Source organism: Nicotiana tabacum, chromosome 20 (genome assembly GCF_000715075.1).
Source record: "Nicotiana tabacum cultivar K326 chromosome 20, ASM71507v2, whole genome shotgun sequence".
In the NCBI taxonomy this organism is placed as follows: Eukaryota; Viridiplantae; Streptophyta; class Magnoliopsida; order Solanales; family Solanaceae; genus Nicotiana; species Nicotiana tabacum.
This window is the reverse complement of record NC_134099.1, coordinates 163847764-163919359: the sequence shown is the minus strand read 5'-3', so window position 1 is coordinate 163919359 and position 71596 is coordinate 163847764. Positions and strand designations below refer to the sequence as shown.

Below are 71596 nucleotides of genomic sequence, written 5' to 3'. Positions count from 1 at the left end.
TACATGTATAGATGGAGTTTTTGCTAAACTTTACAGGTGTCGGTGACCCTTTCAGTATAGAATAGGTCCGTCTCTGAATGCAAGAATGCTATATCTAAGATTCAAACTCGTGACATATTTACCATTGTCTTAAAAATTTATATTCTTGTCGTTTCAGCTTATATAGCAGAATTTGATTAGGCACGAAATAAAGAATGTCAATTGAAACTTTAGTGTCCAATGTGAGTAATATTTCTGTGTCTATAAGACTTTTAAAATTTATGAGTTTATACGTATATAAACATTTGTGTACCTGCAAAAACTTGTCTTTAGAGGCACATTTGGGATGTTCAAGTTGAATTGGTTCAAAATTTAGAAATGCATCATTTCTTTTTAAACTAAAGGAGCATATATATATAAGAAAATTTGTTACTATTATTTTTCTTGCATGATCAACGAAGAGTATTCAACTGAACCACTGACCTGTTCCAAATTGCTGGTTCCTTCCCTGAGCCGCGATAGTGATAGCCTGCGTCTGCATCTCCTCGGGTTTTCTCGCAATCAATTTGCAGTTCTGGAACACAGCTACCGCGTCTCCGAAGATGAAATCGATGGTTCCGGTGATGGTGCAGTCGCGGTAGAATTGCCTACCAACATGAGTCATAAGAGTGTATTGGTAGCCATCAATTTGACAGTTTTGAAACACTGCCATTTCAGCTGAAACACGGACTGCAACAGCTTGATGTTTTAATGGTCCTGCTGAGTTCTCGAATCCGATATCCTTCGCCACGAATCCTTGTCCCGAGATGGCTACATAATATCGATATTTAAAGAAGTGAACAGATGAACAAAATTCATAATAAAATATTATTCTTTTGCAGTTTTAACCTGATCATGAGCTAAATTTTGGGGTTTAATTAATTCCGATCGATAATCATTTCCTTAGCTAGCGTTTGCAAAAATAGATTACCAAATTTGTTTTAAAAAATTTGCTTTGGATTAAGTTTGGTTTGAAGATGAAAATCTGTTTGGACATAATTTTTCAACATATTTCACTTTTTTTTTTTTGAAAAAATATGAAATGTGACTTATACACATAAGTTTTAAAAACTATCAAAGAAGAAAAAATTCATACAAAACAAGAGAAACAAATCTCAAGAAAATTCATACAAAACAAGCGAAACAAATCTATAGAGAAGGGCAAAGCCGCATGAGTTTAATGAGGGAAAAGTGGGTAGATATGGATTAGTTGGGTCTTAATAACAAAAGGTGGTTTTTTTATAAAATACAAAAGTTTTGGACAATTTTTGAAATTTTTTAAAAAACCAAACGATAATATTTTGGGCCAAAAACACCTCTTGAGCTGATTTTAGGATTCGAAAATTTACCAAAAAATGATTAAAATCTATATACAAACATATATTTGCCAAAAGAAATTTAGAAAAAATTTTGGCAAAATCTATGGTCAGACGGGACTTAATAACTTAGAATAAGAGGTTGGTAGTATTTGCAATGTGGTATGTAATGACAGAAATCTGTACTTACCAACAGTGGCAGTACTAAAAACTGGGAGACCATCAAGGTAATTTTTGTTGCCAGTTATCTTAGTCTTGTTTGGGCCTTCACCAATAAATACAACATTGGTCATTGTATTTGCAACTTGAACATACTCATTGTAAATACCAGCCTTAATAAAAATGACATAGGGTTGTGCATTATTTGGGGGCACAGTTTTAAGAGCCTCATTGATTGATTTGTGTTGTCCACTTCCATCTTGTGCAACGACGACGTTTGGCTTGAGGGGTGCCACTTGAAGAAGCCTACGGTTACCTGTAGATGTAGATCCAGAATTTAAATATAACAGGTTAAAAAAAGATAGCTTAGTGTATAAAATATTCCGTGTTCAGGCAGGATTTAGGGAAGGGCCGCACCCCAAGGGGTTGTGATGTAGGCAGCCTATCCCGACGCAAACATTAGTGGTTGATTCCATGGTTCGAACTCGTGACTTATAGGTCATACAGAGACAACCTAAGCATTGCTTTAAGGCTCCCATTCTTAGTGCCCGTTTGGACATAAAATTTGATGGAAGATTTTTCCAAAAAAAAAAAAAATCAGCATTTGTTCATAAAATTTCCAATTTTCACTTGAAGATGCATTTTGAAAATTTTTAAAAATTTGAAAAACTGCAAAAAACTGTTTTTTAAAATTTTCACTCAAATCACTCACAAAACTTCAAAAACAACCCAAACTGAAATTCATGTCCAAACACAACACTAAATTTCAAATACTATTTTTACTTGAAAATTTTTTTAATCATTTTTTCGAATTTTACAATTCTTATGTCCTAACGCCTACATAAACTTGACGAGTTCAACTTTTAAAGGAACGTATGGGTTACCTGCTTCAACGGTTAACAATCGCCGGTTGTTAATGCCTAAGATTTGCAAATCTTCCACCTGTTTCTCGAAGCTACTAACAATATCAAGGGCATTAGTGGAAAGTTCATGAGCATTTTTCAAAAGGTTCTTCATTTTCTCACCGGTATCACCGGTCGTATTCGCGAACGCGTCAATACAAGTTGTCTCAAAAGTAACAGCAGAGCTAAGCCATGACCTAAGATCATAAATATAATCCTTGACCAAGCTTTTAACGTCGGAACTATCAAATTTATTAAAAGACCTCTTGATTTCTTCGATTGAACGATCAAGTACCTCATCACAAACTTTTAATGCATCTTTAGTCCTTGGATCATTTGCAGCTTCTTTAAATGGAGCAGAATTCTTGATTGAACTAGCAATTTCATTAATAGTACTATCAAATGCTGTTTTAATTAATTCTTTTGGATCACTTGTATTTTTGGCTGAAAAAAGACTTTTTTCACAAGTTTCTTTATATTGTGTTGGTTGACACATGGCTTGTACATTTTTGGTAGAGGTTGAAACTTGAGAATTTGATGAATCATCATTTCCTTTTTTGGTAAGTGTAACAGCAGCACCAACAATACATGCTACTAAAAGAATTGAAGAAATTCCAGCAATTGCTATTTTCTTTTTTCCAGCATCCGCCATATTTATTTATTTTTTGGGGGATTTTCTTGACGAATGGATAATTGTTTCTTCAATTATAATTTTGGTTATTTTTATTGCAGAGCATTTGGGGATTTTTGACAATTTTTTTTGCTTCCCCTGGGCTCTGCCAGTATACAGAAATTAAACTCGTTTGAAAAAATGGAGTAAGTATTTATGCATGTGGAGATGGAAGAAATAAGGGAATTATTAGTTGGTTCTGTTAAGAAATTTGTGGAGAATATTTTGTTAGTTTATTTGGTTGTGATACAATTCAGGTTTACCATTGATTTATGAGTGAAGTTCTTATGTTCAGTTTTTCAACTAATTGCTTTTTCTTGCTCCATTCATTTTCCTTTTTCTTTTATACACCACAAAACATATTAATAATTACTAGTAATAATGTATTTATTTATATTGTCCCCCTTTTTTCTTGTGGATTACTTTGTTATTTACTTCTGTTTGTTTCTAACTAGTGATTACTGTTAGGGATATAGTAGATATGCCCTAGATCCAATATCATAGTTGATGATTTGAACATATTTTTGTGAACGTTATTTGATATAAAAATATATGGCATTTGATATTCTTTTATCATAGTTATTATTAATTGTTTGATTAATTTGACAAGTCCTTGATTAAATTTTGAGATTTGTCATCGTAATAGAGATCATGATAATGAGAGCAAAATCTCTTATAGTTTAATCTAAATTTGTTCTTGATCGTAAGATTATTAATTTGGACATTAGTAATCCGGTTAGATCAATATTTATGTGATCGTCTTTATTGGATAAAGATTAGTTGATCTTATTAACTAAATCACATAGATAGATGATCGGATAAAGATTAGTTGATCTCATTAACTAAATCACATAGATAGATGATGCATATAGAGATATGATCATTGAACCGACTCATTGGATAATTCCTAATGGTTAGAATTACCATAACTGTCAATAGGATATTCTCTTGAAGAATGTGATGTAAAAATTTCCTTTGACCTGAGATCGTCATAGTAATTGACAAGTTATTTATTGTGCTTTGATACAGACACCTATGGCCCTAAGGCGATAGTTAAAAGGATATTGGGTATGATTAAATGCTTATAGAATTAATGATTGATCAAGATGGAATCTGTCAACTCTTGGTAATGAGTTTAAGCTCCATGTTGTCATGAATTATAAACGACCAAACTAAGACCTTGGCTAGGGCAATTGAATGAAAGAATAAAAGAGTTTCTTAGGTCATTCAATAGTCGATTATATTTGACATGAACACATAGTTGGTTGCCTATTAGGATTTGACAGTTGAACCATATCCTAGTGTGATCCAGAACTATAAGGACATAAGGAATTACTACATTATTCTTCTACTGGTTCTTGAGAGTAAATTGTATACTCCATTCTATCTGGTCGTTAAGGAGTGTTGCTAGACGTCACCCTTGATTAGTATATTGATGTGATCAATTTACTACATGTTTAGTATTGAACCTATGGAGTCGCATACTAATGAGTTTCTGATCTTTGTTAAAGGATTGATTAACTTATTATTTGATAATTGAATTAATGAATTTAATTAGTCAAATAAATTTAGTTATTAGTCCAAATAAAATATTATTATATTCTTTGCTAACACAAAGGATGTAATTAATATTGTGAACGAATTTAAATTATCTATTTGGAATAGAAAACTAAATTATATCTCTTGGTTGAAATATATGTGTGATATATATAATTAATATTTATTTGCACAAAGTGTGCATATAATATATTAATAAAAAGTTATTTGGAAATCCAATTTAGAATTGGAATGGATAACAAAGTCTAAAAGTGGACATGAGATTAGCTCAAACCCATTAAGAATGAGATTGATATTTTTTAATATAAAATATTAGTTAATTTTCACAATCCAATCCAATTTGGAATTGAATTGGAACGTCCAATCTGACGGAGGCGTGAAAGTCCAATTGGACTTGGCATAAAATACCTTCAGTCACGTTACCCTTGGGAACGTGATTCGATTTCTTCCGTAAAGTTTATTTTTGAATTAAATTTTCACCCTAAGTAAATCATTACCTCAACCACATAGGAAAAAGATTTATAAGTAATGATATATAAAGGGTGATGGAAGAAAATTTGCTATTTTTTTTTTGAAGAAAACACTTTGTGAAAGTGAGAGAACAACACAAGTCAAGAGAGAAAATACAATTACAAGAAAAGCGTTTCTTGTTCTTCTAACATTGAGTTGAGATTTTTGAGAAAAATTTCAACCCAATATTTTTCGTTCAATTTGTTTGCAGGTTTCATTAATCAAAGAGTTAATAACAAAGATCGGTCTTGGTGTGGATACGCATAGAGCCTTCGCACTATCGAAGAAATTTTGAAACGAGACTCTCTTCACCAGGTACGTCTTAAATTCGATCTTTGACATGTAAATAAATTTTAAACATGAAAAGATCTGCCTAAGATTGTTATTGTCTTCCGCTGCGTTACGAACACCTATACGTAATCCATCAATTACAATTTTTTTCCCTTTTTCTCATTTCAATCTTATTATAAAAAGACATTTCTTAATCATATTTTGGATTAAAGAATATATCAACCAAATAAACAAAGTTTTAACAACAAACTATATCTAGTGAAAATCACATAATACATCAAAGAGCATATCTTCTTATGTGGAAAATTACTGCTGGAAAAAGTAATGTCTATATATATACTTATAATTTAATAACACTGAAAATAAGTAAGAAAATAATTTATTTTTCTGAAAAATATTTTCTAGGAAAAACCTGTCGGATCAAATACTAGTGTACTTATCATTGGAGATCATTCATTCAAGCTAAAGACTTTACCACTTTCCGTTGACCTTGTATTCTTATACATGAGCAGACGGAGACGAAGCTAGAATTTCAATGTTATATATATATATATATCGATTGCAGTCAGTTAATTATATTAATTTTCAGGTAACCAACACATGTTGAAGTTACTTATTGTTGGTTCATTCAAATAACTTGATATTATAAAATTGTATTTGTGCATAAAATTTAGCAAACGTGAAAAAGATGTAGTGTAGTAGTAATTAAGTTTCAGTGAGTCAGATCATTTTTTTTAAATCACCACGGATCGTAATGAAACAGATAAGGTTTCTTCATTCTTAATATAATATCTCTGAATTCGAGTCCTGAGTATATGAAAAATCTTAATAGAGAGCGATTCCTCATTTAATAGGCATTTCATGACATGAATTCGAATTAGTTATAGCATTACGGGTATCAAACACCGAGTGAAAATTATTTGTTTCTTTATTTTCCGAATCCTTGCCTACTTGCCTCCACCCAACCAGTCAAGTCTTCTCTCAAATCTTCACGTTTTTTTTGTGTGATTGTACCTTTCTCGTCTTTCTTTTCTTTCAAGTTGTGGCTCGCGTTCCACGTTTATAGATGATCTTTTCAATTATTAGCTAAAAAAATGCTTATGTAAATAAAATTTAGTAATATCCAAAGTAACGCCATATTATTAATTCAATTTACATAATGGATTTACTTAGAGCAACCAAAAAAGCGTGCACTAGTAGAGGTGGTAGTAAGAAAACTTCCAAAAGATCAAGATGTGGTGTTGGTTCTTCTAGTAGCTTTACACATATTTCTGAAAGTTTATCTGAAAATTTAAATGTAGATTATGAGCGAATATAAGAAAATTATGGTATAGATGATGATTTAGATATATTTTAGATGATATTAATCACCCGATAATCTTGAAATACCACCAGCTACACCTGGTAAAACTAATCAAACTCAAAATATTAGGGGTGGAACAAGTAAGCCTTCCCTCCCTATTAAGAAGAATCGAAGATTAAGAAGTAAGTGTTGGAATTTTTTTGAGAGAATAGAAGAACAAAAAAATTATGTAAAATGTAGAATTTGTAATGAAGTATATAAACATGAGCTCGGTAAGGAAGGAGGAACGGGTCAACTTCGTAGGCATATGGTAGAGCTCCACCCTCTTGATTGGGAAATAGATGAGGAAGATGGGCAACAAAAACTTAACTCAGGTACTGGGGGGTTAATGGGCAAATACGATATTAAGAAAGATCGGGAAGAATTAGCTAAAATGATTGTTTTAGGTTGTTTACCTTTTAGTTTTACTTCTTCACTATATCTTGTTACTTATATTCAAAGAATTTATAACTCTTTGTTTAAAGGTATTCCTAGAAGTATTTGTAAAGTTGATATCTTTAGGCTTTTTGGACATTATCAGACATATATACGTTATTTGTTCGCCAATATTTCTTGTAGAGTTTCTCTTACTTCTGATATTGGTCGTGTTGTAAATGGAAATGATTATTTGGTTGTTACATGCCATTGGATAGATGATAATTTTTGTATGCAAAAAACGTATTATTGCTTTTAAATATGATGAAGATCAAAGTCATACTGGTGCATTTATAAGTAATACTATCCATGAAGTTACTATATTTTATAATCTTGCAGAAATTTTTTGTGTATGTCATTTGATAATGCTTCTAACAATAATGTTGCTATTACAATATTAAAATTTCATCTACACCCACCACTTTCTGAAATATTTCATGTTAGATGTGCATGCCATATTTATAACTTGATTGTGATGAGTGACCTTGAATTATTTAGAGATGAAATCACTTTAGTTAGAAGAGTTGTTGGTGTAATTCAAGGAAATAATAGAAGTGCTAGATTAAATGCATTTAAGGAAAAATGTGTGCACTATAGACTAAAACCAAGACTCATGCCTGAAGAAATTAGTTACTAGGTGGAATTATACTTATTTATTCTTAAGATGTTGTTATAAATATTGAATGCCTATAACTGAAGTTGCTAATTCTCATTGTACCGATCCTAGCCGTTTGTTAACATCTAGAACTTGGGATGCCATTGAAGATGTTGTACAATTTTTACAAAAATTTATGTGGCTGCACTTGAGTTTTCTGGAGCTTATTATCCTACTATTGTAAATGGTTTAGTTCATATTGCTGAAATTTCTCTTTTATTACATAATTTGAAGAAGAAAGAAGGATATACTTGTGTTGTTGAATCTATACTAGATAAGTTTAAAAAATATTTCTACCCAATTCCCTATATTACCTAATTGGTGCTATTTTAAACCCTACTATCAAAATAATAAAGTGTCGCCAATTAATCAGTGCTTTATGTACTTATATGGATATTGGACCAATCGAAACTCCTGATATTGACTCTAATTGGAAGTTCCTATAATAAATTGATAACTTTTGGAAAAGGAAGAAGGCGCTATTTCAATATTCTTTGATTTCAAAGGAACATTTTCAACCATCTAAAAAATGGAATAAAAAAAAAGAATAGGGAAAAGCCGGCTATCGGACACAAACATTTACAAACTTTATATAATTATTATGCTAACATTATTGATGCTTCTTCGGTTGTAGATGCAAATAATCCTTCAAGTAATACTTCAACATCTGGAACAACTTTGAATGATGATGATGGTGTTCAAGATTATTTGATTTTCTACACTAGGATAGCATCAACAAACCAGTAGCAGGAATATTGATGAACTCCAATTCTACTTGCAAAAGTCACCAAAGCCCCTCACTAAGGATTTTCTACCGCTGGGTTGGTAGAAGAGCAACTCAAATCAATTTCATGTTCTTTCAGCCATGGCTCGAGACGTGCTAAATGTACCGAATTCAACAGTCGCATCAGAGAGCGCATTTAGCCAAACAAGGCAACAACTAGAAGATACATGTCATTCATTGGGCAGCAACGCTTTGAAAATTCTAGTATGTTTCAGAGATTAGATAAGATCAGAACGGCGAAATCAAGGGCGTGCCGAGGTAGATGAAGAGGGGGGGACCAAGAAATTGGAGATATAATGGTTTATGGTTCCAATTCAACCAATGTCAGAAACCAAGAACCTCATGTTGACATGGAAGAACTTATAAAAATGATGTAAAGCATGTGATGTACTATTTCTTATTTTTTATAATTGTTATAAACTTTTAATTTGCAAGTTCAAAAATAAAAAAATAAAAAAGAACTTGCAAATTAATTTGAAGTATTATATATTATTCAATAAAAATATTAAATGAAAGCCTTCGGAGTTTGATTCTTACATATTGCCTATTGGTCTTATTAAATAATTTTTTGTAGCCACTTACTTTCAAATTTCAATTTTAAAATTCAACAACAACAACAACAACAACCTAGTATAATCCCACTTAGTGGGGTCTGGGGAGGGTAGTGTGTACGCAGACCTTACCCCTACCCTAGGGTAGAGAGACTGTTTCCAAATAGACCCCCGACATCCTTCCCTCCAAGAACTTCCCACCTTGCTCTTGGGGAGACTCGAACTCACAACCTCTCGGTTGGAAGTGGGGGTTGCTTACCATCAGAGCAACTCCTCTTGTCATCCTTCCCTCCAAGAACTCCTCTTGAATTTTAAAATTCAAATTTCAAATTAAAAACTTTAAAGTTTAAACTTCAAAGTTTAATTTTAAGCCTTAATTCTAGCCTTAAAAGTTTGCAAAAGCTTAAGTATCAATAACATTGAATAAGAAAAATAAAATTTAATTTTTAAAAAAAGTATTAGCCCATTAAGCCCGAACTCGGACGGGCCCAAAAAAACCCAAAAATAACCAACCCGCTACCAGCCCATTATCCCAGCCCGCTAACTAACCCGGACCGTTAACGGACGGGCTAGTTTTTTTTTGTTCAGCCCATCCCAGCCCGCCCGTTAAACACCTATAAAGTAAATACATCATCTGTTTGAAAAATACATGAACAGAGTTTTATAATTCTAAGGCTACCATGAACAAGAGACAACTACCATAGGGGCGCAGGTACGCCTTCAAATCCGGCAACCATCGAACGCAGCAACATCAGCATCCGGGATCTGCACGCAATGTGCAGGAAGTACAGTATAAGTACAACCGACCACATGTACTCAATAAGTAACAAACCTAAATTTAGGTTGAAAGTAGTGACGAGTTGAAACATAGGTCGGATCCAACACCAATAACCAATAGCAGTTCATACCAATGTAAAGTAAATAAATAAAGAAATATCTCAGATATAAAGTGCTCAACCTTTTCATAGTTTTCCGAAAACAGTTCCACTTTTCAAGTATACCAATGAAAGCCTAAATCCTTTACCGAAATCGTCAATAATATGAGTAAATTTGAAAATTGTAACTTTTTCCCAAAAATCCTTTCAACAATAATATGATGTTTCATTTTTCCTTCCAGATAGCATGTGTGAAATACCTCTCCATAACCACATATCAATGTGTGTGATAAGTCATGAATGACGTAATACCGTACGACATGAGAAAAAATGCATCTCTATGCCTATATGTCATGTGCATATCAAATATGATGCAACTCATTAATAAAACCATAGGCATACTCTCAGAGTATCAATTCACTCAATCCTCTCAGTCACTTAGTCCTCACAGTCACTCAGTCCTCACAATCACTCGGCACTCGCACTCAGTAGGTACCTGCGCTCACTGGGGGTGTGCAAACTCTAGAGGGGCTCCTTCAGCCCAAGCGCTATAACAAGCCAAACATGGCATAAATCAATCAGTCCCTCGGCCTCACTCATTCATAAATCAATAAAACATGCTGCAACGTGCAGCCCGATCCCATAAATACCCTCACAATCAGGCCCTCAGCCTCATTCAGTCATAAATCAATAAAATATGCTGCGGCGTGCAGCCCGGTCCCATAAATATCCTCACAATCAGACCCTCGACATCACTCAGTCATCAATCTCTCCAGTCTCTTGGGCTCTCAATGTAATGAAACTGGCCCGACAATAATAATATGATGTATCAATAAATAAAAACTGAGACTGAGATATAATATGAATGCATGAATATGATTGAGTATGAAATATCAATGAAATCAATGAGATGACAGCAAGAAACGACCACTATGGGCCCCAACAATATCAACATAAAACCTAAACAGGATATCTAGCATGATGTACAACTTTATTACTTTATCACATGATGAAAACACATATATCAACAAAGTAGGGCCACTATATAGTGCCCTAAAGACAACGAAGTCATAATTCACAGGGTGCACGTCCACGCGCTTGTCACCTAGCATGTGCGTTACCTCAACATCAATCATATAGCACGTAATTCGGGGTTTTATACCTTCAGCACTATGTTTAGAAGAGTTACGTATATTAAACAAGCCAATTCTAACACTGATCAAGCCAATTGATGCTCCAAGAATGCCATCACCCGCGTTTCGACCTCCGAACGGCTCAAAACTAGCGAAAAGCAACTCAAATACATCAGATAATGCCCAAGGAAGCAATTACAAATGATAAAGATCAAATCCTAAGTCAAATCCCAAATCTGGCCAAAAAAATCACACCCAGGCCCATGTCCCGAAACTCGGCAAAACTCAAAAAATTTGGTAACCCATTCAATTACGAGTCCAACCATACTAGTTTCACTCAAATCCGATGTCACGACCCTAAACCCGAACCCAGTCGTGATGGCGCCTCTCGTGAAGATAAGGCCAACCAATTAAACCCAATTCACTTTTTAAACAGTTAAATAACATAAAAGCAATCTAAAACATGATATAGCAATACTAAGTAGCGGATAATGTCAATAAAGTGCAGAAGTACAACACAACACAGCCTTCACCGGGTGTCACTAGTCATGAGCGTCTATAAAACCTAATACAAGTCTGAAAGGTCTACAACTAGTACAAAAGTCTGATATGAGATAGAAATTATAAAGAGGGAGAAACATGGGTCTGCGGACGTCAAGCAGCTACCTCGTGAACTCCGAATGTCCACCGGGAGCTCTCAACTCGCACTGGCAGGATCAGAAATGCCTGAATTTGCACACAGGGGTGTAAGAAGTAAAGTGAGTACTCCAACTCAGTGAGTAACAAATGTAAATAATGACTAAAAAGTAAGAAAACACGTAAGGCACAAGGCATTCTATAATGAAGTAGTACAACAATGGAAAGTCAAGTAAAATCCTCTTTCAGCAAATAAACAAGTAATCGACAGGTAATTAAGGTAAAGTAACAAATAGAAGTTCGCCCCCCGGGCACAGTATCACCACATCCGCTCCTCGGGCAATATCTCATAACAATAACAGCCCCTCGGGCTCAATCTCACATCACAATGGGTACCCACGCTCACTGGGGGCGTGCAGACTCCAGGAGGGGCCCCTTACGGCCCAAGCGTAATAACAAGCCATCTCGTGGCATCAAACTAGGCCCTCGGCCTCATATCAATCAAGCCACCTCGTGGCGTACATATCTCAGTCCCTCGGCCTCATATCAGTATCAATGTTTCCTCACAACGTAGGTCCTCGACCTTACTCAGTCAAAAATCATCACAAGCCTCTCGGGCAATAGTAAAACAGTGTTTCTTAGCCCAAACATCATTTAAAATATCATTTAAGTATTAGAACTGAGTAAACATGGCTGAGTAGTAAAACATTGGAAAATAACATGACTGGGTTCAAGTATAAAGTCAAAACAGTGAGGAAATATCAATAAAAATTCCCGAAGGGTTCAAATAGTTGGCACTAGGCCCAAATATGGCATGCAACCCAAGTAATGATGATAGCAAATAGTTTTCAATCAAATATGCGGAAAAATCATCAATCGGGACGGACCAAGTCACAATTCCCAATAGTGCACGACCTCACGCTTGTCATCAAGCGTGTGCCTCACCTCAATATAGCACTACGATGTGCAAATTCAGGATTTCAAACACTCAGGACATCATTTACAATCATTACTCACCTTGAACCGGCTAAATCTCTAGCTCGTGAACCTTTGCCTTTCGAATCGGCCTCCACGCGCGTTGAATCTATCCAAAATCAGAACGAGTACGTCAACATATGCTAAGGGAACAAAGCCCAAGCGAAAACAATCAACAAAGCTCTCAAGCCAAAGTCAAAAATGGTGAAATAACTCAATTTCGCAAAATGGAATAACTTATATGTTCTGCCAGACATTTTCGCATTTGCGACTCTCCAACCGCTTATGCGGTACCGCATCTGCGGTCATACCTCCGCTTCTGTGGAAATCACTTAACCAGCCAAACCCGCTTCTGCGATCATCCTTCCGCATCTACGACATCGTATATGCGGTCCAACTCGCCGCTTCTGCGGTCCCTGACTCCCTCAGTCTTTCCGCATCTGCGACCTCCCTCATCGCATATGTGGCGCCGCACCTGCGGTCCCCAATCCGCAGGTGTGAAAATACCAGAAGCAGCAATATCAACTGCTGCAACAAAATTCCAACCTCTCCGTCAATCATCCAAAATCACCCCGAGGCCCCCGGGACCTCAACCAACATCACAAACATATCCCAATACCTTATTCAAACTTGTTCCAATAATCAAAACACCTCAAACAACATTAAATCACCCAAAACACATCAGATTTAAGCCAAACTATCTAAAATCATCCAAATTACGCTTTCGATCAAAAACCAAACCAAACCATGCCCGAATGACCTGAAATTTTGCACACTCAACAGAACTACTGCAACTCTCGGAATTCCATTCCGATCCCTATATCAAAATCTCGCCTATCGACTGAAAATCGCCAAAATATCAACTCCGCCAATTCAAGCATAATTCTACTCCGAACCTCCAAAACTCATTCCGATCACACTCCTAAGCCATAAATCAACTCCCGAATCTAACCAAACCATCGAAACTCGCATCCGAGCCTTCTAACACATAAGTCAATATCCGGTTAACTTTTCCAACTCAAACTCCCTTAAAAGAGACTAAGTGTCTCAAACCTTACCAAAATCATTCCGGATTCGATCCGACCAACCCGATACCATACAACACGGATAACGAAGTATAAAGAAGTAGAAATGGGAGAAACAGAGTGGTAACTCATGAGACGACTGGTTGGGTCGTCACATCCGACTCCGAATCGGTATTTAAAACTCAAAAATTCCTATTATAAAACTTAGGCCAAAACCCTCAATTTTCTTTTTAAATTCACCAACCAATTACTAAAAATGAAGATGGATTCATGAGATATAATCAAAACTGAGTAGAGAACGCTTACCGCAATCCTTGCAATGAAATTTGCTCCAAAAATCGCCTCAATCCGAGTCCCACATCTCAAAATATGAAGAAAGAACAAAACCCTCGATTTTTACAACACTGCCCAGTTATTCCGCATTTGTGGTCAAAATGTCGCATATGTGACCTCCGCTTCTGTGGATCATGCCCTGCATCTGCGGAACCCATGGAGATTGGCCCTTTTGCATATGCGAACATCCCTCGGTTTTGTGCAGGCGCAAGTGCGCTACAAAATCCACTTCTACGATCTTTCTCACCCAGCCTCTTCTCGCTTCTGCGACCATCGCATCTGTGCAAACCAGCCACATGTGCGGTCACACCAGAACCATCAGTAATAAACCTTATCCAAAATTTCCAAAATGCTCCGAAATCAATCCGAAACACGTCTGAGTCCCTCGGGACCACGTCCAAACATACCAACAAGTCCAATAACATAACACAGACCTACTCGAGGCCTTCAATCACGCATAACAACATCGAAATGACGAATCACACCTTAATTCGAATTCATTGAACTTTGAAACTTCAACTTTCACAACCGATGCCGAAACCAATCAAATCACGTCCGATTGACCTCAAATTTTGCACACAAGTCACATCTGACATTACGAACCTGCTCCAACTTTCAGAATCGGAATCCGACCCCGATATCAAAAAGTCCACCCTCAGTCAAACTTTTCAAATTTAAAGCTTCAAGCTGAGAATCATTCTTCCAAATTAATTCCGAATAGCCTGAAAACCGAAACCGACAATTCACATAAGTCATAATACATCATACGGAGCTATTCATGCCATCTAACAACCGAGCGAAGTGCAAATGCTCCAAATGACTGGTTGGGTCGTTACACCAATGGTTTGTTCCTAGAGTAAGATCAACTAACTCCCAAGTATGGTTATTTAATATGGATTTTATCTCACTATTGAATGCTTCTTTCCGAGGAATACATAACTTCTTTTAAAGTTTGAAGTTCATTTTCCAACAAGGATGTCAAAAAATCCGATCCAAAGGAAGTAGTTGTCTTTTGACGTTTACTATATATTGGATTTTCCTCATTAAAGGTACTTTCCTTTGTTTATTTCCGAAGTCGCTTAAATTTTTTACTAGACGACTCATATTCTTTTTTATACGGATAAATATTCTCAAAAAATTCAGCATTATCTGATTTGATTACCGTATTAATATGATTGCCGAGAGTTTCTGATTTATGAACCAGAAAATGATATGCCTTACTATGTATTGCATATCATATGAAAACACAACAAATAGTTTCTGGTCCGATCTTTATCCTTTTAGGTTTAAGACTTGCACTTTAGCTAAGCACCCCCATACTTTAAAATATTTAAGTTGGGTTTCCTTAAATTTCATTTTTCATATGAAATAGATTGTGTCTTGCTATGGAGAACTCGACAAAGTATTCGGTTATCTGTAAGAATAGCTTTCCCCCAACAAGTTCTGGATTAGAACTTATCAAAAAGGTATTCATCATCTCTTTTAACGTTCTATTCTTTGTTTCTGCAATTCTATTAGATTGTGGTGACTAAGGGACTGTCGTTTGATGAATAATACCATATTCTAGACATATTTCTTCAAAAGGAGATTCACATTCACCGCCCATATTACTTTATAGAGCCAACCACATGAACTGTTGTTTGTGTCATGACAAAGCCAGAATTAATAAACGGTGAAGTTTTTAATCGTCAAACCGACTATTATTTGACACAATCAGATCTAATAAACGGTGAAGTTTTTAATCTTTCAATCGAGTAATATTTGACACAACCAAAATTAATAAAACAACAAAGTTTTAACTCTTCAAACCGAGTAAAAAGTCGGAGTAGGAAATCACTTAGATTTTAATATCTAAAGGGAGTAAAAACTTACTCTAACTTTAATCTCCGAAAATAAACAGAACGTCACGACGATTTTAATCTCAAAGATTGAGTGAAAAATCATGAAAATTTAATCTCGAAGCCGGAGTAGAAAATCACGAAGATTTTAGTCTCCAAAACGGGAGTAGAAAATCACGAGGATTTTAATTTTCTCCAAAACAGGGGTAGAAAATCACAAGTATTTTGATTTTTCTTTCAAATGGCTTCACAACTAAACCATTATAACCCGTAAGCATTTCAACATTTGATATAATTTCTTATCAAACAAACATATATAATATCTTATATATATTATATTCATGATCTTAAAAATACATTCAAGTATTAGTGTAAGCCTAATTATGTCTTACAATCCTGAAAATAATTTTTCATATATTTTCACGCATACTACCAAATAATGTACCAATTAATAAAATATTAATTTTTGAGATCGTCACATAATAAGCATCTTACCCTACTCTGTGTAAAACACATAGGGTAGGAAATTAAAAATAAGCAGAGCAAGAAAACAAAACCCGATTTTGTGCTAACTTATATGTATACGTTGCGGGCTGCAATCGTCACTGCATTGACATAAGGGCTGCTAAATTTATATAGAATCTAATGATCCATCAAAATAAACCTTGATGATCAGGCGCACCGTATTGTCAAATTCGGAGAAAATAAATTTCTCGCATTTGAACATTGGCTATATCTTTAGTGCCAAATCCAGATTGTGACACCGCTTTTAGTGCCTTACACTCAAGTTGTTTGTGTGTTCTTAACGAATTTAATCCCCTCACTGTTACCCAAAGTTATGGATTACTTCCTTCCAGGATAGAACGGAAAAACTATTCTGTAAGCTGCATTTCAATTTATAGAACTTTAGCGAACACAACAAGCGGAGTAAATTACACTTTACACATTATTTTTGAAAAAATAATGCAATAATGTAGAAAAGATGGGACAATTTTTTAGATTTTTCATATATAAAAAATGAGGCCAAGTCTCTAAATTTATAAACAATAAAAGGGTGAGAGTAAAAGGTACAATCCAAAATGCGCATCTTCCATTTCCCATTCACATTCTTTAAAAAAAAACTCAATAGATACTGAGTTCAATCAAACCGTACTCTAGCTTCTAGCTCCGCCCCGAGGTTGCTGTAATAAAGAAGGGCCAAGAACTGGGATTATAGAGTACATCCAGCAAACTTGTGGACAGTATTGTCTTAACAGTCTATTAAAGATGTTTGCAGAAATTTTAAAAAAGGATTTTGTTGAATATTTTCTGAAAATTAAAAACGTGCTACTATTTGTAAAAATTTATTTATATATATATCGATTGCTGTCCGTTAATTACACTACTTTTCAGGTAACCGATACATTAGTTTATTCAAATAACTTGATGTTATAAAATTGTATTTGTGCATAAAATTTAGCAAACGTGAAAAATATGTGGTATAATACTCCCTCCGTTCACTCTTAGTTGTCAAGTATTCTAAAAATAAAATTTTATTTTTATTTGTCACTTTTCGCATATCAAGAGAAAAATAATTTATTTTTTATGTTTTGCCCTTAACATTAATTACTCATTCCAAATCATTTTCTAAATCCATGATAAATTATGCACTTTATTTTTTATTTCTTAAGGGGCATGTAGAGTTCAAAATGGACAACTAAAAGTGAACGAATGGAGTAGTAATTAAGTTTCAGAATGTCAGAACATTTTTTCTTAAATCACCGCGGATTGTGATGAAACAGATAAGATTTCTCCACTCTTAATTGGATATTTCTAAATTTAGGTCCCGAGTATTAAAAAAAATCTTGATAGGGAAAGGGCTTCCACGTTTAATAGGCATTCGTGGTGTGAATTGGAATTAATCGTGACATTACGAATACCAAACACGAGGTGAAAACTATTTGTTTCTCTATTTTCCTAGTCCTTGCCTACCTGCCTCTACCCAACTAGTCTAATAAGTCTTCTCTCAATTTTCACGTTTATGTATGATGATTGTACCTTTTTCATCTTTGTTTTTGTTTCAAGTTGTGGCTTTCTTTCCACGTTTATAGATGATCTATTTAATTAATAGTTAAAAGTTTGCTTATGTAAATAAAATTAAGTAGTAAATAAAATTTGTTTAATGATAAAAAATAGTGATACGCTCTAAATTAGTGAATGAGAAGCTTCCATCCTAGGAGTGATAGCTTCTAGTAGGGGCAAAGCTATACTCTCGCAAGGATGGTCAATCGTTTGTCAGAAAATTACATTGCGTATATAAGTAAAATATTAGGTTTTAAAGGTATATAACATATAATTGAATACCCTTTATCGGAAATTTTATTTACTTCTTTCAAGTTTGAAAACCCTTAGAAAATTAATATCCTGACTTCGCTACTGATTTCGCGCCTCTTTTGGGGTGTGAAGTTCCCGTCCCCTTTCTAAAATGCTTGAGTGATTGCTTAACAAATTTACAAAGTGAACTGCAGTTTAACTGTTCTTCTACTTTTTGTTCGGATTGGGTGAAACCACTAAAGAATCGTCTATAATACTTGATCAAAACCGACTAACTTTAAAAGCGAAACACAAACCTATTATACTATTTTATGAGCTATATACTTGCTAAACAAGATAAACAATTTTTTACTATGTGAGATTTTTTCTCATTATAATTATCTTAATTCATGTGTTGTTAGTATTTGTATGTTTATTTCATAGTGTAGTCTAGATAAATAATAGATAAGTTTTTTAATTCTTTAATTGTTTGGTTCACCTCTGGAATATTCCATGAAATTATAATTCTGGATATCTTATGAGATTATTTATCTCACGTCTTACATGTGATAGCTAATACCACCATGTTAATATAAAATTTATACCATTATTGGTTAATACCCATAACCAAATAAGAAATAAGTATAATTCAAAATTTTATCCATAATCAATATTCTTATCCCCGTAACTAAATGACCCCTAAGGTAACGTTTGGTTGGAAGTAGTAGAAACACGGAAAAGAATAATATTCAGATTAAATTACTTATGAAAAAGGAATCCAACAACTAATAAATTTTGAAGCCATTTCGAATGAATTATTCGAGGAAAACATAAAGCTAAAATATAAATTTCCCCCCCTTTTCGTTGGAAAATTATTTTTCAACAAAAATATTTTTTATATTGACCAAAATAAATATAGTTTCGAGCCGTAAAATCAGTATGTTACCTACATCACATTCTTTGTGGTGCGACCCTTACATGGATTGTGCGTGATTACGAATGTTTGCGTCAGCCTGTCCTCTTAGGGGTCGTTGGGTCGTTTGATTGGGAAATAAATTATTCCATGATTAATTATTCCGGGATTAGTTATTCCACCCTCGCATAGGGATTAAAAAAAATACTACAATCCCGAAATAATTAATTTCGGAATTAGTTATACCACAATTTTATCTTAACCAAACATGATATAAATTCATCTCAAATTTAATCCCAAAATTAATTATCTCTCATCATCGTACCAAGCGAGCCGTTAAATCGACCAAAATGACTTATTGTTGGTAGGGGTGTTTGTCGGTCGGCACAGTACGCTACAATATTTAGATATTTCGGTTTGATATATTCGGTATTCGGTTTCTTAAAATGTTATACCAATACCGTACCTAATTAAATTCGGTATGGATCGGTTTTTCTCCTTGCAATTTCGGTTTATTTGGTTCGGTAACTTTGCTTTATTCGGTTTGAATATTAACTAGTGCATAAAGTCATAGACTGTAATATTTTTAATTAAAGTACTCAAAAATACAAAACTAAAAACCTTTGTTGACAAAAGTTTTGTCAAAAACCATCAAATATCAACTCAGAGAGAGAAAACAGTACATAAAGGAATAAATTTGATTATTAGAAATATTTTGTTACTTGCTTAGAGTTAATTGATAAACTTAGAGAATAAAGGAAAATAAAATTTTAAATTTCTTATATTTATGTTATAATTAATAATATGTGTATTATGTAATATAATATATATTTTGGTACGATATTAAGATTTCGATATTTTATTTTAAAATATTAAATACCATACCTAATATAACTAAATATGTACCGAATACTAAATACCAAAATTTTCGATTTTGATATAGTAATTGAGGATTAACCAAATTATGCACCGCCCTAGTTGGTGGTGTAGGTGTGCGTCTCTTTCCCAATCAACAGAATCAAATTCCTCCACCCAAACAAACAGAGAGTCATCTTTCTCACACCCTTCACGTGTTACACATGACCATTTACACCTACACTCCTCCTGTAGTAGGCGTAGGACCTCCATTTCTGCCACTTGTTCGTGTTCCCACGCGCTTACGACCTACTTATTATGCCTTCGCTACCTCCGCCGCTGCTTCTTCTCCTCATTCACTCAATTTCTCTTTTCTTCGCCGGAGATATTTTTTCCCGCCAAAATCTACCATGCCTGCCGCCGCCGCTGCTGCCGCCGATGATGAAATGAAGTTTCCTATCGAACTAATTGATGAGTTCGATTTTGATCGAATCGTCTCCTCCGATGGACTTATCTCCATTTGCGGCTTCGGTTCTCTCCTCTCAGGTTGATATATTCATATTTCCTCTAATCCTAAACAGTAAAATTTTTGGCAATTTTGATTTAGAAATTAAACATGTGATCTTTGACTAATATTTATAGAAAGTTATAATTTTATGATTTTCGATACTTTTTATGTACTTCCTGTATATTATTAATTTTCTCCGAATGTGGCTTTGGTTCTCTCCTTCAGGGTAATCATAGATTTAACTTTGATTTTGGAGAATATTTTAGTACTTGTGATTATGGCGATATTTAAACTAACGGAACTTTGATCAATATTTTAACATGTATTTTTTTCAACACTTTCACATAACAGACTTGCTATATTGATCAATATTTTAACATACTTTTTTGTGTACTTCTTGAATGGCTAAATTTAAACATGTACTTTGCTTATTTATAAATGTCTTCAGCATTTAATGTTTGTCAGCTACTTTTAATCAGCTAACCCAAAGCGAGAGAAAAAAAGAAGTGATTTATCTCCACATAGTGGTGTATAGTGTCTCTATGGCATTTTGACCTTGTTGTGTTGTTGGTAGGACAGAGAGGAGTGCTCGGAGTACATTTCCAGATCTGATCAATTTCAGAGTGGCGAAATTGAGTGGATTTCGGAGGGTATTTGCTCATGTGGCGCCTATTTTCTTCGAGCGTGGCATTGCTAATCCTAATACCAAGGTGCCATACATTCACTAAGAATATATCTTTTATAATGTTTGGTTTTGCTCAGAAAGTGCAAAGAATAAAAGAACAAAGCAAAAAGATGGCTATTCTATAGTTATCTCTTGATATATCAATTGGATATTAGAAAGGAGAAAGAAAATTAAAATTAAAACAGAATTGCTCCACAACAATTTTGTGTAAAAGTTACATTTTTTGCTTGGTTCTTCATAAATATTTATCAGTAGAACTTTTCCGGCTTTGAAAGGGTGAAACGAATTGGAAATCAGAAAATGGCTTTTAAGTCGTTTTTTCTGGAATTGGGAAGGAGGACAATGCTTCTGGAAATTTGGAAGGAGAGAAAACTGGAAATGAAAGAATGATATAAGCCTAGCAGACGAAGTGGAATAGTGGATTAGTCGAGGTGCGAGTAAGTTGGTTGGGACTCCAAGCTTATCAAATGACAATGAAAGAAATCCCAGCCTAATTCTCTGTTTAAATTGAGAAAGTATCAGTCCCTGGTTGTCTTTTTGTCGAAAATCTTAGCAAATTTTATCTGCATGAATGAGTTAGATTAGCTTCATCTTCGATTTTGTACATTTGTGGTATCAGGAAAACCATCATTGTGTATAAGCTATTGCTACTTCTCTAATTACTCTCACAGACTGAAGAAATTTGTTTAGGACTGACTTCTATTGTGTGGAATGTTTCTATATTTCCAGGAAATATCAAGCTTGAGTGTGGAGCCCTGTGAAGGGGAAACTCTTATGGTTACTATCTTTGAAATTCAGAGATCCGAGGTAATGTCTTAGTAATAATCCATCTTAATTTGACATGATTACTTCTGATCTCTAACTTCTTCTCTGTAAAGGCCAGATTCCAGCATTTATTGAAAGGGAGCACGAATTCCGGTTTTTAGCTGTGAGACCTTCGATAATCCTTCCTTCTCTTTCCTTTCTCTAACTATATAAATCGAAGTGTAACTTCAATTCAAGTAATTAATATCAGTATCCCTTTTTGTTTAGGTTATCCCAGAAACATTAAATGGATTGTTTTACATCAACCCATCAGTAAGTACTAAGCACCCTGAGACTGCTTATCCTTTTCTACCTCTATTGGACCAATAATTTGTATTCCTGATCCAATTCTTTGTATTATCTCTTAATGCAGATAATTTGTGCCCGTTATAGTGATGAGGAGTATCTGAAAACTAGATGCAAAGGTAGTTTTCCTATCATTAGGAATGGTAGTGAGTCACTGATACAAAGATGTCCAGAATTGAGAAGGATGAAATTTTTTGATTCTTCAACATGAGTATGCGCAACATGGGATATTTGCACACTGTTTGCGAGTCTTAACTGCTGTAATTTTGCATACCTCCTTATCTAGGTTACAACCTCATGGGTGAATTTTTACAATATAACATGTCATAAGTATGACATGATGAGATAAGAGTGTAGTCACTTAAAATTTTGTGGTTAGATAGGTAGATGCATCTTATTGTAATGCTTGTTAGTTTGAGAATTTATCTGTATTTTATTTTCTTATTAAAATATATTTATTTTGTTCTGAAACAAAAGGATAAGCTGACCCTAACTTGTTTGGAACTAAGGTTGTGAAACTAAAGGAAAAGCCAACTTTGTCATATGGTAGAGTGTGTACCAAAGAGCTATCTTGCTGACACTAATGATAAGAAAATGGGAAATGCTTCCTCCAGATTGGAGAATTAGCTGCCAGTTCTGGAATTGATGATTCAATCTTATGTTTATCTTTGTAGGGCAATTTTGTTTCTCTCTCCTAAGTTGCTAGTGTCCTATCTAAGGCTTCTTTTTAGATGTTGCAGTTTGATGTGTTATCTCTTATTTTATCATTAGGTGATAAAGGAATCTTCTTCCAGCAGTATGGACGGTATAATATTGACAAGATTTGGAGGGACGATATATTACCTTGCCGTGTCTATCTCCGCCATTGGTTAGTTCTATCCAGTTCTTGTTAGTGCAAACCACGTTCTTATTCGAAACTTGCTTCCTTAAAACTTTAACTCTGAGATTATTTGGATTTCATTCCATGATTGGACAGAATTGTTCTTTTTTCTTGATGGCACTACCTAACATTAACTTTGCTTTTTGCTTAGATTGAAACTTATACCTTATACTTGTAAACCTTTAACTGATTGTTTGTCAAGATTTATTTCAAACCTAACACAAGAAGTAAAATGACCATCCTAGTTTAATAAATGATTTAAGATTCCCATTTTGCAGTGTTCTGGCAGCTCAAAATCTTGGTGATATAGCTTACAACAATTTTCTTGATCATACCTTCCTTGGTGATCGTAGAACAACAATACGTGAGTACTTGGCAACTACTGGTTCTGGAATCATGGAAGAGGAGCCTCCAGAGTTGTTAAAATACCGATATGGCGGTTAGTTATTCCATTCGAAGTCCATTGAATGAGTGAAGTTTGGGTTCATCATTACAACAAAAACACTAGGTTTCAGATCTCTCCATTAAGTCGCTGGAATTATTAAGTAGCTTTGCTGAACTACTCCATAATTAGGTATCAGCAAAGGTAAGAACATGTTCGTGGCTGGCATCACAAATAGACTGCATATCGTATGTTGAAATTTGACTTTTGATCTGTCTACATTGTACTGTATAAGCAGTAATGCAATTAGACTTGTAGATGTAAATCTGCTTCTTTCTTTTCTTCCCTTGTAGTCATTTCCCTCTAGAATATGGAGCATTGACAGATAGTTGAACTGAAACTCACCGTATATTGTGACTATTATGCTTTAGTGGAGTCCATTTCGTTGAAACTAATGTTGTTTACTTCCAATTTTTCTTGTTAATTTTGTAATTTACGACTCAATATCTAGTAGACACCCAAAGGATGAATTTTGCTAACTTTATCCCGTAGACATTAGTAGTGCATATACAATGGAAATGACATAAGGTAGAATTAACACTTTGCTCAATATAATGGGATGTATATTTAATATGCATGTTTGTGTAAAATAGATATGGACCTCATTTATATGATGTGTATGTAAAATAAAAATAACACTAATAGTGCACATAAAATAGAACTGAACATTAGGTAGAAGCAACATTGCTCAATATAATTGTTTAACCAAAAATCTGAGTCTTTGGTCAAAGCTAGAAAGAAATTCGGGTTACTGATAATCAGGAGACGAAAATAAAATATTTTTGAGAATGATGGTAAAACAGTAAATAGTTTTGTATTTCAGTAAGATCTCAATAGTATTTCGTGTCCTTACAGATGTTGAGTTTTTCCCCTTTTATAGTTGATTCTAGGAGAAGATATAATGCATTTGTCTTAATGAGGCAATTATGAGCAATAAATGATATTTAAAAGAAACGTTACACAATCATTTCTATTTAATTCAGATTCTCTAACGTATTTGACATTTAATGTTGTATTTAGACTCTTTTACGTCATCAGATTCGTGTCTTCAACTTCTTCTGATCTTTGATCTTTAAACGACTCGAATAGGTACGAGACTCGTACCTATTTTAGTAACGGTCCACACCTATGTTGCTTTCTTTTCCCCCTATCTGTTGTCGCCCATGCCTCTTGGCTATTTATTGCGTTTTGACCTTTTGACCAGTCCACGTGTCATGACACGTCATCTTCAATATTTAGACTCAGTTTTTCCCAATACCGATAGTCCCCCCACTTTCCATTTATTTATCCATTAAATATTTGGGAAGTTGACCTTCACAAAAAAGGGAATTTTTTGCTGTAATCAATGCTATGACAGTATTGACGCCCCAGTTGTCTTTTCTATTTAATGCTCTGCACATGTGTCACCTTCCGATTGGTTTTGTAATTCTGCAGCCTTTTTCCAAGGTTTATTCATCCCTTATATTCACGAAGCGATAGTTGCCTTTATTATAGGCTTTCCATCATTACACTTCTTTGCTTGACGGTTGCTATTATATACATATATATCCTTTTTCCCTTTGTCCTTTTCTTCATAAACCCTTAACAAATCCTTTACTCTTTATTTCTATTCCTTTCTCCTTGAGTTTATCCTTTTCTCTGCAATGACATCTTCGAATCCTAACCCTAAAAGAATCCCAATTCTTGATAGCTTCCTCAATGCCCCTGTAAGACATAGAAGAGGAAGAGGTGGCAGGCTTCGTAGCCTAGGATCCGTTCGTGGTGGTGCATCTGGTTCTGTCATGCCTTCTTCTAGCTCCGGTACTATTTTCAGAGGTTCTATTACTAAGAAATCTTCCTCTAACGGTAAAGAACTTCCTGGGCTTTTTCAAGAGCCTTTAGTTGAGGAAATAGTACCCAACGACCTATCTTTTGAGAATGATAGGAAATCTCTTCGTGAGCAAGTTGTCAATTTAGAGAAAGCTGACACTTTCCCTTCTTTAATCACTGAACCTTTGGTTTCTATTATTCGAAAAGATTGCAACTGGAGAAGTGATTTTCGTATAGTAATCCCTAATCCAAATCAAAGAATATCTTCTTTTAGGATTGGATTTTCTTTTGTTTATACTTACCCCTTCACTTTGGGATTTATTCCTGCTATTGACCCAGTCATACTTGATTTCTGTCGTTTTTTCAAAATTTGTTTGGGACAAATTGGTCCCCTTGTATGGAGAACAATGGCTTGTTTGAGGTATTTATCTGTTAAAGCCGGTGTTGATTTTTCCTTTCCCCACCTTATTCATCTTTACTACCCCAAGTTATTTCGCAATGGAGTTTTTACTCTAACTGCAAGAAGTAAAAGGGTCTTAGTAAGCCCTGAAGATGACAAGGACCGCGGGTGGTACACTCGTTATGTTACGGTACGCACAGTTGATTGGTGGGTGAAACAAATATCCCCTTCCCTGAGAAGTAGAACTTTGCACGTAAGTTTTTTTTACTTACCGTTCTTATCTCTTAAGAATTTCAACTTCTTTTCTAATTTCATCCTTCTTTGCTTTTCTATAGCAACCATGGGAGATGTGGAACCCGTTCCTAATTTCCGTGGTTGGGTAGATTTAATCATGAAAGTCGTGCCTATGGAGGCGAGAACGTGGAAATCCATTTCCAATTTACATGGTTGGAGAGTGAAAACTCACGGTATGCGTCTCTTTATCATTTTTCGTATGACAAGTCCTTCTTTTTTTAAAAAAAAATCCTTCTTTTTGTCAGGATTTGCTATTCGAGGAATGACAACCGAAGTGGCTACTGCCCTTCGAGCCTCTTCTGGTACTTCTCTTTCTGTGGAGAGAACCCAAGCTAGGCTGTCAAAGAGTAAAGTTGTAGAAGAAGATTCTTAGGATGATGAAGACGAAGACACCTCTTTGATAGCTAGACCAAGAGCCAGGAGACGCATAGTTTCCGAGAATGAAGCTGAAGTTATCCCTGTCTGTGCCTCTCTTACTGAACCTGTTCACATTCCCTCTGAAGATGAAACCACTCCGAGGGACACCAACGAATCTATTCATCGTCTCTTCGTTGGTGGTTTTGAAAGTGGAGAACTAGGTCCAGTTTTAGATGAAGTTCCTCTTTCTTCCTCTGTTCCCATTCCGTCTTCTCCTGCTTCTTTACCTACTTCTGCTCCCTTACCTGCTTCGAGTCCTATGACTCCTGTTATTTTCACTTCTTCTATCACTCTTCCTTCTATAGCTCCCCCTTCCTCTGTTCAATATGCAGAGGAGGGTTCTAGTAGCAGAAGCTTGGCTATGAGGAACGTTACCCTTGAAGTTCCTGCTAACAACAGCCTTTTAAGGAAGTCTGGTGGAGCAGATGACTGGCTTAGGCCTTTGATTGGAGATATTGAGAAGAAGAAGAAGATGGACAGCCACAGCTGCTTAACTTTGATGAATGACATTGTTCATTCTACTTTGAAGGTATTCTTCCTTCACTTACTAACAAGTTTCTTTTTAAAAAATAAAAACCTTATTTCTATGAATTGTCACTGCAAACTAACCTCATTGGTACAGAATTGATGGGAAGAATTTCCCTTCTAGAAAAGAAAGCGCGTGAGTCTGAAAAGTCTATCCACAAGGCTGAGGAAATAGCCAGGGGAGCACAGCTAGAAACAGCCAATTGGAAAGAGCAGTTTGAGAATGCTCAGGGAACTATAGAAGAATTGATAGAGAGTAGAAATCTCCTGGAGCAACAAAAGCGAGGTATGACTTCTGAGCTAGCAGTTGCCAAGGCTTCTTCAAGCCAATTTGAGAAAGATAAGGAGCGCCTTGAGCGTTCATTTTCAGAACAACTATCAAATTGTAGTGAAGAAATCAGAGAACTTAAGGTACTCTTGGCCAAGAAAGAAGAGTATGCAGGGGAGTTAGTGCAAAGCTTGACTCAAGCTCAAGCTGATTTAAAAATCTCTTCTGATAAGGTACGTACCTTAGAGAGTTCTTATGCCTCCCTTGAAGCATCCTTTGAATCCTCTTTAGCTGAAAATCAAGTGTTAAAGAATGATCTTGCTACGTGGGAAAGGGAGTATGAACTTCTTGAGGAGAATTTTAACATAGAGGTGAGTTGGGCTTTTCTAAACTCTCGTCGTGATACTTTAATAGAGGCCAGTCAAGAAAACTTTGATTTAAACTCAGAGTTGGCCAAAGTTTTAGAGACCATTGAGAGAACCCAACAACCACTTGACTTTCCCTCTCCATCAATTAAAGCTCCCGTGGCTGAAGAACCTTTAAATGAAGAAGCCGTTGCTATGGCAGTTGAAGTTGAAAATGTTGCAATTGCAGCTTCAGAGGGTGAAACTTCTATGACTCAGTCTGTGGAAGTTGAAGCTTCTGTGACTCTTGCTTCCCTCGTTGATACTAACATTTCAAGCTCAGCTGAAACCGTTCCTGTTGCTGCTTCTTCAGAAGTTGCCACCGTGCCTGTGGCTGAAAGTGAAATTAATATTGCAACTTCTGATGTGCTAACCCCTTCAATTGGATGATGGTTTTATCCCTTAGTTTTTAAGGGATTTTTTGGTGAAAGTCCCCAGTTATCATAATGGGGCACTTGTATAAACTTTTATTGACTAAGTTTCTACTTAGTCTTTTTAATTACATTTAAGAAGTTTTGTTAGTACTTCAATGTGTTCTATTCTCGCCTTTTCCTTACTTATTTAGGACTTATAGAATAGTTTAGCATTTTTATCCTTTAAAAATGCTTTGTGATTCTTCTCATGACTTATTAACATGAGGTTTATAAAAGAGGGCCCTTTTATTTTATCGACACCTAATGAAGAAGACGTCTCAACTTCATAATGGTGTTATAATACGATGAAAGAAATAAGAATACACATGTTTTGTATGAAACAACTTTGACAAGTTTTTATTCATGAAATTTAACAAGTTTTTTGACTATTACATGTATTAAAATACATCTATAACTTTCTCGTAACTGTTTTTCTTGTAACATATTTTTTTCATAACATAAAATAAACAAGGTTTTTCTTCATAACCTGTTTCAGTACATAGTCATGACCTTATCTTTATATATTAGGAAGGGTTTGAGAGGTGACTTCGTTTATGAGCTTGAGAGATGACTTTGCTGTTCTCATGGGAAAAACATTATGATGCATGTCTTGTGTTTGTTGAACACGATGATGAAGAATGTCTTGTTCTCATGAATGCTGAAGACTTCGTAACTTTTTCTCAACACTTGTCTCTTTGTGGCCGACTTTTGTTCGATATCCGTATCTGTTTTTCTACACATATCTGTGTATAATATGTAGTCCCCCAAGTGTTTGAGCGGTGAAGTAGGAAGCCTCAAGCACTTGTTTATTTCTTTCAATTTGGTCCTTTTCCTAAAACAAAAAAATATACGGGACTCGGAGGTGCGATTATAGATGAAGACTGCCTAACTCGTGTGTATTTCCATTAGATTAATTGTAACCCTGGGCTGGGAATTTTAGAATACTCCATTTTGCCTTGCAGGTCGTGACTCATCATTTGGCACGAGTTAGGGTTTTTGCCTAGCATCTAAAATCGTTAGTAAAACATTAATAACTCAAAAGAATTTTTTTTTTAACATGACGATACCTGACCGTAGGTACTTTCTCAGAAGTAATACCTCTTTAAATGGACGGCATTCCAATGTGAGGGTAAAACTTTGTCGTCCATTGTCTCCAACTCGTATGCTCCTTTTCCCGCAATGTCACGAACTTTGTATGGTCCTTCCCACGTTGGACTTAGCTTTCCTGAATTAGCAGCCTTTGCAGATTGGAACACCTTTTTAAGCACGAAGTCCCCAATTTTGAAAAATCTGAGGCGTGCTCTCCTATTGTAATATCGTTCAATTACTTGCTTTTGTGTTGCCCTTCTTATCAATGCGGCTTCTCTTTTTCCTTCAAGCAAATCAAGGTTGACCCGCATCTCTTCATTATTAGATTCCTTCGTTGCCCGAACGTACCGTGTGCTTGGTTCACCTATTTCAACTGGAATTAAGGCTTCCGCACCATAAACCATTGAAAATGGTGTTTCTCCAGTGCTTGTTTTTGTCGTTGTACGATAATCCCATAATACTCCAGGTAATACCTCAGGCCAATTACCTTTTGAATCCTGTAACCTCTTCTTCAAGTTGTTGATAATGACTTTGTTAGTGGATTCCGCTTGTCCATTACCCACTGGATGGTATGGCGTAGACGTTATCCTTTTAATCGGACAACTTTGAAGAAATTCTGTGATTTGAGCTCCTATGAATTGTGGTCCATTGTCACACACGGTCTCCTTTGGTGCTCCAAATCGGCATATTATATTTCGCCATATGAAGTCTTTAACTTCCTTCTCTCGTACCTGTTTAAATGCTCCTGCTTCTACCCATTTAGTGAAATAATCTGTGAGTACAAGTAGAAACTTTACCTGACCTTTTGCTTGTGGAAATGGACCTACGATATCCATTCCCCATTTCATAAAGGGCCACGAGGCTATAACAGGGTGTAGTAACTCAGCTGGTCTGTGCATATTATTGCCGTATCTTTGACATTTATCACATTTGGACACGAAACTGTTTGCCTCTTCTTCCATCTTAGGCCAATAATATCCTACTCGAATCAACGTTCTTACTAGCGACCTTCCCCCTGCGTGATTTCCACAATGCCCTTCGTGCACTTCTCTCATCACATATTCTGTTTGAGAGGGTCCGAGACACCGTGCTAGTGGTCCACCGAACATCTTTCGATAAAGATTTCCTTGATAAAAACAATATCAAACGGCTTTTTTGTGAAGCGCGTGAGCCTTCCCTTTGTCAACAGGCACGGTTCCGTGTTGTAAAAAAGCAATAATTTCGTTTCTCCAATCCCATGTTAGATGATTAAAATTTACCTCATTCTTATCAGGTTCGAGAACGGAATGAAATAAATGTATGACTGAAGCATTTGCGCCGTTTGCTACGTCAGCTGCAGATGCGAGATTAGCTAAAGCATCTGCCTCCACATTCTCATCTCGTGGGATCTGCATTACCTTCCAAGTTTGGAATTGCTTAATTAGTTCCCGTACCTTTTCGAGATATTCTTGCATTCGAGTTTCCCTGGCTGTATAAGTCCCCAGCATTTGATTAACCACGAGTTAAGAATCACTCTTGATTATAATTTGTGTTATGCCGAGTTCTCTTGCCAATTCCAAACCTGCAATTACAGCTTCATACTCTGCTTCATTGTTAGTTATAGAATGACATTTTATAGCTTGCTTAATAATTTCACCCGTATGTGGTATGAGAACTATACCTAGACCTGCTCCTTTTATATTGGATGAACCATCAGCGAATAAAACCCAAGTCCCCGGGTTTGCACCATTAAAAACTTGTAATTCTTTTTCTGCTTCTAAATGCATCCCCTGACTAAATTCAGCCACGAAATCAGCTATTACTTGAGATTTTATAGAGGTCCTGGGTTGATAAATGATTTCGTATTCACTTAGTTCTATAGCCCATTTTGCTAATCTTCCTGATAGTTCGTGTTTATGCAAAATATTTCGAAGCGGAAAAGCAGTAACTACAATAATGGGATGACATTGAAAATAAGGTCTTAATTTTCTAGATGCCATGATCAAAGCTAATGCTAACTTTTCTAGTTGTGGGTATCGTGTCTCAGCATCTAATAAGGACTTACTTACATAATAAATAGGAGATTGTTTACCTTGGTCCTCACGGACTAAAGCAGCACTTACCACAACTTCAGATACAACCAGATAGATGAGAAGCTTTTCTCCCACCTTTGGTTTTGCCAATAACGATGGTTTTGACAAATAAGCTTTCAAATTTCTAAGGGCTTGTTGACAATCTTCATTCCATTCAAAATGATCTTGCTTTTTGAGTGCAGAGAAAAACTTAAAACACTTTTATGAGGATTTGGAAATAAATCTCCCCAAAGCTGCAATTCTTCTCGTTAATCTTTGAACTTCCTTTTTATTAGTAAGGATATCAGGGATTTCTTCTATTGCTTTGATCTGAGAAGGATTTACCTCAATACCACGGTTAGAAACAAGAAAACCCAAAAACTTACCTGATGCAACTCCAAATGCACATTTTTATGGGTTGAGTTTCATATTAAATTTTCGCAAAATTTCAAATGTAACAGATAGATGAGAAATATGATCATGAGACTGTTGGGTTTTGACGAGCATATCGTCTATATATACCTCCATTGTCTTCCCTAAATGTTCTTGGAACATTTTGGTGACCAACCTTTGATAGGTTGCCCCAGCATTTTTGAGACCAAAGGGCATTACTTTATAACAATAAGTCCCCATGTTTGTGATGAAAGAAGTTTTTTCTTCATCACTAGGGTCCATTTTAATTTGGTTGTACCCTGAATATGCATCTAAAAAACTTAAAAGTTCATGTCCTGCAGTTGCATCAATTAATTGATCTATATGTGGTAAAGGAAAAGAATCTTTTGGACAAGCTTTATTAAGATCTGTATAATCTACACAGACTCGCCACTTACCATTTTTCTTAGGTACAACAACTGTGTTAGCTAACCAATTAGGGTACTTTACCTCGCGGATTGACCCAATCTTTAATAGCTTTTGGACCTCATCTTGAATCACCTGGTTTTTGAAAGCCCCTTGCTTCCTTTTCTTTTGCTTTATTGGTGTAAAGGATGAGTCTTCGTTTAATTTCTGAGTTAACACATCCGGTGGTATCCCTGTCATGTCAGCATGGGACCAAGCAAAACAGTCCACGTTAGATTTTAGAAATTCAATTAACATACCTCGCATGTTTGAGTTTAAATTAGCTCCCACATAAACTTTCTGTTCAGACGAATGCTCAAATAATATCACAGCCTCGAGTTCTTCGATGGTTGTTTTGATATTTTCATTCTCCTCAGGTTCTTGAATGGTATTAGGTCTCGAGTCTAAATCTGTTTTCTCTTACTCAGTTGAGGTTTGATTGCTGGCACCTTCAACTGTTTCCTGTAATTGCTATTTTTCTTTGTTTACGGTGCTCGTATCTGTTCCAGCGTTGATACTCCTGGTTGTTTGCTGATCCCTTCGAATTTGACAAATCCCCCACGGTGATGGAAATTTAATAACTTGATGTAGAGTTGATGGAACAACATCCATACCATGGATCCAAGGCCTCCCCATGATCATATTGTAGGCCATTTCCATATCAACTACCTGAAATTTAGTTTCTTTAACAACACCTGCATCAAAAGTTGTTAGAATTACCTCTCCTTTTGTTACCACACTTGAATTGTCGAAGCCTGACAAGGTGTGCACCTTGGGTATCATTTTTTCTTCAACTTGCATTTCACGTAATACCCTTAGTAGTATAATATTTACAGAACTCCCTGGATCAATCAAAACTCGTTTTACATTAGTATCATGTACAAGTAAAGATATTACCAGAGCGTCACTATGTGGAGTTATCACTCCTTCGGTATCTGCATCATCGAATGAAATACTTTCATTTTCTAAAACTTGACGCCCATTTCCCGTGTGTAATTGTTACCTTAGAAACCTTGTTGGAGGCTGTGTAGGTTATGCCGTGAATATCTTCTCCCCCACTTATCACATTTACTGTTCTCTTGGGTGAAGGAAGGCTTTGGTGGCTCTTGCCTATTTTTCATATAGGCTTGTTTACCTTTTTCACTAAATAACTCAGTGAGGTACCTTTGCTTCAATAGATGATCCACTTCACTCTGCAAGAATCTACATTCTGAAGTTTTGTGCCCGTGATCATTGTGGAATTCGCACCAATGATATGGATTGCGTCTATTTGGATTTGACCGCATCTCTTTTGGCCACCGTACCTTATCTCCCATGCTTCTCAAAACAGCCACGAGGTCGGAGGTAGTGACATTAAAGTTATATCTGCCAAACCGTGCCTTTAAACTTCTATCATCATCTCGTGAGTCTTGCCTGTTCCGATCATTTATGAATTTCGAAGAAGAACCAGAGTCCCTGTTCCTCGATTTTTGATCATATTGCTGGTTATCTTGTTTTGACCGTGGGTCTTTTTCTGCAGGTCCCATATATGAATCGTACCTGTTTTTACCTGATCTTTTTTCGGTTTCTGATCTTCTGGAACCACCCCTTTCTTCATGATGAAACTTAGGTACGATATCTTCTTCAATTCGCAGCTTCGTACTATACCTGTTGTAAACATCATTCCACGCGGTTGCAGGGAATTCTCGAAGGCTTTCTTTGAGTCTTCTCGTGGCTTCAGAACTTTTGTCATTTAAATTACTTGCAAAAGCTATTGCAGCCCAGTTGTCAGGCACACGGGGTAGAGTCATTCTTTCACGTTGGAATCTATCAACAAAATCTCTAAGCAACTCTGAATCTCCTTGTTTGATTTTGAAAATATCTTCCATTCTTTTCTCAACCTTTTGTGCTCCCGAATGTGCTTTAATAAAAGAATCTGCAAGCTCAGCAAAAGAATTTATAAAATTTTCAGATAAAAGAGAATACCAGGTTAATGCACCCTTGGTGAGTGTTTCTCTAAATTTCTTGACCAGTACTTATTCAATTTCTTGTTTGGTCAAGTCGTTGCCTTTCACGCCTGTTGTAAATGCAGTCACGTGGTCACGTGGGTCTGTAGTACCATCATATTTCGGGATGTCAGGCATTTTGAACTTTTTCGGAATTGGAAGGGGAGCAACACTTGACTTCCAAGGTTGTTGTGAGTATTTGTCCATGTCAACCCCCTTTATTACAGGCGGAACTCTAGGGATTTACTCAATACGCTCATTTTGTTCCTTAATCTGTTTCTGCAAGGTTAGTACTAAATTTTGCAAATAGGAATTATCTGAATTACCTGGTCCCCCTCCCTGTGGTTCACTGGTGGTTCCTCCATTTCCAGAATTAACAAGACCAGAACGGGGATTCTCCAATGTATTATTATTAGGAGTTGGTGTGGGTGGTGCAGCATGCAATCGACTAACTAGAGGCTGAAGAGCTTTGCCGACCTGTGCATCAATTAGCTTTTGTAAAACTTCATTTGTACCTCCTTCAAAGTGTTCAGATTGTTCTTGTTGATCAGCACGGGATTCAGTAACAGGAGTGCCTTCACGAGATTGACGTGGTGAATCTGGAGGGGAGGGAACCACGTCACCTTGATTTTGATGGATTTGATTTTCATGGTGTCCCAATGTGTTATTACTGTTATTGTCGGTGTTGTTGTTTGACATGGTGATAACAATGGACAAGATGTAGCTTAAAAGAAAAGATTATTAGATTCCCGTTAACGGAACCAATTTGTTTAACCAAAAATCTGAGTCTTTGGTCAAAGCTAGAAAGAAATTCGGGTTACTAATAATCAGGAGACGAAAATAAAATATTTTTGAGAATGATGGTAAAGCAGTAAATAGTTTTGTATTTCAGTAAGATCTCAATAGTATTTCGTGTCCTTACAGATGTTGAATCTTTTCCCTTTATAGTTGATTCTAGGAGAAGATATAATGTCTTTGTCTTAATGAGGCAATTATGAGCAATTAATGATATTTAAAAGAAACGTTACACAATCATTTCTATTTAATTCAGATTCTCTAACGTATTTCACATTTAATGCTGCATTTAGACTCTTTTACGTCATCAGATTCGTATCTTCAACTTCTTCTGATCTTTGATCTTTAAACGACTCGAATAGGTACGAGACTCGTACCTATTTTAGTAACGGTCCACACCTATGTTGCTTTCTTTTCCCCTATCTGTTGTCGCCCGTGCCTCTTGGCTATTTATTGCGTTTTGACCTTTTGACCAGTCCACGTGTCATGACACGTCATCTTCAATATTCAGACTCAATTTTTTCCCAATACAATAATGGTATTGGACTGATCATTTGAACGGAATTGATGGGGCAAGTGCACATATAGCATTCTCAAAGATGTTATTTAGAGATTAACTAGTATTTATTTTCTCCTGAAATTTTAAACTAAGAATCTTAACTTCAGGACTATTTAAGACAATTTTGTCCTGAAAAATTGAAATTCAGTACGTACTGGCTAATTCCTAAATAGCAGCCCTTTAGAGTGGCTACCTAGTGTCATTTGAATGGAATTTATAGAACGTGAACCTCATTAATATGCTTGTTTAAAATAAACATTAAATTATAAGTCAAGCATATAAAATAAAATCGAAGAAAAACCTCAATACAATTTGATAGTACTCTTGTGCCTTGTGGTGTAGAAATGCATTTTCACACCAAACACAAGTTTTATTAACCAACAAAAGTAGTAAATTAAACAAAGGAGAAACAAAGTGAATACTAGACAGCTAGTATTCAAACCGGAGCATACATCAACAACAACAATTACGACGCCTCAGACCTCAGTTCCAAACAAGTCAGGGTCGGCTAATTAAACCTATTCATTCGGGTTTGCCAAGAGATAGGCCTCAACAGCCTTGACAATCTCATCAGACATCTCTTTGCCTGCCTTAATTTCCTCTTCTTTAATCTCAACACCAGGTTTTGTATTGAATTTGCTAGTGTTTTTGCCTTTACATCCTCCATCAGGCATGGATTCAAGTTTCAGCTCATATGAAATTGACTCAACCTTGTCCATCAAAGTATCACCTTCTATCAATGTGGAAGCATAGGTCATTTTTTCCTTGTCAATTGCATCAACCCTATGCTTCACAAACTTGATTTCCGTACCTGCATGCATGGGACATCAATTTAATTTAGAGTGCATTTGGTACGAAGGAAGTTATTTATCCAAGAAAATATGAAATATATTTTCCTGAAAATATTTTTTTGAAAATAATATATGGCAAATGGTCAAATATATCCATGTATTATGAAAAAAAGTTTAAATATACTCTTTGTTATTCGTTATACTTTAGGTCCAAATATACCCCTACCGTAATACTATTGGTTTAAATGTTAGTGGCGCTGAGGTGCCAAGCCATGTGGCATCCACCTTATCAAATGTTAGTGTCCCGTAGGATTGGATGTCCACTTTGGACAAACTTAACGAAAAAGGGGTATATTTAATCCAATAGTATAACGACAAGGATATTTTTGGACCTAAAGTATAACGAGGGGCACATTTAAACATTTTCTGATAGTATAGGAGTATATTTGACCCTTTTCCGAAAAATATCTACTCCCTCCATTTCAATTTATGTGAACCCATTTGACTGGGCAGGAGTTTAAGAAAAGAGATAAGACTTTTGAACTTGCGTTGTAAAATGAGGCACATATATTTTGTGTGGCTATAAATCATTGCATAAAGGTAAATTGTTTCCAAATAAGGAAAGAGGGCATTCTTTTTGGCACGAACCAAAAAGGAAATAGGTTCACATAAATTGAAACGGAGACGGAAGTAGTATTAAAGACCAATAATTATATTAGCAAATAGAAAAGTGTTTTGATGAAATTTTTAATAGTAAAGAGTGGATTTGTTTTTGCACAGCTCGAGACTAATAATAATGTCTAAGTGTTAGTTGAAGGAACATTTTATGATATCAAAATAACTTCCTCACGAAAATATTTTCCTAAAAAATAACTTACGCCATACCAAGCACATCCCTGCCAAGATCGATGAAAATACTCTAAAATGGGTTTTATAATAATAATAATAATAATAATAATAATAATAATAATAATAATAATAATAAAAAGAGAAAAAGAAGAAATATATTGCCTTCAGCAAAGTTGAATTGCTTGATGGTTCCAGGGCCTCCATCTCCATGGATTATCTCAATACTTTTGAAAACTTGAGGTGCAATTTTAGGAAGAAGATTCTCTCCATCAAGAATGAAAGACTTAAACATTCTTGGGGCTGAAATTGGGGTAGTGAACTCATAAGTAGTTGTGAGAATTCCCATTTTTTTTTTCCTCTAAAAAAACTTGGAGTGTATTGTAGTATAAATTGTGTTGTTTCATGATGGTATTTATAGCTTGAGAAATGAAGTTAATTTTAACGCTTAAGCTTTCTTGTTTATTAAAGTGTACTATACAACCTACCACGAGGCACCAAGGTTGTATTGGAGCGGTAAGTACTCTCCTCTATCTTTAATCAGAGATTTCAGTTTCGAGCCTTGGGTATGGAGTCGCCTATGGTAGCAGAGGCGAATCTAGGATTTCTAGATCATAGGTGCACCATTGAAAAAGCCAGAAAAAAGAAGTGCTAAGCTAGAATCTATCCATGTTCCTTTGGATGAATAACTTAGAATTCAACCAGGTGCACTATTCAACTTTTTTGGAGCATGGGGCTCAACAGATAATATTAGATCAATTTTATGAAATATATACATAAAATACCTATTTGGCGGAAAAACCATGGGTACATGTGCACCATACGGCCTAAATCCGCCCTTGTTTGGTAGGGAGAGCTTTACACTCCAAAATTGAATTTTCCACCACGAATCCAAATTAATCAAACTCCAAAGAGGATACCGGACACAAAGTGGGAAACCAAAAAAAATATGAATAATTAATCCAAATAGCCGCTCACTTAACCACTCAAAACTAAAAATATCCGGTTGAGGTATAATATATACATGATTTATATAATATATGTGCATAATCATATATAATCAATGTATGATCTATGTATATGGCTAGAAAAAGTAAACAGTAAATATGATCAGCTATTTTACGTAAAGATCCCAAAAAATATAGTAGCATACAATCTTTTAATGAAGGGCGGCGTTTACATGCATGCATTCCCTACTAACCAAATTTTTCAGCTAGCCAGGACCAAACTTTTTATTACTATGAATACGATCTTGAATGTGCCACAGAAAATAACAGTACAAGTTTTTTTTCAACTAAACATGCCGACATTTTCCTTTTCCACCTGTCATCTTTTTTATTGAGTTGAAATCTCTTAAATACAAGTGAAGTTACGGATTAAAGCGTGGTCTAACGGTTAATAAAGTAAGATGAAAATTATGAAACATTTAAAAAGATAGGTGATTTTTTCATATGCTTAAATATGATGGGGAGAATTATTCGGTACATATAATATTTATAGGAGGTAGCTATCTTGTGGATAATCTACGACAAAATTATTTATTACTTGTGTCGATGAAAAATAGTAGGTATCTAACAAATAGTAAAGATAACAAGCAAGTTAATCTTGACATCAACAACAACAACAACAACAATAATAATTCAACGTAATCTCATAAGTGGGGTTTGGAGAGGGTACGGTGTACGCAGCTTTACTTTACCTTGAAAAGATATAAAGATTGTTTCCGATAGACTCTCGACATCTGATAAGGAAAAAACAAATTGCTTTTCCTAATTTCTATTGAAATGATGATTTTACCACGGGGTCTATTTTGTCAAGCTATATTATCTATCTATACGGTTTATGAAGTTTTGACTCTTTAAAGTAAACTTTGGTCCTGATCATTTCCCTTTTCAGTAGGTTGATGTTGCATTAAATGAGACTGCTGTGTACTCTCTTCTAGAAGTGATTAGTAGCTCAAGAGGAGATTTTAGTTGACCAACTTAGGCGATTCCAGACTTTGAAATTTATGAATTTCTATAATGATCGGGCTCAAGTTAGTAATTGGGTTGACAATTAAATATTTATAGATATTTAATAAATTTTTTAATATATATATACAAGGACTGTGCAATCCAGGAACTCGCACATTGCCCTCTAGATCCACCACTGCTCATAGGGAATTTACTCGGTCTGTGTGAGCTCCCTCATATTATTACATGCTAACAAAGGAGGAGTTGTGGTAAATTGGCAAGCGTAAAACTAGTTAATTTTAAAAATAGCCAGATTTACAACTGATAATTAAAGAATAGCCACAGTTTTAAAGTAATCAAAATTTAGTCATTTTTTCATGTAACGATATAATCTGAACAAAAACACTATTAAAAATTCGGAAAAATTCCAACATAATATACTGGAGTTCGAATTTTTTACATATAAGATTCAAGTATAATATGCTAGAATTTCATAATATGCTGGAGTTCCAAATAATATGCGAGAAGTTTAAATGGAGGAGCTCTATAATCCAGCATATTATGCTGAAACTTTCCGTGTTGCAGCAAAACAATGACTATTTTACAATGACTTTGCAAATACTGATAATCTTTCGATTACCAATCCGAAAACTAACTACACCGTGCTATTTTCACTACAAAACTCATAGGGACAAACTCACTTGTTACTGGCAGCTAGCAAGTGAGCTGACCGTCTAACTATCTATGTCATGCCTTGACAGGTGATATGTGAAAGGCTGCATCTAAATATAACTTTCAAATTAAATCCTGAATTTGTTGATACACTTAGCTATTGAGTCGCATCTAAATATAACTTTCAAATTAAGATCCGAATTTATGGATACAACTTGGTTATTGAGCCCCAAAGCTTATGTTTTGATGTGATCGTAGCACAAAAAGAAAGTCTGAATTTTCTAGAGGAGTTTGGTTTCAAATCCCGGTTCGAAGAGGAGTACGCCATGCTAATATGCCTTGGATGATCCACATCTCAGGGTCAGGCACCGATGAGCACATTGAACTATCCATGTGGCTGAGAGCCCTCACATCCCAGGCACAACGACGCAATTATCAGGAGCGCGCTCTACCACTGAGCTAATAACCTGTCGTGCGAGCCTCCCACTTGGGGCCGCTATGCCAAAAGCGAGAGAAACCTCATCCCTCTCTTTCCTTTTTTCGCCCCATGTCGCCACACGGGGGAACATGGGAACATGAAAAAGAGGGTCCTATCAACTTGTTCCGACCTAAGATTATAAGCTCATGAGCTTGGTCTTACTTCGCTATCGAGAAAGGAGAGAAGACTATATTTTGGTTATTAATCTGAAGTGCATTTTCCACTGGAGAAGAAACCAAGGCCAAGCAACAGGGTCACAGTAATGTTTAAGCAGACCTTGCTATACTATTAGGTGAGTTTTACTCTTAAATTAGAAATATATTGCATACTGTCGAACGTGGAAAAGTAATACAGTCTTTATTATATACATACATAACTACATACACGAGGACTACTTTCAGAGTTCATCTTGACCTAACTACTACAGAATGGCAGCATCTCTTTCTTTCACCGAGCTACATTACAAGTTATTATATAATAGCTACGACATGCAAATCCTCTATTAAATTAGAAGTCGTCTTCAAGAAAAGTCGATAGCAAAAGCCCTTGCACAAACTTACTTTTTCTAGCCTTCTCTTCTTGATCTTCCTCAGATAGTGGAGATGGCTGAAGATTTCTGTTCAGAATAACACTAAGATCAATGATCTCAGACATAGTCAATAGAAAACACCAAAACGAGCATCATACTCATCGCTAGATATTGTCAAGTGTATTTACAACGTTCAATAACGAACACGAAACTCATGACTAATGCCTGTTCTAAACATAGGCCAGTACTCTACAGGAGTATCTACGACTATTGAGAAATGATAAATAGAGCATACAGGATGGGAAGGCATACTAAACATACAAAGGTATATATTTTTATCATAAATTAGGAGTAACCAAAAAAAAATAAAAAAAATTAGGTGTAACGAATTTGCTTAAAATGACTTTCCATTAAGAAAATAATGGTAGTAGTAAAACTATGTTTCAACCACGACAAGGAAAATGAGAAGTTATGTGCAACTCAACCACGCGTTTGAACATTACCAGACACGCGAAGAAAAGAAATCCAGTGAATTATGGTCAGAGAAACATGAAAATCCAACTATGGTTGTGCACATGTTCATAGAAGCATTACATTATTAAGTCATGTTGGCACTCTCTCCAAAATGCTGCTACACCCGTGTCGGATCCTCAAAAAATACTCTACTTTTGAAGGATTGGACATGCACCCGCCGAAATTTTCGGAGAGGCCGAGCAACATAGTTATTAAGGACTTCGTTCCCCTTTTACCGCACTTTCTCATCACTTCCCAGCATCAAATGCAATAATAATGGAGACATAACTAAAGTGTAAAAAATGCTGCCATACCTGTCAGACAAATTATCAACAGTGCTTTCTTGTGTTGAGTATGCTTTAGCAGGGGACAGAGGTTGAACTTCGGGAGGTTCATCGACCAAAGCCGAACTGTTAATGAACGAAGATAACAAGGGATCAGGATCTGTAGTGGAGGAAGAAACCAAGTGTGAGGATCCCCTGAGGATGGATTGTAGACTTCCTTCTCTTAGCTCTTTTCTTAAAATAGAAAGAGTTGAATTAGATCCACCCCTTCGAAATCGTCTCTTGCGCTGCACCTGTTACAGTCAACGCAACATACAAACTTTACGTAGCCCAGCAGTAAAATCAAGACAGAAGTGAAATGCGTTATAGTTCTAACAAGACTTCTTATACATTGCCTACAGTAATATTAAAAGGAGATACAGAAAGGGCTTCATATTCAAATCCCAGTTAAGTCAACTATGAAAAACAGAAGGATACCTTTAGAATATTTCCATGTTGCTGAGTAATATGCCCAACCAAATTCACCCCGACCCTTTTTGCACAAACAGGGCATATCTGCATTTACAGATATGTTATCTAACTCATCGATTAACTCAGATATATGAACCAGCATACACATTTTCAACTGACATTTAAAAGTCAGAGTGCCAGAGGATCAATTTTGGTCATTTTTATTGGCATTTACAGATATCAACATTTTACTTTGACACACAGTTCACAATAAGAGGTCTACAATCTTAAGTAGATTTAAACATTATAATGATGGACAATAAACTTCTGTTAGTTTGGTCACTATCTGACTTTGGTTCGCGTCATTAAAACAAAAGCTTTGTCCTAATTGTTAGTATCTTTTTCTGGGAAAAAGGCATGTGAAGGTGATGTCTGTCAATACAAAATGTAATACAAATGCTACAACTAAAAACACAAAATAACCCTAGCTACTTTCTTTTTCTGCTGTTTTTTTTTTGTGTGGTGGTTGTGTGTGTGTGTGGGGGGGGGGGGGAGGAGACAAATTCAGCAAAGAATGAACATATCTCCTCCTTTGTCTCATCAATTCCGCACAGAACTCTGAGACTGCGTCAGCTCTTACTTCACATTCCCAAGCCAAAATTTAGAAGTTAAAGTAAAGTACCAAGTAGAAAGAAATGAGCTACCCTCGTTAAGGAATCTTTGACTCCCATGATGGACAAGTCCAGATCATCATTCTCAATACCCCAAATTATGAGGGGCTAGCCTTTCTGTATCAGACGTGCTTCCCAGGATTTCCAGTTTATATATCTCTAGCTAGTGGAGTTGCACAAGGGTGTTACCTTGTTAATAATTTATCTTGGTCAAATGTGACCAAAGCTCACACAAATAGAAATCAAGAAGCTTAATATTCCTGTGTGCATCTCCTAACAAAGCTAGGCCCTAGAATCAGGTTGCACTTCTAAGTCTATTCACTATGAGAGTGACAATTAAATCATAGTTGACTTTCTTTCTCTTAATATAGCACGCCCAACAGCCAAACTCTCTTATCAAGAGTCAACAGTGGTCCATTACCGATTTTCCCCCTTGTTGACTCGAATACTCAACCTTAGGGTAGGAGGTGGAGGAGCCTTTCCACTAGGCTAAAGACAAATCCTTTTTAAACTTGTATAAGGGAAACTAGAAACTGGTATCCTGAAGCTCTGAATTTGTGAAGTTCGAAGCCTCTAAAATAGACATACTGAATGAAAAGGATCATTTCATGTAGCTAAAGGTCAACATTTTCACATTGCAACCCATCTCGACCCCCCCCCCCCCCCCCAAAAAAAAAAAGCACAAGAAATAGAGAAAAGAAAAATAAGCTAAACCACACTAGAGAAAGTCAAATGCAGCAGTAGAATTAGAAGGTTAATAAAGTCCCAAACTTCAACGTGCACATAAGACAGTCCTAGGTGCTAAAAACTTTACAATCCACATATGATAGTTCAATTAATTCAGCTATGCCTCAACTCAATATGATATTCGAACAAAAGGGGGGGAAAAGCAAGAAAATTAAGAGTTGTAGAGATATTGTACCCCATTCTTAGCCTCAAAAGCATGCTCGTCGTCGATATGACAGCAAAGGCCAACAATATCAAAATCCTCACCACAGAACGGGCATAGAAACTCCGGCCTTGACTCCTCTTCACCCTCATACTCTTCTCCTATATTATAGAAGTCTGCATAATACACCAAATACACCCCAACTTCAATTACAAAAACCATAAACAATCTTTCCGACAATCCAACAAACCATAATGCAAAAACAAAAAAACCAGCAATACAACAACTACGCCTCAATTCCAAACAAGTAGGGGTCGGCCGTATGAATCCTTACTGATTATCTTTCCTCATTTAAATTCAGGCCAACATTATACAAAATAAAAATAAAAATAAAAATAAAAAAGAAAAGTAATAAAAGCTCTCTATATTTCCTACTGGCATAAAATTCTCAGTTCTAACAGGGATAAAAGACTCCTAAAGAGTATAGGACCTTACGAAACATAATAACATGACTCAAACATATTCCCCGCAGTACAAATGTAAAATTTCCTTTGCATTATTTCTTTCTATCGGGTAAACATATCGAATTTCACCTCATCTCACAAACTAACTACTCCTTCCTGAATAAAATAGTATTATTACAGAATTTTTGAAAAAACTGTGAATTAAACGAAATAAACAATCAATGCCCAAAATCACCAAAAATTAGATGCATGGACTTCGTATTCTGAACCCGCTATTTTGGGCAAGCTTAAACAGGAAATAAATGGTGTAATTAAGCAAATGGGAGAAAAATACAAATGTAAGTTTCCTTTCAATTTGTTCATTTTCTTGCAAACCATCTTCCGCTTAACCTTAGCTCACAAACTATCTCTTCATCCAAATAGCCAAAAAGAAAACACTATTATTATTTGGGAGTTCGCTTTTCAGTGCAGGACCTATTTACTAGCTATCGCTTTTGCTTGGCATCTTTCTTCTAGATTTCATGTTGTTCCTATTTTTCTTATGATTTCTGTGGTGATACTAATATTGTCTCCTTTTGTCTTTTTTGTTTTCTTGAGGCGAGGGTCTTTTGGAAACAGACTCTCTACTTCTTCGGGGTAGGGGAAAGGTCTGCGTATACACTACCTTCCCCAGACCCCATTAGTGGTATTTTACTGGATAGTTGTTGTTGTATTACTATTTGGGAGCCGAAACAATCCTAGGAGCAACGGTAAAATTATCTCCCATAGGTCATGGGTTTGAGCCATGTAATCAGCCAATGACCCTTGTGGTAAGTTGCCTGCACCACACTCCCTTGGACACAGCACTTTCACGGGCCCTACGTGAACTCGGATGCTTCGTTCATTGGGTTGCCCTTTTACTACATGAGAGTCGAACTATGTTCCTTTTACGAGTAATATTTGTAAAACATCTTTACCATAAAAAGAAATCATTTTAAGTACTTCAAAACGAAAATGAGCTACTTTTGACACTCATACTTCAGAACACATATTTTTCAGAAATTGTACCGAGCATGCCTAAAGAGGAAAGTAAGTGAGAAAATACTATAAACCCTAAATAACAGAAACTAACACCCAGCATTGCAAACGTATGGTTTCCTTCTCCATTCGTTCATTTTCTAGCAAAACATAATCCACTTAACCTCAGCTCACAAACTAAAACCACCCTTCATCCCAAAAATTATTATTCTTCAAACAAATAATTAGATACTTTGACTTTAGTACTCTTTCTATCTCAATTTATGTGATATTATTTTAAAAAAACTAATTTTTAAAATTATGATCCAAAATAAATCATAAACATTTGTGTAGTTATAAATCATTATATTAAGGATAAAATCAGAATTTAAATTTAGATTATTTATATATATATATATATATATAAATGTAACATTCTATTGAACAAACTTGAAAGGAAAGTGACGCCTAAATGAGATGTGGAGTACTAATTAAACTTAAAGAGGAAAGTAAGTGAGATAACACTGACCTGAACGAGATTGATTACGTCGTGAAGAAGTAGAGAGACGAATCCAAGGATCAGAATCCATTTATATTATCCTTTAAATTAACCAAATTTTAAGTTAAAATCCTCAGAAAATTTTGAAGAAATTGTGCATTTCCTGATACTAAAATTGCTCAAAGATCAGAACTTTATGGTACCAAAATGGAAATTGATCAAAACCCTAAGGAGAAAATGGGAAAAAAATTCGCGAAGTTTCGTGGAAATGGGAGGAGAATTAGCTAAGAGAGACACTAGGAAATGCTGGGGAATTATATAGAGTTTGGGTTATGAATAAAGGCTTGAACTTGGATTTAATTGCGAAATTACCACTGTCCACTTGGCAGAGAAGAATTGAGTCATTGACTCATCATGATGTGTATATTCTTGGAAATTATGGAAGCTTGTTACCTAAGTTTGGGCATTGGTCTATCCTGTTTTTCTTTTTTCTTTTAAAAAAAATTCGTGACTCGGACTCGAGATCTCTTACAGTTATTTTTGTGTGACCTATAGGTCACGGTTTGGAGCCGTAAAAACAATCATAGCAACAATAACAACTCAGTGGTACTTACATTAAGTTAGGTTGTCTACACCATATACCCTTTGGTTACAGGGCCTTCCACGGATACTATGTGAACGCAAAATACTTTGTGCATCGGGCTCCTCTGTTCTTTATTTTTATTTTTTTTACTCGAAATTTCGCAAGAGGAAAGGCATTCTACCTATCTATTCCCCTTTAATAAGTCATTCGCGATATGCATTCGGATTAGTCGGAGTTCTAATACAAATATCAGATACTTAATTATCGAATTTTTAAAAAGAGCTTGTTGACCCCGACCTCCCACCCCAACTAAAAGGAGTTTCTAAAAAATATCATAGGAATTTTGTTTTGGAAGAAATACTTTTCTTTGAAATAGTTATATTTGGAGGCAATGTTATTCAACAAAAAATAAATTTAAGAAAATTGTAGTTATAATATGTTATTACTTACTTTGTAAGACTGTCCTTGGAAATTGCGTATCAGTAAGTCAAATAAACATATTAGGGAAATATTTTCAAAGCAACATGCATTTACTGATGGTAGGTTGTTACAACAATAACGACCCAATATAATCTCAGTAGTGGGGTCTCGGGAGGATAGTGTGTACGCAAACTTTATCCCTACCCTGGGGTAGAGAGTCTGTTTCCAATAGAAACTCGGCATTCTTCCCTCCAAGAACTCTCTATCTTGCTCTTGGGATGACTTGAACTCACAACCTCTTAATTAGAAGTGGAAGTTGTTTACCATCACGAATTGGATTTGAACAAATATCTCTTGGTGACTTTCCTTTTAATCGATCGTGAGGGGGGTTTCTACTTTATTACTCGGGTAGAGTGAAATGGCTAGGCTCCCCTATCACCTTTCCTTTCGGTGATATATTTTGCCTTAGCACTTACGAAGTAGACGTCATTTATTGAGTTGAAGTGAAGTAGGTTGTTGATTAAAGAATATATTTTAAAGTCTCTAAAACATCATAATTGAAATAAGTAAAAGGAGATTTTTAAAAAATGCCATATCAAATGTTGACTTGCTGCTATAATGTAGTTCATGTCTAATGGAGTATATTTTTTGTGCATAAAAGGTTAAAAAAATATCTCCAGCTTAGGTAAGTTTACTCCTTGTAATTCAATGTGAACATTATGGATGTTATTATATACTTGTATATGTCTAATTTATAATAAATCTTGAAAGATTATGACATAAGGCTCTCGTAGCTCAGTTGGTTAGAGCACCCGTTTAGTAAGCGGGAGGTCTTGAGTTCGACTCTCAACGAGAGCATTTTTGAAATTAAACTCTATTTTTATTTTTATTTTTATTTTTATTTTTATTTTTATTTTTATTTTTATTTTTATTTTTATTTTTATTTTTATTTTTATTTTTATTTTTATTTTTATTTTTATTTTTATTTTTATTTTTATTTTTATTTTTATTTTTATTTTTATTTTTATTTTTATTTTTATTTTTATTTTTATTTTTATTTTTATTTTTATTTTTATTTTTATTTTTATTTTTATTTTTATTTTTATTTTTATTTTTATTTTTATTTTTATTTTTATTTTTATTTTTATTTTTATTTTTATTTTTATTTTTATTTTTATTTTTATTTTTATTTTTATTTTTATTTTTATTTTTATTTTTATTTTTATTTTTATTTTACAAATTTATATAACTAATATTTGCGTGATGCTTAAGGACATTTTAAAAATTACATTTATTAAAGTTATTAGTGAACTTTTATGATCGTTTGAAAATTCAAATATCAAGTGTTGGAATCATAAAAAAAGAAGAGTATTATTGACTTAGCTTAATAATCCTCAAATTAATTAGATTGTATCCTGAATAAGTGTTTTAAATTGAAAAATTAATGAAAATGGTACAAAACGTTCCTTATATATACCAATCAACTTCAAACTTCCAAGTCTATTTATATACGCCAAATTAGACACTAAAAAAACAGAGGGAAAAACTCCTTAGATTAGAATAAACATTAATAAATAGAATAAACTAGGCATTAATAAATAGAAAGATGGGGTATTAATAAATGAGCAAAAATTAGCACGCGACCAAAAATATTTACATATTTTTGTATATAACATACAAAAATGTGTATATATACCAAAAAAATATAGCATATTTTTTTGGCTATTATTTTGAGAGCGACTATACAATATTATTTTTCTCATTAATAAATAAAATAAACTAGATATTCAGATTAGTCCCATTAGACGAGCCTCAGAAGGAGCACTATTAATCGGGCCTCAATGGAAGCACTACGTAGCAATGGGAAACCAAAAAAGGGAAACCAAGATGCTTAATAAGTGCCACTACGAAGGTATTCAATATTCTACTCTAAAGTTTTCATGTAATATTTGTATAAAGTTCAAGTCTTATTATTTTCATTTTGAGTCGAGTTTTAGGGAGAAAATTAAAATAATAAATGTGTTTTAAGGAAATTAATTTAGTTAAAAAAAATTCACACAATTTTAGTATATCTTAAACATATCTCTAGCTGAAAGTAATATTTTAAAACATATCTCTAGCAAAACAATAAGAAATAATCTTTATATTATAAATTTATATAACTAATCTGTACGAAGATCCTTAAGGACATTTAAAAAATTACATTTAGTAAAGTCATTAATGAACTTTTATGATCACTTAAATGAAATATAAAAATAAAATTTAAAATTTCGGATCATAAAAAAGAGTTTTAGTCAAACTAGTAAATCAGAATATTGACTTAGCTTAATAATCCTCAAATTAATTAGATTTAATCCTGAATAAGTGTTTTAAATTGAAAAAATAATGGAACTACTACTACTTCTTCTTCTAAATCTTTGTTGGTTTCCCACCCGGTGTCTGGTACCTGCATTGGAGCCCGACTATATTCGGATTCGTGTCGCGTAGGGCCCCATTCGGGGGAAAGCACTCCCTACCAAGGATTTTTTTATACCCAGAACTTGAACTCGAGACCTGTGGTTAAGGAAAAAAACAGTCTCATCCACTGCACCACATCCTTTGGTGATGGAACTACTACTTCTAGTATATGATGCAGCCGCAATGGTACAGTAAAAGAAAGGCAAAAGATAAACGAAAAAGCAATGAAATTAGGGTAAAGACATATTCTCTTGATTGATCCCTTCAGCTGCAGAGGTACAGAAATATATATATATAGGGGCCTAATTGTAACCTTTGAAAGTATGAAATAAACTATAGGGAGGACTTAAGTGTCACTACCCAAAACATATAAATTCCCGTCTAATTAACTGACTCCAACAGTTAGGTACTATCGCGCAAACACTACGTACATCTCCACCAAGCTTCTTCATTTAACTGTGTATCAGTATAACACGTTCGTGATATATAGCAATCAACTCCAAATTTCCAAGCCTACCCATATACTCTAAATTAAACACTAAAAAACAGTGGAATAAAAACTTGTTAATAAACGTCGGTATTAATAGATATAATAAATTAGGCACTAATAAATGGTAATCGTAAAAATATATAAAGTTTATATATTTTTTTTGTATATAAATAAATATATATTTTTTTGACTATTATTTAAGAGAGCGGCTATGCTGACATTTTTACCTACTCGGATTAGTCCCATTAGTCGGGCCTGGCCTCAGAGGGGGTCTCAACTATATCGCGCCGGGAAACCAAAAATCCCTCTATGCCTATAGTGTTGTAGTGACAACTTTCCATGTAAGTTTCTTGAAAATTATTGAAGGAACCCATGTCCTCCATCAAGTTTCCGACTTTACGATTACTGGTTGTAGATGATGATCCTACTTGTCTCAAAATCTTGGAAAATATGCTTAAGAAGTGCCACTACGAAGGTATTCAATGTTCTGTTCTAAAGTTTTCATGCAATATTTGTATAAAGTTCAAGTCTTTATTCATTTTATTTTCATTTTGAGTCTGAGTTTTAGGGAGAAAAATAATGAATGCGTTATCTACTTAGTATGTTTGGATGCGTTATCTACTTAGTATGTTTGGTTTTACCACGAAAGGACGTGGTGCAGTGGATGGGACTGCTCCTCCTTAACCAGACTCCTTAACCAGAGGTCTCGAGTTATGGAAAAATCCTTGGTAGGGAGCGCTTCCCCCCGAATGGGGCCTTATGCGGCGCGAATCCGGATATACTCGGGCTCCAATGCGGATACCGGACATGGTGGGAAACCAAAATATTTTTTTTTGGTTTTATTAGGAATCCTGAATCTTGTTGAATTAAGGAATTTGAAGGAGGGGATAAGCCATTAAAGAGCACAAGTGGGGTAATAAGACCTCCTGTTATTTGTTGCAAATTTTGATGATTTTTTACACATAAATTTATGTTCCGCGTTGGAAGTACAGGGTTCAGATGAACGCGGCGACCAAACTCTACATTCGCTCATACCTTCATCCTTAACTAGAGGTTACGGGTTCAAGCCATGGAAATAGAGTTGTCTTTGGTAGGAAACGTTGTATCTCCAAAGTCGAAACCGGATTAGTGGAGCCCAAAATTGGGACCCTGTGTGGAAGTGAAAAAAAAAGAGGGGAACTACCACGATGCCCCAATTCCAAACTAGTAAATAGTAGGCAGAGGACATTCTGGATTGAAATTTGATGGATTCAGCCTTTAGGTTTTACCACTTAACTATATTACACTTTAGAAGTTATGATTTCAAAATAACTTTCTGACAATTTTGTGATTACTTACTTTGTGACTAAAATATTGGGTTCAGTTGAATCGGTCTTATGTATGCTCCATCCGCCATTAATTGTAGGATTCATCAAAAGTTAACCAGCTTTGTGCTAGCCGTCAACCTACTGCAATTTATCAAGATTTGAGACCGGCAATGTGAAGAACCTCACAAGAAGGCAGAATTAAACCATTAAAAAGTAGGAGTAGTAAGTTTCTGAAAATTCGATTTTTAGGTGATTTAGGAAATAGTTATGTTGAGAATTCATGCTGGAAAAAGACTTTGGCCAGGATTTGTTTTTTCATGTTTCTACAGACCCTTGAAGTTTACCAAGTTGTAATTTTTAATGTTAATCTGAGTCTTAAATCAAAAGGAAAAAATACAAGGAACATGTATAGGTTGGTTGATATGTTGATCCTGAACTGAAGAACTTGTTCTTTTCTTATCTTCTCCTTGCAATTCATTTCAATTTAATGGTTTCTTCCAGTGACCACGTGTAATCGAGCAGAGGTTGCATTGTCATTGCTACGCGAAAACAAAAACGAATTTCACTTGGTTATAAGTGATGTCCACATGCCAGACATGGATGGTTTTAAGCTTCTTGAGCACATTGGTTTGGAGATGGACCTGCCTGTTATAAGTGAGTATCTTGTTTTCGTGTATTACAAACTGTGTTGTTGTTCCTAAGTTTAGAAACTGCTGACTTTTGTACTAATCAATGGACTTTAAACTTCCATTTGTTATTGAATAGTGATGTCCGCGGATGATAGTAAAAATGTGGTTATGAAAGGTGTGATTCATGGTGCACATGATTATCTGATCAAACCAGTACGCATTGAGGCGCTGAAGAACATTTGGCAGCACGTGGTTCGAAAAAATAAGGACGAGTGGAAGGGCAAGGTTTTTGATCAATCAGAAAGTGTAGAAGATGGAGAATGGCCACAGGAACCACCAGAAGATGTTGAGCACTCATCTTCAGCTAATGAAGGGAACTTGAAAAGGTCGAAGAAAAGAAAGGAGGAAGATGAAACTGTAGAAAGGGATGATATGGTCGCGTTGAAGAAAGCACGTGTTCTTTGGTCAGCGGAGCTTCATGAAAAATTTCTACAAGCTGTTAATCAACTCGGAATGGACAGTATGAGCCATTTACCTTTCTTTTAGATATTTATTTAGATTCATATCTTGTTAATGTGATTCTATGTTGTTCCAAATATCTGGTCATTTTGCGCGAAGTGAAGCGTGTGTTATCTGTCACCTTCAGACCTAGTAAAAGTGTTCTTAGGAGCTGACCTAACCCCTCAGTTCAATTGCTGACTATAGTGTCTTCCTTTTTTTCTCAGTTTCTGAGTTGGTCGTCGAATATGTTTGAATCAGAGATCAAAGTCCTTCGCATGAGTCTTCTGTCACGACCCAAGCTCATGGTATGTATTGTCCGCTTTGGAGTTAGGCCCGCACGGATTTGTCTTGTTGGGCTACGCCACCTCGAGCCCCAAAAGCGCGCGTACCATGTGAACTTGTGTCATGCCTTATATAGCTCTTCACTTTCTTCTCCCATTTCGATGTGGGATTTGCCTAAGGTGACATGTGCACCCCTTCTTCGTAAGCTTGCCAACCTAGAAGCATGTCAGTCCTGCTTGACCCGCCCTCCGTCATGGGCATCACATTCACCCTCCCCCCAGGAATGCAACATCCTCGCTGAGGTTTGCCCCACCATCGTACTGAGGGAGATTTGGCTCTGATATCTTCATCATCACATCTTGCTTCTCATAACTTGTATTCTCTGCTTCTTTCAATCTATACCAAATGTGTAGTCTTTTCCTTTTTTGGATTTTATTTATGCATTTACATGCATCTTTCTCCATTTAATATGTTAAACACATTTCCCTTTTTGTGATATGTGGCATCCCGTTGGTTTCTTTATAAGAGGAATTTACTTATACACTTACCAATGAAACAATATTTCCCTGTTATGAAGTTTTACATGGTTGTTTTCTACTTGGAGAAGTGGGTAGAAATTTGTTACCTTTACCTGATATAGAAAGAGTTCTTACCAGTTGTAACATTTAGTATAAAAACTAAGTTGCTGTCTTATCTTATGTCTTCTCTCTTCTTCCCCGTTTTGTTGCTAGTCTCCGAGTTAGTGACCTCATTTTTAGTCATTCCTCTTCAACAGTGTGTCCTTTACCTGATTTTCTGCTTCTTTTACTTTGTACATTATAACCTGTTTGGCCAAGCTTTTTTTTGGCCAAAAGCACTTTTGGCCAAAAAGTGAGGTGTTTGGCCAAGCTTTTGGAAGGAAAAAAAGTGATTTTGAGGAGAACAGTTTTGGAGAAGCAGAAAAAAGTAGCTTCTCTCCAAGAGCACTTTTTTGAAAAGCTCTTTTGAGAAAAATACACTTAGAAGCAGTTTTTTAAAGCTTGGCCAAACACTAATTGCTGCTCAGAAGTGCTTCTCAAATTAATTAGCCAAGCACAAACTACGTCTCACCAAAAGTACTTTTGAGAAAAGCACTTTTGAAAAAAAGCACTTCTCAAAATAAGCTAATTTTTGCAGCTTGGCCAAACGGGCTATTAATCTAGTCTCGCTCGATTCCACTGACTGTAATGGTCGATATTCCTTAAGTGAGGCTTTAGTTCAAAACTTGTAGCTCCTCTCAGTCGTTGCATACCTTAAATTTGTTGTGGAGACTTCCACTATGCAATTAATTAACAGTCAATATTATCTTCATGTATATATGTATATCTCGTCTCAGCTCTGTCTATGAATGCAGGAGCTGTTCCCAAGAAAATTCTGGAACTGATGAATGTTCCTTGGCTAAAAAGAGAACATGTTGCTAGCCATCTTCAGGTACTGCAAATCTTTAATTTTTACTCCTTCAAAGGATATAGTAACATACATAAGAAGTTTCATTGGTGCACGGCCTCATGTCGTGCAACATGTAAGTCAATTGAGTTGTTCCCTGATATCTTCTCTAGTTAGCAAGTCGAAATGATGGTGATTATAGCGCTAAAGGTGACTAGGAAAACCTAAAGACCACATGAAAATAAGTTTCCTCAAACAATGTACATTCTTTAGGAATAACCGCGAAAATAACTAGAATAGAACACAGCGAGAGTAAATGGTTCTTAATAGACGACACCAGTTAGTTGTATTAATGTTCAGTCATTGATGTTACACTTGTATTAAGTTGGGATATGCATGGGTGTGAGAGTTAGACCACTTTTAGTTTAAACTACTTGTTACTGGTGTGGTCGATTGATAGATTAAATACTTATTTAGCACCAATCATTTGCTGCAGAAATATCGGCTGTTACTAAAGAAGTCGATGGGTGTACCACAACATCCGAGTGGACTGAATTATTCTTTCATCGGACACTCAGAAGCAACCTTTGGGACACCGCTTAACGGTCAACTTCCTGCACAAAGTCTTGCTACCCTCTGGGGAGCGGCATTGGGTCAGTCTGCAACAAAATCGTCCTTACATGTTCCCCTGGTAGACCAAGGAAACCATTTTAGCTTTGAAAATCCCAAGTTGAGATTTCAAACTCAGCAACAGCTGAACAATAGCAATAAGCAAGTTAACTTGCTTTACGGAATCCCAACAACCGTGGAACCAAAGCAGTCCTTACGGAATGGTATTGTGGACAATGCACGAGGTGATATATACAATCAGGCTTCACAGGCATATTCAGCAGTAGATTTCTCATTGAACCAAAACATGCAGTTGCGAGGAAGCAGCTTTCCCGCGAGTGGCAATTCAGCAATGTCCACTCTGGCAACAAAAGGGATGCTTAAGGAAGAGGTTAACACTGACATTAGAGGATCTAGAGGGTTCTCTCCTAACGACGATAGTTTCAGCGGATTGTATCAGCAAACGAAACAGGACTGGTGTCTACAGAATGTTGGATCAACCTTTGATACCTCTTATCATTCTAGTATACAACATCGGATTTCTTCAATGGACAAGAGTGGACAGAACACAAATGCTCCTATTGCGGAAGCAGTTCTCTCTAGCGGGCAAGAAACTGGACACGTTAATCTTATGGGCGGATCGCAACTTAACTCACTTCTTGAAGGTGAGCCATTTGGACAGGAGGACCTCATGAGTGCCTTTTTCGAGCAGGTTAGTCTTAATTTGTTATCTTCAACGACATACCCAGCATATTACCACAATTGGGTTCTGGGGAGGGTAGTATGTACGCAGTCCTTACCCCTACTTTGTGATGATAGAGAGGTTGTTCCTGGAAGACCCTCGAAAATAGTTTGTTATCTTCACCTTGCTTTAAAAAGATCAATATTTTTTAAAGTTGAAAAGTACAAAGAAGCAACAAGGTCCAGGGGTATATAAGCGAAAAGCTAGAAGTGAAGCGCACGAGTTAAGGAAATTAAAAGACATTAAACATATATGAATTTGGTATCATGATAATCAAATTCCTCGTGTTCTCAATTTTTAGATCGATACTATTACTTGATGTTTCCTTTGCTTCGTTTTTATAGTTTATGGTTGTTACTATTTCGTTTTCGGTAGCTCTTTGTCATAAATGCTATGATTTTGCTTTGTTGAGCCGAGGGTCTTCCGGAAACAGCCTCTCTACCTTCACAAGGTAGGGGTAAGGACTGCGTAGATTCTACCCTTTTCAGATCCTACTTGTGGGAATATACTGAATATATTGTTGTTGTTGTTGATAATCAAATTGCAATTAATAATAACTGATATTATCGCCCAATTTATAATGATGTCGATATTAATCCAACTCCTCAAATTTAAAATTCAAAGAATCAACTCCTTCTCATTAGGATCACTTTGCACGTCATTGTTTGAAGTGCACACTTCTCTGAAGCACATGGCTTCAGATATAAAGCGCAATCTCTCAATTCACATATCTTTATTGCTTTAAGCGACAAAGTGATGGTTTTTAAATACACACGCTTCAATATTTTCAATGTCTAAGCTAATAGCTGCTGCCTTTTCACTGATTTTGATTAATTTGCTGTACTACCAACAGCAACAAAGCATTGGAACAGTTGAAACTGCGTTTGGCGATGATGACGATCCATTAGACAATCTTCTAATGTAAAATGTGAACAAGGTGCTGCTACATGGTTTTGCCAATGCATGCATGCAAAGTTTTGAATGCTATAGCGCTCAAGCAACGTAGCATTTTTTTTTTTTTTTTTTGTAAAGATACCAAATTTCTAACTAAAATAATTCTCATTTTTTGGTTCACTTTCAGATTGATCTTAGTGTACAGATTTGCATTTCAATTGCTACAAAGCACAAGTCTCCAGTACTTCCTTAGTTGCTCATTTATCTAATCATTGGTGTCATCTTTTTTTTGTGTGTTTTATTTTAGATGAGCAGATTCACAACTTGAGATGTATATATTATAATATATGTTCTGCTCTTTAGCTATTTTTGTACAGCACTAAGGACATTGGGAAGGATGTCGGGGGTCTATTTGGAAACAGCCTCTCTACCCCAGGGTAGGGGTAAGGTCTGCGTACACACTACCCTCCCCAGACCCCACTAAGTGGGATTATACTGGGTGGTTGTTGTTGTTGCTGTTGTTGTTGTTGTAAGTCCTTAGTTCTAAGTTTGATTTAGCTAAGAAAACACAAATGTCTATGTTTTTATTATTCACTCGATATTTGGTACCCACATTAAATTCTCGACTAGTTTAAATGTGTATCACATAAACCTATTAAAGGAGAAAACGCTTTCTACCGCTATTTTGTTTAATTTCTAGGGCTCGAAATTGAGACTTCTGATTTAGGGTGGAGGGGTTCCAATATATCCTAACTACCATAATCTTTTTTGGTGTTCAAAGTTCATTTTTTTCTTTTTTGGTTTTCCATCCGGTGTCTGGTACCCGCATTGGAGCTCGACTATATTCGGATTCGCGCCGCATAGGGCCCCATTTGGGGGGGAGGGAGGAGCGCTCCCTACCATGGATTTTTCCATATCCGAGGCTCGAATTCGAAACATTTGGTTAAGGGAAGAGCGACCTCATCCGTTGCACCACATCCTTTGATGGTTCAAAGTTCATATTAAAGGCTCATTTGGTAGGAGGGATAAGGAATAATTAATATCGGGATTAAATTTGAGATGAGTTAATCTTATGTTTGGTCAGGATAAAATCGTGGTATAACTAATCCCGAGATTGTAGTGTTTTTTATTCCTATAAAAAGGTGTGATAACTTTTTTCCCAACCAGACGACCCATGAGTGTGAACAAAGTGTTCCCTATATATCTTTCTCTTCTTTCTTTATACTTTTTTCAAAGTTTTATTCGTAATAAAAAATAAGAAATAGGAAATCACAAAATAATTTTCAACAATGAGCTGGAAATTTAGTGTGCGTCAGCAGAGTACAAAAAGAGAAATGACAAACTAGAAATAGAAAGGGAATATGCTACTCTCGCTGGCTTTAAACACGTGACGAATGCATCCAAAATAAGACAAATTTTACTATGCAACTCACATGTAAATGTCTTTTGCAATGCTATAATAAAGGTAAAAATACAAATTTAACCCTCTATTACACAAAATATTTTAAATTTACCTTTTATTCCATTGTGGAAAAAATTAGTCTTGTTTGTTAGCAAAGATTTCACGTGTCTAGAATTATAATCTACAGTATTAAACTTTAGGTTAAAGTTTTCATTAGGATCTAGAGCGAATACAAAACGATTTGCTAACTAACAGGTGTAGCTAGGGCTGTTCATTTAGATCGGATATCCGAAATCCAAATCGAACCGAATCGATCCGTTCAATTTCGGATTTCGAATTGTGTTTATTAACAGTCTCTGATGGTAAGCAACCCCCACTTCCAACCGAGAGGTTGTGAGTTCGAGTCTCCCCAAGAGCAAGGTGGGAAGTTCTTGGAGTAAGGATGTCGGGGGTCTATTTGGAAACAGACTCTCTACTCTAGGGTAGGGGTAAGGTCTGCGTACACACTACCCTCCCCAGACCCCACTAAGTGGGATTATACTGGGTTGTTGTTGTTGTTTATTAAAATTTTGGATTTCGGATCAGATTCGGATTGGTATAATTTTAATATGATTTGATCCGATCCGAAATCCAAAATTATTAGGACTTGTGTAAATACTAAACTTTAATTTCGGATAGTTAGTACTTCCTTTACATTTTTCTCCAAGTTATTACCTTTAAAATTGATGGATTTAATTATATTGGCACCATAGTACTCTCATAATTGCAGAAACATGAATTTTTCTTAGAAAGAATTACAAGAAAATACACATGACTTCACACCATAACAAAAAATGACCCATATTTTTAAGTTTTACCCTACCTAGCCCATATTGTACATGAAAGCATTAGCAAATTCAAAATATGTGTTCTTATAACCATTGCTTCTAAAAGCTATAGAATTAAATCTCACAACCTTTGCTTTCTCTCTCTCTTCTTCTTACATCTTCTACATATGTTTCAAGGGGCCGTGTATTTTCTCCTTCTCCCCCTGTTTACAATGTCAGAAAATTGAAGAGTAGAAGTCCATCATTGGAGGCCATTCAAAGCTATGCTTTCGAAAATAAGATTTTTTGAGTTTGTTAGTTGTTGGGATTGGGCGTTGTTCCAATTGATTGAAAATATCAAAGGGAGTTCAAATTTTAAATTTGAAGTGATTTGGAGTAGATTTGAGCAAGATTTGAGTTAAATTTCAGAGAAAACGCAAGGTAGAAGAAGAAGTCAGTTTTTTGTATAATCTTGTCTAATAGTGTATATGAGTATATAAACACATCTTATACACTATTATACACTTTTATATACCTTATACAAGCGTATGTAGACTAACTTCTTCCACGATTTTCAGTTACAATTCTTGTTCAAAACCAATCCAAATCTCCATTAAATGACTTCAAATTTTATATACAACCTCCTTATACTATTTCTAACAAGTCTAAATAACATCCACTCTAAATTTTTTACAAAATCAAATTCGAAATTTAAATTCACATATTTTAGCTTGTTAAAAATCTAATTTTCACCACCCAAATAGATTTGGTTTGTTGAACTAATATTTGAGTCACAGTTACTGATTCAAAAATTAACTTAAAAGCATGAGCAATCTTTTTTAAAAATTAAATAGTAATTTCGAGAATCCGTTCGAGTTGAATGTTGGGTATTAGTTTATTATTTTTGGGCTAGTTGGTTGTAATTTAAAATATGAGCTATAAAGTTGAAAAGTATGGAGCTAGTTGTTCTTATGTGAAATTTTCCCTTTTTCTTACTGTATTACCTCTTTTACAAAGAAAATATACATATGAGTTTGCAACTTTGATGCATAATAATTCGATCCAAAATCCGAAAAACTGATCTGATCCGATCCAATATTAGTTCGAATCGGATTCAAATTGCATTTTCTAGAATCCGAAATTCGAAATCCAATCCGAAATGTGCTAAATCCGATCCATGCACAGCCCTAGGTGTAGCATAATCAATTGTATTATTCTTATTAGATTTAAGTAACTATGATTAAATACAAATAGGTGAAGATCAAAGATTAAGGTAGTAAGTTAATAAATAATCAAACATACTTCTTTTTCAAATTTGTATTTCTTTTCTATACCATTAGTACTATGTTTCTCTCGTATTTCCTATTATTAGGTTTTTATTATTATCTATTATTTCTTTTACTTCAATTATTATTTCTACTTTTTTTCTTCTAATTATGCGTTTTTTTTACCAAAAATAACTTCTCTATCGTCAATATGAAAAGAACAAGATTTATGTACATATTATCACCTTAAATCCTACTAAAATAACCCTAAGTATATTATTATTGTTCATTAAATGCAAATGTATGCACGCAAACTAGCATTTATTGGTTAATAATATGATCAGCAAACTTCCTTCAATACTAACAAAGTAGGCATAACCAATAACTCTAACTAGGTTCAAATAAATTTAATTAAATTAAACATAGGCCAATTCACAACCCTACATTCTTGAGAGCTATCAACTTGATTAAGCTCTTTTTTTATCATTTAAGATTCTACTCATGTACCAACCTTCTTGCTCAACCAACCCAAAAAGGCTAAAAGGTACTACAATCATTGCCATTAGTACAACTTTTTTTCCTTAATTATTTTCTTCATTTTCTAAGCATAAACATTCTACTCATGCACCTACCTTCTTGCTCAACCAGCCCAAAAAGGCTAAAAGGTACTACAATCATTCCCAAGAGTACAACTTTTTTCCTTAATTATTTTCTTCATTCTAAGCATAAACAGAACCACAAGAAAGAGCCATTAACAAAAATGCTGCTTGTTCTTCTTCTCCCAATTTCCTCCTGTGTTGTGTAGAGCTTGATCTTGGTCTTTGTAAGGCTACTTCTCTACCAAAATGCAACAATCTCTTTTTAAATGGAATGCATTTATTGTTCTTTACTGCATTACTGGTTGTACTTTCCTCACTGCTGCTTGTACTGCTATTACTACTCTGATTGTTCTGATTATGATGTTGGCTAGCACTTTTATTTGAAGATCCCATTGATTTTTTTGGTTTCTTGTCTTCTTTGTTCAATCCCAAAAGTGCCCTTCTCTTTTTCCTGCTCCTTATTCCACATGCATTACACAATGACTGCATTCAACATGATCAAATCATCAGACTCAACAAAATTAATTGAAAAATGGGATTTTTACACAAATACAACCACCCAATGAGTTCACAAGGGTAAAGTGTACACAAACCTTACCCTACCACGGAGAGTAGGGAGATTGTTTCCAAAAGACTCTCAGCTTAAGAAGATGAAAAAAGACAATATATGCGTACCATCGATAGAACTATAGGAAAAATAGCCATCTTCTTAGCCGGTATACACTAATTATATATTGATTATACATACATCATACATCCATTGGTTATTTTTAACTTAAATGGTTGAGTGGGCAACTATTTAGGTTAATTATTCTAAAGTTAATACCTCATTTAAAATTTATGACACATATTCACCCTAGATATGTTACAAAAATACTGATATAAATACACTAATAACATCACATTTACAACTTGCAAGAACTCAAATTATTTTTATTTTTTCTCTAGTGGTGTTCAAGCCAACTTACACAAACAATACCTAATTTACCAAATAACTATCTCCTACTAATACAAGTAACAAATAACTCATAACCACAAAAGTTTAGTCAAATAGGGAAAAATTCCGCCCAATATTCAAGCCAACTTACTCGCACATTAGCTAATTAACCATATATCTATTACCTACCACCACTATACTACTAGTACAACAACAACAACATACCCAACATATGTGGGGCTGAAAAGGATAGTGTATACGCAAAAATTACAAAAAATAATTACCTAGTAATTTTTTTTAATTCATACCTCATTGATCACTATTGCAACTTGGGTACTTAAATTATTTATTACTAATTTTTTACAAAAATTAAATCATAATCCAATAATATCCTTAATATCTTTGTCAAATTAAATTCTACTAATACAATACACAAGTTAAATTAATATTTTAACTATGTTTAATCAAACACTATCATATGAAGGGATTCAAAATTAGTAACAAAAAAAATTGAAAGTGATAATAAAACAAAATAAAAATTAAATAAATGAGTTAATAACTGACCTTAGGTCCAGCCGGTCCACCTCTCCAAAGAGGAGTTTTAGTTGTACCACAATCAACACAAGTCTTTAACTGGCTTTCACTATTCTCTGATAAAACTCTTTCTGGGGTTTGATTTTGCCCCTTCATCTCTTCATTTTCTGCAACCTAAAAATCAAAACCAATTTAATCAAAATCATTAATCCACATATATAAAATAAATAAAGAGAAAAAGTTATGATCAAAAGTAAAAAAATAAAAACAACAAGTACCTCGTGATCACTGACTTTATCACTAAAATCCACCATTTTTGGACAGCTAAGCTCTAACTCTGATCACTGACCTCAGCTCAGAGATCACAAATGAGAAGGTTTTAACAAAAACTAAGCAAGACCCAGATGAAGAAATGCTAAATAAAACTCAAAACCAGCTGAATCTTGAATTTTATCCTATAGAAAAGCGAACAAAACAGTGGAATTCTTCAATTTCTGCTAAATAAACGTACGGTGGAGGTTTTTTTAAAAGGAAAAATGAAGAAATTAAGGGTTAGATAGGGTTTGGGAAAAATAGGATAGTGATGAACCGACTGATAAAGCTACAGAACCACAGAGAAAGATAACGAAGAACCGACTTATGAAAATGAGACGTAGCCGATTTGGGGAAAAATCGGAGGTTTATAAAGGGGAATAATATACGAAAACCCTAGTCGCGCGGGGATAGTGAAAGGACGAAAATGTCCTTGTTATGAAAATTTTGATTGGTTTTGTATACCCGCCAAAAAGAGTTGGGTTATAATTGAAAACGGCGCCATTTAATTTTGGTTTTTTTCTTTTTTGGAATTTGGGAATATTTTGACAAATTCATTTTGTATTTGCCGTTTTTGCCGCTCTACTTGAAAACTAGGGTTTTCGTACTTGCATCTACCCGCCTAAGCGATTTCATTAAGTTAGTTAAATTAAATATTTTCTCGAGCTATGTATACATAGGCGGATTTAGGATTTAAATATTTTGTGTGTTCAAGTTCTGAGTTCTACCACAGCTTATTTGATGTACTAGTTCTATTTATAATCCTGAAACAATTGTGTATATATTTCACATAAACATGAAATCAAAGTTGGCGATAAAGTAGTTGAACGACATGGAAATAAAGGTTTTATTTTCAAAATTTTGCCTAGACTAGATATGCCTTATTTATAAGATGGATGCTTTGTTGATATGGGCTTTAACCGAGAAGTTTTATTTTGTGTCTCATACAACTTACACTGGTTGTATGAGACTCTTTTTTGTCTCACAAATTTGTGGACCCCAATCTTATACTTCTGGGTCCACAAAATTGTGAGACAAAAGAATTACCTCATACAACTAATGTCAGTTGTATGAGACACAAAATAAAATTTTCAGTTTTAACCCATTAAAAGTACCTTCACAAACGAATGTAAGACAAGTATTTAAATGTTCACTAGGGTTAGCAGTGAGTCTGCTAGATAGTCCTTATCGAATATTTTTGATGAGAGATATGAACAAGAAATTTTGAAAAACTAATAATTTTTTTAATTATATGAAGCTTGTGAATCCATGGTTCGTGAATTTTTAATATATAAACATGATTGGAGCTGAAACTATTAGGTTCTCGATATACTTATAAGTTCACAATACATGTGCCCAATTGTGCGAATAGGTGTAATCTTTATGATAGTGAAATTAAAAATTAAAAAAAATGATTTTCGATATTTAGCGCCCATTGATAATAATATGGTTGATGTGATCGTAAACTGAAATTTGATGATATTTATAGAGTGGATCTTTAGGATTTGAACATTTTGTATGTTTAGGTTCGAGCTCTATCACTGCTTATTTGATTTACTGATGGTTCTATTTATAATCCTGAAACGATTGTGTATATATTTCACATAAACGTGAAACTAAATTAGGCGATAACCCAGTTGGAGTACCTTCACGAACGAATTATACAAGAAACATTATCGAATAATACCTTTTGATCAGAGATATGAACAAGAAACTTCAAGAAAACTAATGTTTTTGAAATTATATAAAGCCAGCAAGCAAATACTGGATCCATAATTTGTTCTTGTTACGTGAAATTTTTAATACATAAACATGGTTCGAACTGAAACTATTAGGTTCAAATAACCTCATAAGTTCACAATACATGTTCCTAATTCCTTGTTTATGCTCTTCGTATCCACGCCCCTTTTGGTATTCTTTACCTAATTCCATTTGAACTACTCGTTTTTTTTTTGTATTTTTTTATTTTCTTCTTAGAAGGGTGATGCGGAAGAAATAATTGTGGTTGTCATATGTGGTCTCTATCGCCGGTGATGGCGAACTTTTCCAGTGTGTTCTTTGCCATTGATGATTCGGAAGTTTCAACTAGCCAGCGATGATTTTTCGACAAGCTCCGATGAAATTCCTATTCTTCTTGATGTTGTTGGATGAAGTTGCTTTTGCAAATCATGGGTTCTTAGCTGATCTTGTCGGTTGATTCATCTTTTCATTTTCTGTAGAATCCTTGTAATCACGCTTTTATTGTGCGTGTATACTAAGTATTTTATCCACCTCAGACTTACCTATGCCACATAAATTAGGTCAACCATCAGAGGGGTGTAAGATAGTGTATTTTAACAATTATAAGTGTCTAGATGAAACTTTATAAAGTACAGAGAGATCGGAATAACAAGTCGAAACAAATACAATCATCTACTAGGCTATTCTTCCAAAGAAAAATTAAATAAGAAAAAAATAGGGTAGGTGACAACCAATATTAAAAAGGTGTAAATGCATGTTTCCAAATTCCTGCAAACATGTTGGCGGCTGGGGTCAACACACCCATTTTATACTGTTTGTCTATTAGCAATACTGTTATTATCCGCACCTTTAATGAGAATCTAGCCAACTCACCCCCAAAGAATGTGGTGCAGTGGATGAGGCTGTTTCTCCCTTAATTAGAAGTTTCGAGTTCGAGCCCTGTATATAGAAAAACTATCGGTAGGGAGCGCTATTCGCCGCGAATCCGAATATAGTCGGACTCTAATGCGGGTACCGGATATTGGGTGGGAAAAAAAACGGAAAAGGGTCAAATATGTCTTTATACTATTAAAAAAGTTCTAATATTACCCTTCGTTATGCTATCGGTCCAAATATACCCCTAACATCATACTTTCGGTCCAAATATATGTCTGACATCATGAAAGTAGTACAAATCTACCCCTCATCCGTTAACTGTCTCCCCTATGAACACATTTTATTGCTACCTCACTATTTCACCTTGTTTGCAGCTACCAAGTTCAATTACTTTAAAGTTCTATCATTATTTTGAAGACTTTACTGCCTCTACTTCCTCTTGCTTTTCAAAAATACTTGTTGCTTCTTCGGCCGATCCTGGAATTGTACGTACATTTCACTTGATCTTACAATTTTGTGTTTTATTTTGCATTTCCTTGTGCTGCCGCTGAATTTGTAAGACCTATTTAGGGAAAATTTAGTAGCACTTTTATTTTAACATAAAACGTAAAGAGAGAAAAAATGGTAGCCTTCCAAAATGTGGTTGAAGAGAGAGAAACAAAAAAAAAATCAACTCTCGTGTCTAAGTTATTTTTCTTTCTCACCATGGTCGATTGTGAAACCTTAAACTAGTTTGCATGTATCTTTGCTTATTTTTTTGTATAAAAAAATGTATTTTCGTTCGTATAAGCATGAATTTTGAATAGCAAAATAAGAATTTTCTCGGTTCACGTTGTTTAATATTATCTTTAGTTGTTAGCATTTCTTTTGATATAGTTTGTTTGTACATCTATGATCTGTGATTTTCTTCAAATGAAAGGGAAAAAATGGTTGTGGGGAAGGGATGAAAATGAGAGTATAATGGTGAGGTAGCAATGAAATGTTTGTCATAAGGAGACAGTTAACGGAGGAAGGGTAAGTTTGTACTACTTTTATGATATCAGAGATATATTTGGACCGATACTATAACGTTAAGGATATATTTGGACTGATAGTATAACAGAGGAAAATATTAGACCTTTTTCAATAGTATAAGAACATATTTGACCCTTTCCCGAAAAAAAATAAGAAGAGAGAATCTAGCCAACTCTCCATTCCCATTTTTGTAAGACTTAGTTAAATATTATTTAATCAGTCTTAATTTATCTGGCACTTCACATTTATTTAGAGAAAAAATGACAAACATGGCAGAATAGTTAAAATACCTTATTTTAATGTAGTACGTAGGAGTATTATTTTAGAAAGCATAGCCCGCAATATTTGATATGAAGAAAAATTATATCTATGCTTCTAATTAGAAAGTACATATTTCCTAATTGTTTATTATAATTAGGTTTTCCTTTTTTTCCTTTCTGTTTATGAAAATGGGTAGGTGCCAATATACGTTACATGGAGTCATTTACGAATTACAAGAATGAAGAATGTATATATGTCGGACGCAAGAGTATCTTATACACACAAATAGTATATGATTTTTTGTTAATTCTTTGTGTATTTCGAAGGATTTGTTAGAAGTATGAACCCACAGTCATATCACACTGATTTGACACAAATTCATCAAGACAAAATGAATGATTTATTGAATATATAAGTGGAGGATCAACGGTGCGACTTATGGGTCACTGGCTAAATCCGTGAAATCAGCAAGTCGCGGAGCCACATGCATTCAAGTGGTGTCAACCGACATCTCTTTGTCGGAAAATTACACTGTATAGTTAGGTAATTTTTTTTAAAAAATATGTGTATATATATTATGTATTAACACTCCTTGACTTCTTGATGAGTTTATTTCTTTATATTTTGATCCCCTTAATGAAAATCCTGATTCCGCCACCGAAATCAACAACTGATAGTTATATTATATTAGGTTGTCCACATTACACTTTCTTGAGATGCGACCCTTCATCAGACCCTGCATAAACGCGGGATACTTTAACTTGTGTATCGAGTTGCCGTTTAACGTGCAGAGGCTCAACCATGGAAGTTCAAACTAATGAAAAATAAAAGAGCAAGATGAACAGGCTATTTAAACAAAACAAAGATTGACAATTTACCTAACATAAATGTACTAAAATAATGTATGTTATTGAAGACAATCTAAATGCATTAATGCAACACTTTTCTCCCCTTTTTTCCCGAAAACCTTTTTTTTTAGACTGAACCAAAAAAACAAAAACAAAAGCTAATGAGCAGTGGCGAAGCCAATAAAATCAATAAGGATGTTCAAATTTTGAACACGCTTTGTTAGTGGGCTATGCAAGAGTGTTCAACGTCTATTTTTAATCAATAACAAGTAATATTTTACCTTATACATAGTATAATTTTTCGGCGAAGGATGGTCAGTTGACCACTCTTGGACCAACATAGCTTCGCCCCTGCTAATCATGAGAGCTATGATAATTTATATTCTTTCAAATACACTAGGTATAATGGAAGCAGTGGCGGATCTACATGTTATTTTGGGTGCTCAAGCACTTATTATTTTTGACAAGATTTAGTAAATTTGTATATGTAATTATAAAAATATTTAGATAAATATTGAGTGAGCACTCATAATTAAACTCCTTTTTCCTCTTCTTTTAGAAGTTTTGTGAGCACTCACGACTTTAAAATTCTGGATCCGCCGTTGAATGGAAGGTAATGTAAATCTAGTGATCGAAATACGTATTTATATATAACTTTGTTAAGTTCCTCGGGTATCTTTTTATCTAAAGTGAAAAAGAAAAAAGAAAAAAGAAGAAAGGCATTTATTTAAAGTAAAAGAAAAAAAGGAAAGGTATCTACTAAAGTGTCTTTTTTTGGGGGGTGGGGGTGGGGTGGGGGGTAACTAAAGTGTCAACTCTGTGGTATTTGAAATGAACAAAGCAGAAAAGAACAAAATAAAATAAATATATGAGGAAATTAAGAAAAAAATTCCATAATGTAATATCTTGTAGTCGTAAATTTCTCAATAAAGATAATTATTTATCCCTCCATTTTTTCACAGCCATTTGTGTAATTTATATGCAGGCAATACATATTCTAAGCGAAATTTTGCAGCGAGTTCAGTGCAAAGTTTTACACTTGCTTTTATTATTGATGATATGATGAAATAACTTTTAAAAATTAAAAGAATTAAAAAATTGTGGCACTCTTGCATGAGAATCCAAGGAATTATCAAAAAAAAAAAAAAGGAATGATAAGGAGCAATATTAGTTATGATGAGTAGAAAAAGAAAAAAAAAAGCAACTGACTTTTTGGTTCGACCTTTGTCAAATGTAAAGATAAGGAGACTAATCTTGGAGGTGGGACCTATGTTGCGCCGGCTCTTCAAAATATTATCGCATTCGTGTTAGATCTTTTAAAAATATAGTATTACTTTTGAAGAACTCGACATGTACCTAGTGATATTTTCGGAAAGTCAGGGCATCATAGGATGGGACTGTAAAGTCCATAGTTGACCATTGAATTAATCCTTTCAACGGAAAAAAATAAAGTTGGGCCGAATGAATAAATGGATAGGGTTGCGGTTTCAATTAAATTATAGGGAAAGAAAAAGCAACGAGCTTTAGTTCTTAATTTTAATGATTCCCCGTCTAATTAGAAATTAAAAATTTATTAGTGCCTGATGTCGGAAGGGTTTTTTGTCCCTTGTGTGATTCTCGATTTTAAAATTAGATTAAATGTCTAAAGTCGAATCTTCAAAATTTACCTATGTAAACATTTATACAATTGATATTTTAGTTAGTCCGACCAGTGAGTTTCGAATATCAAATGGGCTTGTCAGACAAAATTGAACATAAAGATATGTCTTAATTAAGAGATGGAGTGGATTGAATTATCCCAAGTATCTCATTGCTTAACCACACCATTTTTGAGATAAGCTTTTATCCTAAACACCTTCAATTCATTCGCCAGAAATCACAAGGATGACACATAACAATAGGATTATCCAAATAATGCAAATATTAAATTTTTTAATTTACACATCGTCCGACAAGGCGATAACAATGATTGTGGGTTCACGTACCCCATATACTAGGCTATAAATCCGCCCATGACCTTACCCCTCTACAAATTTCCACAGATTGAGGGGAGATCATACAAGTGATAGGAAATGGTCACTTGTATTATAATAACATGTTTGACCAAGTTTTTTTTTAGCCAAAAATATTTTTTTTGGCCAAAAGTTGAGGTGTTTGGCAAAAGCTTTTGGAAGAAAAAAAAAATGTTTTTGAGGAGAAGCATAAAAAAGTAGTTTCTCTTCAAAAACACTTTTCTAAGAATCACTTTTGAGAAAAAAATACACTTAAAATAAGTTTTCAAAAGTTTGGCCAAACACTAATTACCGCTCAAAAGTGTTTTTCAAATTATTAGCCATACACAAACAACTCCTCACCAAAAATACTTTTTAAAAAAGTACTTTTGAGAAAAACACTTCTCAAAATAAGTTGATTTTAGAAGCTTGACCAAACGGGCTATAATTCTATTATTATTGAATGCAGGTCACGGATGACTAGGCTGGGCTGTCGAGCGCTTAGGCACAACTATTGAGAGCAGAACGAGGTGGCAGATCTTCGGGAGAAATTCAAAAATAGCCAGATTTATAACTGGTCGTTCAAAAATAGCCCAGTTTCAAAAGTAATAAAAATTTAGCCACTTTTCATGCATGTAAAGATAAATCTGAGCGAAAACACTGTTCATAACCCGGAAAATACGCCAGTATATTATACTGGAGTTCCAACATAAGTATGCTTGAATTCCAGCATATTATACTGGAGTTCCAGGATAAGTATGCTGGAACTCCAGCATAATATGATGGAGTTCCAGCATAAGTACACTAGAACTCCAGCATAATATACTGGAGTTCCAGCAAGTATAATTGTCCAGTATAATATACTGGAGTTTGGAGCACCGGTGCTCCAGTCTCCAGTATATTATACTGGAGTCAGCAAAGTATATCGGTCCAGCATAATATGCTGGAGTTCATACACAGGTGCACCGAACTCCAGTATATTATGCTGGACCGGTTTCTGTTGCAGCAAAATAGTGGCTATTTTTCATTGACTTCGTAAACGTTGACTATTTTTAAATGACCAGTCCGAAAACTGGCTATACCGTACTATTTTTACCAGATCTTCTAGCACAGAAAGGGGCGAATAAGAAGCTTTATAATAGGCCCATCTTTTTGGTCACTTGTATGTATGAACAGATATCCTAAGAATTATATTAAATTGACAAATTACAACATGTGACATTAATAATCATGGACACCTCACGAACTATGCTTGATATATATATATATATATATATATATATATCAATCAAATTAACCAAACAAAAAACAATCTTGAAATCTCGAGGCACAAGAAGTTTTAACACGAGATTGTGAGCCTGTTTGGCCATGACATTTTTTTTTATACTTTATTTTTGAAAATTTTTCATTTTTTTTTAAATCAGTGTTTGACCATAAAATTTTCAATTTTTACTTGAAAATGAATTTTGAAATTTTTTGAAAATTTGAAAAACTCCCAAAAACTATTTTTCAAATTTTTTTCACTCAGATCACTCACAAAAATTCAAAAACAACCCAAAATTATATCCATGCCACTCTAATTTTCAAACACTATTTTCACTTGATTTTTTTTTTTAACTTTTTTTTTCGTAATTACGATTCTTATGTCCAAACACCCACTGTAAAGAGACAAATATTTGAAAAATCCCGATGGGACTTAAGATTACTTTGTTGGTTACAAAATGAATTCACTTTTTGGGTTGATTTGTCAAATGCAAAGAAAAGAGAGACACATGAGGGAGTGGGGTTGGGGTAATGAGATGTAAGAGTCAAAAATTCACATGAAGTGATTGCTTAATTAAGGGATATGGTGGCAGAGGATATATATTACCCTATATTTCATACCTTAACTATATACATTATTTCCAGACAATGTTCTATCATTAATGTACATCATTTGCTAGAAAATTCACAAGAAAACATAAACAAATGATTGTTTGACTCAAAAGATATCAGAACCTTTTTTAACAAATCAATCAAAGAAGATGAAGGGATAAATCCTAGTTAAGGATAATTAACTCTAGATCCGAGATGAATAATATGAATAGAAAAATATAGCCGGGTATAAATATTGACAGTGATTATGGCCAGATTTAATAGCATAAAGAAAGATGCATTAAGTAACATTAAGTGACAATAAAATGTAAAAAAATGAAAAGATTCACCCAATCTTCAGTGAGACGGATCTTCTTTCATTTGATAAAGATGAATGATAGACAAACACAAGAACCTTGGGACCCTTTTTGGATCCGATGAAGGTATGGGATCACAGATCCTCCAGAGAGGTGTGTTTACATATTTTCTAGACAGAGGGAGAGGGAGAGAGAGACCCCTTTTTTGGGAAGTTCTCCCTTCCTATTTATAAGGGTATTCCTAGAAAAAACCCTAAAAGAAAAGGTACAATTAGAGGGAATATTTAGTAGAATATTTCTTTTGAGGATTCTAAAGCAAACTAGTTGTTTCATCCCTGTCCGACCTCGGCCTTACTGATGACTGTCCGACCTCGGCCTTACTGATGATTGTCCGACCTCGACCTTACTGATGTCTGTCCGACCTCGATCTTACTGATGATTGTCCAACCTCGGCCTTACTGATGACTGTCCAAATTCCTCTGATCTAATTTTGACCCATACAAGGATTAGTCCCATTGGTGTTATCACCTAATCTTATTAACGAAGAAAGGATAAGAGTAAGAGCGATCAGCCGAATGACTGTTATGATCATTTTTTTTAAATTTAAAATAAATATATGTATTTTAATATATTTTTTGCTAACTATAAAATATGTTCATTTTGAAGGTAATAGGTTAATATTTGTAGTCGCTACAAATATTTTCCTTTTCCATAATTAGCTCAAGTATCTACTCCCTCCGTCTCATATTAATAGTGGTTATTAAAAATAGTTGTCTCAAATTATTTATTATTTTAGAAGTTCAAGACAATTTTTTTTTCTTTTTTACCCTTCGTAATAATTGTTCTTGAAGATGGAGATAACACATAAATAGAATAAATATCCAATGAAGAGAGATTATATATTAAGACATAAATAAGAGTATAATAGTTCAATCCCTTTCCTAATTAATAA

General features: G+C 34.9%; 6 protein-coding genes and 1 non-coding gene across 9 annotated transcripts in view; 3 read left to right on the top strand and 4 right to left on the bottom strand.

Moving 5' to 3' along the window:
• Positions 1–3188, bottom strand: part of LOC107793053 (pectinesterase-like) — a 3819-nt gene extending 631 nt beyond the window's left edge. The window contains exons 1-3 of the mRNA XM_016615333.2: positions 2378–3188; positions 1525–1809; positions 463–789 (exon numbers count right to left, since the gene is read on the bottom strand). Coding sequence (XP_016470819.1) covers positions 463–789; positions 1525–1809; positions 2378–3047 — 1282 coding nt within the window. The 5' untranslated portion in view covers positions 3048–3188. The remainder of the gene's footprint in view (positions 1–462; positions 790–1524; positions 1810–2377) is intronic.
• A 16995-nt stretch (positions 3189–20183) lies between these two features.
• Positions 20184–24081, top strand: LOC107793054 (uncharacterized). Its single transcript, XM_016615334.2, has 8 exons — positions 20184–20611; positions 21153–21283; positions 21988–22065; positions 22142–22186; positions 22291–22335; positions 22436–22487; positions 23140–23236; positions 23527–24081. Exons 1-8 carry the CDS (start codon positions 20290–20292, stop codon positions 23690–23692), a joined length of 936 nt encoding a protein of 311 aa, XP_016470820.1. The 5' UTR covers positions 20184–20289; the 3' UTR covers positions 23693–24081.
• Positions 24082–35847: 11766 nt separating this feature from the next.
• On the bottom strand, positions 35848–37571 carry LOC107827912 (major strawberry allergen Fra a 1-2). Its single transcript, XM_016655143.2, has 2 exons — positions 37339–37571; positions 35848–36347 (listed from the first exon to the last, which is right to left on the bottom strand). Exons 1-2 carry the CDS (start codon positions 37520–37522, stop codon positions 36055–36057), a joined length of 477 nt encoding a protein of 158 aa, XP_016510629.1. The 5' UTR covers positions 37523–37571; the 3' UTR covers positions 35848–36054.
• Positions 37572–40606: 3035 nt separating this feature from the next.
• On the bottom strand, positions 40607–45856 carry LOC107827911 (protein DEHYDRATION-INDUCED 19 homolog 4-like). Its single transcript, XM_016655142.2, has 5 exons — positions 45601–45856; positions 43645–43787; positions 42079–42156; positions 41632–41894; positions 40607–40891 (listed from the first exon to the last, which is right to left on the bottom strand). The coding sequence occupies exons 1-5, from the start codon at positions 45659–45661 to the stop codon at positions 40783–40785; spliced, it is 654 nt and encodes a 217-aa protein (XP_016510628.1). The 5' UTR covers positions 45662–45856; the 3' UTR covers positions 40607–40782.
• Positions 45857–47357: 1501 nt separating this feature from the next.
• TRNAT-AGU (transfer RNA threonine (anticodon AGU)) lies at positions 47358–47431 on the top strand. The gene has a single exon. It is a non-coding gene; the product is annotated as a tRNA-Thr (tRNA).
• A 2306-nt stretch (positions 47432–49737) lies between these two features.
• Positions 49738–56068, top strand: LOC107827910 (two-component response regulator ARR2). 3 transcript variants are annotated; one of them, XM_075241190.1, is made up of 7 exons: positions 49745–49995; positions 50926–51040; positions 51329–51481; positions 51593–51976; positions 53612–53688; positions 54140–54964; positions 55848–56068. In XM_075241190.1, coding segments are annotated over exons 2-7 (1512 nt in total). In that variant the 5' UTR covers positions 49745–49995; positions 50926–51039; the 3' UTR covers positions 55920–56068. The 3 variants fall into 3 exon arrangements, with proteins under 3 accessions (XP_016510625.2, XP_016510623.2, XP_075097291.1); XM_016655139.2 differs by lacking the exon at positions 50926–51040 and having other exon boundaries at positions 49738–49995; positions 54140–54917; XM_016655137.2 differs by lacking the exon at positions 50926–51040 and having other exon boundaries at positions 49738–49995.
• Positions 56069–59753: 3685 nt separating this feature from the next.
• Positions 59754–62095, bottom strand: LOC107827909 (GATA transcription factor 15-like). Its single transcript, XM_016655136.2, has 3 exons — positions 61710–62095; positions 61462–61605; positions 59754–60443 (listed from the first exon to the last, which is right to left on the bottom strand). Exons 1-3 carry the CDS (start codon positions 61743–61745, stop codon positions 60081–60083), a joined length of 543 nt encoding a protein of 180 aa, XP_016510622.1. The 5' UTR covers positions 61746–62095; the 3' UTR covers positions 59754–60080.
• Between the last annotated feature and the right edge of the window lie 9501 nt (positions 62096–71596).

Coding starts and splice junctions, on each gene's coding strand:
- LOC107793054 (XM_016615334.2), top strand. CDS start 20,290: ATGACCATTTACACCTACACTCCTCCTGTAGTAGGCGTAGGACCTCCA. Junction 21,284..21,987: donor TTGCTAATCCTAATACCAAG/GTGCCATACATT, acceptor CTATATTTCCAG/GAAATATCAAGCTTGAGTGT. Junction 22,336..22,435: donor TGTTTTACATCAACCCATCA/GTAAGTACTAAG, acceptor CTCTTAATGCAG/ATAATTTGTGCCCGTTATAG.
- LOC107827912 (XM_016655143.2), bottom strand. CDS start 37,522: ATGGGAATTCTCACAACTACTTATGAGTTCACTACCCCAATTTCAGCC. Junction 36,348..37,338: donor GCAATTCAACTTTGCTGAAG/GCAATATATTTC, acceptor CCATGCATGCAG/GTACGGAAATCAAGTTTGTG.
- LOC107827911 (XM_016655142.2), bottom strand. CDS start 45,661: ATGGATTCTGATCCTTGGATTCGTCTCTCTACTTCTTCACGACGTAAT. Junction 43,788..45,600: donor ACGTAATCAATCTCGTTCAG/GTCAGTGTTATC, acceptor TGTATTATGCAG/ACTTCTATAATATAGGAGAA. Junction 41,895..42,078: donor AACATGGAAATATTCTAAAG/GTATCCTTCTGT, acceptor TGACTGTAACAG/GTGCAGCGCAAGAGACGATT.
- LOC107827910 (XM_016655137.2), top strand. CDS start 49,893: ATGTCCTCCATCAAGTTTCCGACTTTACGATTACTGGTTGTAGATGAT. Junction 53,689..54,139: donor ATGTTGCTAGCCATCTTCAG/GTACTGCAAATC, acceptor CATTTGCTGCAG/AAATATCGGCTGTTACTAAA. Junction 54,965..55,847: donor TGAGTGCCTTTTTCGAGCAG/GTTAGTCTTAAT, acceptor TACTACCAACAG/CAACAAAGCATTGGAACAGT.
- LOC107827909 (XM_016655136.2), bottom strand. CDS start 61,745: ATGGTGGATTTTAGTGATAAAGTCAGTGATCACGAG. Junction 61,606..61,709: donor ATAAAGTCAGTGATCACGAG/GTACTTGTTGTT, acceptor TTTGATTTTTAG/GTTGCAGAAAATGAAGAGAT. Junction 60,444..61,461: donor GTGGACCGGCTGGACCTAAG/GTCAGTTATTAA, acceptor TGTTGAATGCAG/TCATTGTGTAATGCATGTGG.